Here is a 70,718-nt window from a genome sequence, read left to right on the forward strand (position 1 = left end):
AAGTTTTGCTTTTCCCTACCAGCACCCAGTTCCACATTCCCGCTGTGCCGGGACGGGGGGGTTGCACAGGCCGGGGGTGGGGGCTGAGACACAACCTCTATTTTCCATTAAGGTCTCCAAACGCTCAATTAATTCAGATTTTACCAGACAGCTATTTGTTTGTTAAATTAAAACCAGCTGGTTATTGAAAGAAACATATTTATCGGGAATTAGCAGCCATGTGCTGGATGGATATTTACTACCTAGTTGTCAAAGCTCAGAGAATCTGTGTTTAATAATAATTTTTTTTTCCTTTCAATTAACGGCGGGAGGGGTGGAGAATCATCCCATTAATTCCAAATTAAGTGCACGTTTGGAAAACTTCAATCCTGAATGCTGCTGACATTGCTGTTGTATTACAGCTGCGTCAGGTCCGGCTCTGGCGAAGCTGCTGTGGGACCGGGACCTGCCACCCCCTGCCCCGATCCAAACCTGGCCGGGGGGGGAGGGGAGGACACTCCGGTACCCCGGAGCCGCAGCTCTGCCCTCTCCGAGCTGATCCAGCCCCCAGCAGCGAATCTGGCCCCTGCGTGCCCGGGGCACTGAGTGATGTGCAAAGGCTCCTCTCCTCCTCCCATCGCCTGGACAACAAAAAGTCTCAAATATCTCAATGCTTAGACGAAAATGTTGGTAATTGGGTCTTCCTGGAATAGGCAGGGAGGGCCATGAATCATTTAGAGAGCGCTGGATGGCAATCAGAGAGCTCTCCTGCACCGCGCGCTGCCTTTCTTCCTGAGCTTGCTGTTTGCTAAAACATTTATTGCCCATCACAAGCAGTTTCCCCGGGTGCCCAGTGCCTGTCCGAGCTGCGCTGGGCTTTTACCAGCTCTGTGCAGAAACGCTGTTTCTCCACGCGGAATTACGAGCGGGGAATAAATAATAACTTCCCGCTCGGAGCCGGGCACCGGGATTTGCGGAGGCGGCGTCTCAGCCCTGCGTCTGGCGGCGACGGCGGGTGCGCCGGGTGTTCGGTGGGGGCGAGCGGTTCTGTGCCGGGGCACGGGGTTGCGCGGCGCGGCCGCCTCTCTTGTGCCTTTGGACAAGTCTCTCCCCTCGCTCTGAACCTCAGCTCCTCCTCTGCGACAGGATCCGGCCCTCGTGTGTATGGGCTCTGTCTCCCGAGCTCGCCCTGGCTGCTGGCAGCCTTTGAAACGTGCCCTCCGTGCCCTGGGAAGGAAGTTTGTGTCTCGTTGCCTGGAGTTTAACTTAATGCTGACTTTTTTCGCTGCAAAGCGAAGGTGTCTGTCTGCTCCGGCAGCTACGCTGCGCGGCTCCATCGCTGCCGGCCGGGCAGCCGGGGGCAGAGCTCGACCTTTGCCATCCTCTTCTTAATTGAAAGGAGACGAGGCAGGGAGGTATTTGTGTAGAAAACCATTTGCGAAGGCTGTAGGGATGGAGAGGACAAAAACCGTCCGAGGGATTGCTTCCAACTCATTGCTTCCAACTTTTACGGCAGTGATGAGGGACAGCGTTGTCCCAGAGCACCCCAGGGCTGCGCCGGCAGAGAGAGGGAGTGTTGCGCAGGCGCTGCCGGATCTGTCCCTCTTCCAGCAGCCCCCTCCTCTCTGGGGCCGCAGGGGATGCGATGGAAAGGGAGCGGAGCGGGTTGGATATGATGCATTGGATTTCTGAGGCGTCGCCGTAAATAATCATAAGCAATGAGGGGGTGGAGGAGCGGCGGGGGCTGGTGGGGACCCCGCTAGATGGCAATGCTCAACTGCGCTGCGGGGAGGCGCCGGGGTCTGGGCTCCCCGCCTGCTCCCCGCGCTCGGGTCTTGCACCGTGCGGTCAGGTTGGGGAAGGCATGAAGACCCCCAAGGACACGTTCGGAGCGGGTCACCCTGCGGACAGCTGCTTCTCCAGCTGATGGAATGAATGGAATGACTCACTTTATATATCAAAGCTATCGCAAGAATAAAGGAAAAGCTTTTTTTTTTTTTTTTTTTTTTTCAAACAGAGCAGATCGTGAGATCATGCATGTGCATGCACATACATCTGTACGCCTATCCCTTTGTGAACTCTGCTCTCCCACGCTTCCCTCCGGCAACGAGTTCCCCACGTCAGAGATGACAGCCTTGGGTGTCAGGGACAAGCGGAGGGCTGTGCAGAATTTTTTCTACTCCTTTTTTCCCCCCTCCTTTCAAGAGCTGCACGCTCACTGCCTCGCTAGCACAGTGTGCCGCCGGCGCCCGGTCCATGTCCCCCTCGTTCCTCGCTCTGCGCATCCACCATCCTGCTCCTCTCCGCTGCAAACCAAGCGCTCTCAGGATTTTCTCTCTCCCCATGGAGAATCTGTTCTCAGCTGCTGCCTTTATTCTCCGGCAGGCCAGTAGATACACCCAATCCTTTTTGTCCCTCCCCAGGCACCTTTGTCCCTAATTGTTTTCATGCCTTTGGCCCTTTCTTCTTTAGACTCCCCCTCTGGGTGTCACCTGCGATTGGCTCTGGATTTCGGTGCCACTGAAAAACTCCTGCGTGGTTCAAACTCCTGCTCCTCGTTGCTATTTAGCCTGCCTGCTCTTTCCCCTTTTAATTGCTTTCCTCCTTTCTCAGGGCTGGGTCTGCCTTTTTTGACATTTCTGAAGCGGCAACCGTGCTGAGATGAAGGCTTTTAATTAGCTTGATAGGCTGAAAGCCGGGGAGGCTGTGGGTGTGCTGCCTCGGGCGCGCGGCCGGGGCACCTCGAGCTGCGTTGAGCCTCGTGCGGGTACCGCGGGGACGAGCCCACCGGCAGATGGTCACAATAAACATTAGCCATGTAAATCTGCGCAGTCCAACATTACAGAGGGGACCGGCCGGGCCGGAAGGATGCGCTGAGGGCAATGGTGTGAGGTTCAACAAGGCCCAGTGCCGGGTGCTGCACTTGGGTCACACCAACCCCATGGACGCCACAGGATGGGGCAGAGTGGCTGGAAAGCTGCCCGGTGGAGGAGGACCTGGGGGTGTTGATCGACAGCCGCTGAACGTGAGCCCGCAGTGTGCCCAGGTGGCCAAGAAGGCCAACGGCACCCTGGGCTGTATCAGGAACAGTGTGGCCAGCAGGACTGGGGCAGCGATCGTCCCCCTGTACTCGGCACTGGTGACACCTCACCTCGAGTGCTGCGTTCAGTTTTGGGCCCCTCACGACAAGAAGGAGGTGTTGGAGTGTGTCCAGAGAAGGACAACGGAGCTGGTGAGGGGTCTGGAGGACACGTCTGATGAGGAATGGCTGAGGGAGCTGGGGGTGTTCAGCCTGGAGAAGAGGAGGCGGAGGGGAGACCTCATCGCTCTCTACAGCTCCCTGACAGGAGGGTGTAGAGAGGTGGGGGCTGAGCTCTTCTCCCTGGTGACAAGTGATAGGAGGAGAGGAAATGGGTTCAAGTTATGCCAGGGGAGGCTTAGATTGGATATTAGGACACATTTATTCACTGAAAGGGTTATTAAGCGCTGGAAGAGGCTGCCCAGGGAGGGGGTGGATTGGCCATCCCTGGAGGTGTTTAAAAAGGGGTAGATGTGGTACTTGGGGACGTGGTTTAGGAAGTGGTTTTTGTCAGGGTAGGGTAATGGTTGGGCTTGGGGATCTTAAAGGTCCCTTCCAACCTCAGCGATTCTGTGACTCCCCCATCCAGCAAGCGAGCCGGGACTGCCTGTACCCCTGGCTAGGCACGGGCAGCCTGCGAGCCCGGCCCCGCTCCGGCGATGCTGCAGCAGCCCCTGCCCGCAGGAGCAATCGCTCCTCTTGCCCCCTCCATGCCCGTGGCTGCCACCGCCTCCCTGCGAGTCAGCGAGGATTACCTGGGTGAAAAAAGGCTTGCAGGATGAGCCCCGTGTTTAGCACGTCAGGCATCAGCTGCTCTCTCTACCGCCCGAGTAGAGAGAGGTAAACAGCGGAGCTGAGCTCGTCCCACTCCACGTCCTTCTGCTGTCCTCCCGCTGAGGACTTTCTCTCCCTCCTGCTCCCAGCCCCAAACCCCCCGTTTCCCAAGGGAGCACCTGATGGCGTCGTCGGTGCCCGCGGCCGCGGGGCGATGCTTCGCATGCTGATTGCCTTCCTCACCCGCCGCACAGCCACGAAAAGCCTTAATCAAGGCGAGCAATTACATTTGAGAAGAACAACAAACAGAGATCAATAAGCAGACTGCGATGTCTGCTGGAGCCGTTTATGATCTCTCGGCTGGATTATACCGGCCAGCCGAGAAACACAGTCACGCAAAGCGGTCCTGCGGACCGGGATCAATCAGGATGCTGTTACTCCTCCCGAACCCCGGGTGAGCTCCCCCCCCCGCCTTCATCCCGCCGGTGTCATTACAGCCCAATCTCCAAAGGAAAACATGGTCCTCGTTATCAAGTTTTAAGGAAGGAGATTCACAGCACTGAGGGTTTGATTGAAAGCCTGGCTTTGAAGGGGAGGGGGGAAGGACGGAGGCAGGTACCTCCCGTCCCCCCAGGCTGGTCCCTGCCCTTATCTCCAGGTTTTATGGCATAATCTGCGGCGCTACCGGGTGTGCTCTCGCCTCTGCTTGCTGCCTGGGCCTTAGATAAGGGAGACGATAGTGAGGGAGTATAAAGTTTAGAGCCTGTGGCGGGGACTCATTTTTCTCATTTCAGGCTAGGGGAAAGGATATAAAATGAAAAGCAAGCAATCAATAAAAGAAGAAAGTTGTATTTCTTTAAAAGAAGAAAAAAATAAACCCACCAAAGCAACCACGGCTGCCTGCCCTTTCATCCGAGGCCTTAACACCCGAATAATGAACCGCAAACCCTATTTTAGCAGTCCAGAAGAACTGAGACGGTGCTGCGATCCCTTGTCTCTCCCCACCTCCGAAAAAATCCCAGGCGGGACAGATTCTTCCCTCCGTTATAGCTGCATAAATCCGGGATAACGGCATCGCCCTCCGCAAGGTTACGGCGTGTGGGCTGCAGCGACGGGGAGGGAAAGGATCGGCCCTGCTGCCGCCTAAATCAGAGATGCTCTAATGACTGAGATCGCGGGACTCTGCCTCCACCTTTCCCGGTGACACCGTTCCTGTCCGACCGGGGACAGTCACTCCTGATCTACGGCAGATTAAAGGAAGAAAAATAATCGGTCCCCGCACGGCTGTGTAGGCAGCAGAGAGGTCCGGGCTCAGGTTTTGCAGCTCCAGGAGCGAGAGCACTTCTTCCCGCACGTGCCCTTCCACTCCCCCCTCTGCGGTTTGCAAATAAAATCGGCGCAGAAACGTAAGAAATAAACCTGTTCTTTTGTTAACGCCAGGGTGTACGATAGACCGCTCTGATTTAATAGCTACACAGTCGTTCAGTTGTTAACAAATCAATATTTTCCTAAGAAACAGTGCAGCCTGCCATAAATATCTTCATAGTTACGCGAACCTTATCCACATAATTCATGCGCTGTGGAGGCCGTAATGAGTTAGATGATGGCTGTGTCAGGGGGGATATTTATTAGGAGATGATAGTAGCTGGGTGGCCTGTAAAAGGTTAATAAAAAAAAAAAAAAAGGAAGGAAACAGGATAAACCACAGACCTGTTCATAATTCTTGTTTCTCCCAGTATGTATTGCTTTAAAGTACACCTGCTCGTTATTGAGGACTAAATCAAATGGCTTTTGGGTAATACATGGAATTTATTTGCACTTGCAATATATAATCTAATACATATAAATTTACAACTGAATAGAAACACTCTTGAGCTCTTGAGCAGAACTGATGTTGTGGTGAAGCGAGCAGGGTCTGCCAGCCCGGGAGAGGCTGGAGTCTCCGCCACCTCCAGAAATCCCCGTTAATTTGGGATTGTGTCGGGTCTGGCCCCCCGCAGCCGACGTCTGGGCTGGACCCAGTGCGGGCAGAGCTGCCTGCCCCGGCTCCTGCCGGGAAATCCTTCGGGTTTAGGATGCGTGGAGCCACGTGCTGGCTCAAATCTGATCCCAAATCTCTCTCCCTGCCTGTCCTGCCCCGGCTGGGCTACGGGACCTTTACTTTGGCCACCGAGCAGGAACGGCATCGCCCCTCCGCGGCCCGACACTGCTCTCATCGGCCACTCCGCGCCAAGGTCCTGCCCGGGCTGCTATTGCCACCGGGGAAACCTTCCCCGAAAATGTGCTGAGAATATACTGTCTGGAGAGGAACCGAGCAATGCTCGCATGGCAAGAAAACATCCCTATCATGCAATTATTTCTAAACATGTTATTTTATGATCCTTCAAAAAAACCCCTGCAGAATAAGAGAGGAGGAGGAAAAGTGAGCAATCAGGGAATCATTCTCAGTTTAAATTGCCCTCAGGAAACGAATGTGTCAGAGTAGATTGAAAGATGGTGTTATCCCAGGAGAGCGAAAGAGAGACAGAAACAAATAGAGACAGGGAAGCTGTCGTAGAAAAAAGATGGAAAAGATCCGTAAGACCTGAGCAGACCGCTGACAGCGATGTGCTCTGGATCCTCTCCACCGTGGTGCCACTCGGTTAAGACCCAGTTGCGCTTTATTAAGAACAGATTTATAAATAGCGCGTGGAGGGTAAATAAATGACAAATAGATGTTTTAGTAAATGGAGAATTAATTGCTAGAGAATCCAACAGCTCAATAAACTGCTGCTTTACAGTCTCTAGGGCTTTTTTTTTGTTTCTTTGCCACTGTAGACTGAGGCGTAACAACTTCTGCTGTCCTGCTGGCTTGTCTCTCACACTGGTCGCCGTGCCTCCAACGTGCTTGGCGTGTCCATGAAGCGGTGGTTTTGCCTTTATAAATCACTTATAAATGAGCGGTCACCAAAATGATTCAGGGCCAGGCTTGCCCCCCTCGGCGGCAGCCCACCCCAAAGCCCTTTCCAGGAAGGGCTTTTGCCCACAGGCTCCTCGTGCCCACTTGACAACAGGAATATCCTTTGGGTTTCCAGTTTTCTCCTGAATTACCTGTTCCCTGTGTCGGTAATTAGAGGGAACCGCAGCAGCTGTGGCTCTGCCTTTGATTAGCGCATAAAAACCACTTCAGCAAAAGCGGTCCTGGATTACACCCATTTTCTGGAGGCTTTGCTCGGTGGGCTGTTCCCGCGCTGCTCAGCGCTCCAAAGGCATCGCTCAGTTTAGCGGACCAGGGGGGCTCCAGGGAACCACCATCCTTCTCCACGGGCTTTGTACAATTAACATCATCTCAACTCCACCTTCCTTCCTCTCTTTCTTCATGAGCACCGCCAGGCTTCAACCGCTGTAAAGCGGCCCACAAGTATCGAATAAAGGGAAAAACGCCCCGGGAACGAACCCCAGCCCGAGGTGATGCTGTCCGCAGCCGGGCCGGGTTCCGACCCTCTTGCGCGCCTTGGCGAAGCCGGGCAGAGCGCTGCCGGACCCATCGCTTTGTGCTTGTCCTGGGGACCCCATGGACCACAGGTCCGTGGCCTCTGGCATCCCACTTCATCCCGGCTCCTGTTTTCCCTCTGCGCCTTTGCCTGTCTTCGCTGTGTGCGCAATGTTGCCGGGGTGTGGGAGTTTGGGGCCGCGCACCGATCTTTTTTGCGCGGCTGTGAAAGCAGTGCTCTGGGTGGCCGTCTCTTGGGGAAAGCAGAGGTGAGCTTTTCCTTCAGCAGTCCTTCCGCGGCTCTCTTTTCAGCGAGGTTATGAGGCAGAAGGTCCTTGCAAGGGAGGGCACAGGCTCCCTGTGCTCCCCTTTGCCATCACCACCCGGCGTTTCAGCGCGGGGATGCTCATGTTGCGGCTGGGGCTGGAGCCATCCTGCAGCAAACCGCCCAGCGGGCTGTCTGTTTGCTTAGGTGGGAGAGCCAGGGTTCCCAAATTTGGGCTCACAGGGTGGTCTGAACGCTGCGGCGTGGGGAGGTGGCAAAAGGCGGTTTCCCGCGGAATAATCTCGCCGGTGTACGGGTTTCACAAAATACATGGTGGAAAAGATTGGAAACGGGGTGGATCGGATTGTCGTGTCAGCTGTGAAAATCAGCAGTATTACTTGTGACTTCAGAAATATTACACAGGCCTTTCTTTGGAGTGAAGGAAAGCAAAAATTTGGGCCATTGATCTCAATTGAGTTACCCTTCAATGGATTTACCCCGGTGTAATTCAGAGCAGAGACTTACCCGTAATGATCTCACCCGTGACTGAACGACTTTCCCTTCACCATCTCTGCCCGTGCCAGAAGCGCGCTGGAGAGCCCCGGCAATCAAATCACTCATGTGCACCGAAACACTTCAGCCAGGTTCTCGACGAGCACCGCTCGCTCGCGCGCGCGCCAAAGAGCCGCGTCGAGACAAGATGATTTAAGATGTGTGTTGGAGTTCTGCGCCATATTACATCTGTTTTATCTCCCTTCAGCCGAGATGAATAATCAAGGGGGGAGCATGCCAGGGCGGCGGCAAGGGAAAAGGTGGAGACTCCTGTTAGCACCGCGTTAAAACACGCTGTGCAGCATCATCTCCAGGCGAAACACAACGTTTGTGCTATTTTTTTTTTTTCTCTTTCCCTCTCCTCTTTAACCATCTCTGCGCTGGCAAGAGGAGCCAGCAGGAGGGATGGATGGAGGGATGGATGGATGGATGCTGCGTTTCCATCAGGGATGGGAAGGGGGGTGATAAAATCCCCCCAGTGCTGCCAGGTCCTCCCGGCTCTGCTGCTCCCCGAGGTCGGGGCTCTGGATCCTTCCCGCCCTTTGCAAAGCAGAGGAGCCACCTTTAAAAAACAGCTGAGGTTTTCTACTCGGGCTGGGGGGAGCTCCAGGAGAGTCGGTGCTGCCGAATTTAGTGCTGTTGTTTGGACTGGGATCTGAGATAGCATCAGTCAGCGCTGCTCTGCTGATTTACACCGGCACAGCGTCTTGGACCGTAGTCAAGGTCGTATTTCCACCAGGAGTGGGGCTATGCCGCCGGTGGATGGTGCCGGAGGTGGGGACGAGCTTTGCCCGGGCTGAAGGAGCCTGGTGGGGAGATGGGGCAGTGCTGGGGGGGGGGGAATCGGTCTCACGGGAAAGGTGGGATTCGGCTGAACCGCCGTGCAGAGGAGCGGGGAGCGAGGGGCAGAGCCCTGCGGGCTCCATCTCGGCTCTCTCCCGCATCTCCCAGTGCCTCCCCGCGGGAGCTGGGGCAGAGCTTCGGCTCTGACCTCGGAGGCTGCTGACGAAGGATATTAATGATTTCCCTCAGGGCAATGTTCAGGCAAACAGGTTTGTCATTTATTTTGCAGATTTACTGGAGTATTATTAATTTACTAGGGCAAACTCCATTAGGAGAAGGCATTTATTTCTGCAATATAACTTATTCACAGCGTCTGGACCCGCTCTCCAGACAGGGATTCCACTAGTTAAGAATTATTCAAATATTGATCTGGACTTTTCTAATTAACTTTGCCCGTGCATTATTATGCATATGCACAAAAATTGATTTTTGCTGGCCCAATAATTAGATTTAATACCTGAGGTAACTTATATTTATGTGTTTAATTATTAGGTTCATTAGCAATTTTAATAAATGCTATCGGCTCAGGAATTAACCACCGTACTTGACACTTGTTGACTTTCCCAGTCGCTGGTGAAATAACTGCCTAATCAGAAGAGGAGAGACAAAAGACTTTCTCCAGACTGCTTTGGCGGTAATTATCACGTTGTGCTATATAATTATTAATACATTCCTTCTGACTGCAGCGTGATTAGTTTCTGAAACCGAGGCCATCTGTGATAAACATATAAATATCTAACGGGCTTATCTGGCTGGGCAGTGCAGGGAATTTAAGGCACGTATGAGAAGGAGGAGGCGGATGCGACGGGAGGAGGATGGGGACTAACAGTGTTGGCGTGACAAAGCCTGGGGTGCTGCGGGGAGCGGACCCCAACTTCCCGTTGCTATATCAGGGCAGAGAGAGGACAGAGGGACGGCGGTGCGGTCTGGCGTGTGATCCGTGAACTACAGCTCCAAGCTGGGGTGGAGCAGAGACATTCCGCTCCGGATCTTTGTGGGTTTCCAAAAGCGGGGACCTGCGCTGCGGGGAGATGAGCGGCGCTTGGGGAAAGCCCCCTCTGGGGGGTTCTGCTCAGCAATGGCGGTGTTTTTCCTACACCTTGAAGTAACCCCTACCAGCACCCAAAAAATGTCATCTCCTGCAAACGGTGGAACGGGGCACCGTCCGTGCAGGTGTGCGACCGGCATCCCTCCATCCGCCTTGCTGGGTACCGCAGGGTGCCTGGAGCGCCCAGCCTGGGGCAGAGCCGCCCCCGCTGAGGCGGAATTGGGGTTTGACTGCATTACAGCGACCTGACGGTCACAGTGGGAGCACCCCACTTATATCGGGCTCCATTTCTATTTTGGAGCCACGAATATTCCGCAAAAAGCGCCCCCCCCCTCCCCTTTCCCAACCATCCAGGAGGATTTGCGGGGTTGTGTCTGCAACCCATCACAAAAACGTGCTCGTCTTTTCACCCCCTGTGACTTGACGCCAGAGATGTGGCCGGGAATGACCTACCAACCCATTTCTGAAGGGTTTGTGTCCAGCCGCGGCCACCGCATCCCGCTCGCCCCCCCTCCCTCCCCTGCCCGCGGATGCCTGTGCAGCCGCACGGTATTACCGAGCATTCGCTTGCAATTTGGTGCCGGGGCCATTGGGAAATTGCCGACAATTTGGATGAAAATGGTCGGAAAATTGCAGTGTTTAGGCCCATTTTGCGTGGCTGTGTGTGTGCAGAAATTGCAGGGGAAACGCTGGAAGAGGCCAGCGGTTAGAAATAGGCGCCCGTCGTTCTGCGGGTGGTGGGTGCCTCTCCCCCTCCCCCGCCAGCCATTATGTATTTGTAAACAAATGTGTAAATCGAGCAAAAGAAATTGCCCTTGAGGGAAGCAGAGGACAAGCAAAAGCACTGGGAGAAGGGAAACACAACCGGGAGCCCCGGGTGGAGCTGCCTCTCCTCTGCCACGCCGCCGGGTAAAGATGCCCCCAGCCGAAAGCTGAGGCTGTGCGCCAGCGCCGTCGTCACTTGGTGCTCATCGGGCATTTAAGAAGCATCTTTTTTATTTTGGAAACAGAACATCAGCGAGGTTGCTTACACGTATAAACTGCCACGGAGCAAACGTCTCCTCCAGAAATTTGCTCCGTCAACTCACCTCTCAGCTGGAGTGAGTTATGTCCTGGTGCATCTCAGGGGGAGCAACAAAGTCTGGTTGGTTTTTTTTCTTTCCATGCCGTTCAAGTAAAAGGCCCTTTGCAGGTTTGCGCGAGCGATGGGGTGGTTCCTTAGCACTAAGGGGTCGGTGTTACCCAGGGCCCATCGGTCCCTCCATGTGGGCACAGCACCGCAGAGGTGGGGGCACAACACACGGGCTCCCCGCCGCCTCCACGGAGCTGTGAAAGCCTCTTGGAGCAGATCGACGTTTCTGCCCTTCCTGTAAAGATTTCTTCTCTCCCTGCTGTGCCAATAGGGATAAATCCTCATTGGGTCCCCCTGCCAGCCCTTGCCCCGGGCAGCATCCCGTTCGAGCATCCCGTGCCCGGATCCCAGCCCCGCGCCGGCTGGGCACGCGCCGGCTCAGCTGGCACCATGTGGCACAAGGATGGCACCATCGCCACCCGTGTCCTTCATTTTTTGGGCTGCAAAACCCCTCCGTTCACCACAACAGGCTCTAGCCCTGCTCCACAGGGCTTTCTGGGGAGAGTCTTACCGACGGCATCGCTGCAGTAAGGAACTGGAAGAGAAAACCAGATTTAGGCAGGTTCGGGTGCAACGCTGCTGTTCACCTCTTCCCAAAACTCCCTTCCCCCACCCCCTGCATCCCTCTTTCCCTCTTTCCAAGCGCAGGAACCCCACGAGGTCCGTGTTGCTTGAGGCAGTTTATATTCCATCCAAAAAACCTTGTTAAAGACCCAAGGAGGGGGGAAGGAAGGTGGAGGAGAGAGGCATCAAACTGTTGATCAAATTAGACAAATTCTCCAAGCCTGGTTTACACGTCCAGAATGAGATGCTAATTAATGAACAGGAAAAAAGCAGGCGGGCTCCAATTTGCATAAATATGCATTGTCAAACTGTTAGGTAAACAAAAGGCGAGTAATGGCAGCACAAGCCGGAGTCATTACGCAGCGATCCCAGCGAGGCTGTTCAGTGGGGATTACAGCCTCTGCAATTTTATTTTTTTTTTATTTTTCTTGCTTAATTTCTCTTTCTGTCTCCAGTTAGAATTCAATTCGATGTCTATAATCAGCTGCAGACAGAAACCCCCGATGTAAAGCCTTGACACAAATAATGACAAAAAGAAACCTTTTCCTTTGTGTTCCTTCCTCGTGCACGCAAGCGTGTACAAAGCGACTGTAAATAAAAATTTGGGGATTTTAATAGGTGCATGGGTCCTGGTTTGAGGTAAAAATGCATGTAGTGGATTCGTTATAATCCTTCCTAATTACAGCTAATTGGGATTGTCGATTGTTCTGAACGCTGAGAGCTGGAGCAGAGAGGTCAGTCCCTTTGGTTGTTCAGAGGGTAATTACTGCACTGGAGTTAATGGGTCACTTGGGAACTTCCTTCTATTCGGTCCCCGTTGGTATGGGGGGACGGTCCCGATGGGAGTGAGCCAGGTCCCTCCTGGGGGGACGGGGGCTGTCCCCCCCACTGCAGCAGCAGGCATCCATCCCGTTTCTTGGGAAATCTTTTAATCTGATGGGTTTTCTTAGAATCACAGAACGGTTTGGGTTGGGAGGGACCTTGAAGACCACCCAGTGCCCCCCCCCGCCCCGGGCAGGGCCACCTCCCCCCAGCCCAGGTTGCTCCCAGCCCCGTCCAACCCGGCCTTGAACCCCTCCAGGGATGGGGCAGCCACAGCTCCTCGGGGCACCCTGCGCCGGGGGCTCACCGCCCCCACAGCACAGGATTCCTTCTGAATATCTCATCTAAACCTCCCCTCCTTCAGTTTAAAACCATTCCTCCTCATCTCATCGCTCCCCTCCCTGACCCAGAGTCCCTCCCCAGCTCTCCCAGAGCCCCTTTAGGCACTGGAAGGGGCTCTGAGGTCTCCCCGGAGCCTTCTCTTCCCCAGGCTGACCCCCCCCACCTCTCCCAGCCTGTCCTCCCAGCAGAGGGGCTCCAGCCCTCCCAGCAGCTCCAGGATCTCCTCTGGCCCCACGCCAACAGATCCATGTCTTTCCTATGTTGGGGGCTCCAGCGCTTCCCCATCCTTGGGTCGGAGTGGTGTCGTGAGAGCTTTTGGGAATGGAAGGAGCACTGTAATGCCCATAAAATAATCATAAATATCCTTTTAACAGCTAATTTAGATTCCTCCTGTCTAACAGATAGTTAGATGGATGGACAGATAGAATTGAGGAATTACGATGGTTTATTATTCACTCTTGGTACGTTTCCTTTGATGCTCTCTGGGCCATTTAGTCTACCCCATTAGCTGATTTTTATTTTGATATTGTAATTCTCATTTTGGTAAAAGCACCCACAGGAACTGAATGGGAGCTCATCAGCATAAACTGAAAGGAAGAAATAACTTACATTAAACGTAATAATATTTTTCTTAAATAAGAGAAGAAACCAAAATGATGTAAAGATATGGACACACTACCGAACGCAATCGCGTTGCCGCAGCTTGCAGGCTTGACCCGGCAGAACTCACCATTTCTGTGCTGTTAACTCAAACTTGTTGCAAAGTAAAATGCTCTTTTTCTCTGTGATGACTGTCCCCTCCGCGCGTGCGGGCCGTCGCCGAGGCTCGGCGGATGGATGCCAGCTTGCACGATGGCGGTAAGGTGATGAGCGTGGGTGATGTTACCTCACGCTCGAGTTTAGCAAAATTAAAGGTATTTCTCCTGTTGCCCTTTGCCCCACGGCAGGGGGAGCCGAACCCCCGATTAAGAGCCCTGCTAAGGGCAGGTTTCCCTCCCTGCTCGCGTCCCCGCGGGAAACAAGGCAGCCACCGTGCTTCTCAGCTTCAAAGTGTCCCCCAAACCTGATTTCAATACATCTGAGCCGTTCCCTGCAGGGAAACACTCGCGTGTGCGGCTTGCTGTCGGGGAAATCGCCTCCATTCTCCGCTTGAGAACCAGCGAGAGCAGGGAGGGCAGCAGGAGAACAATATATTAGCGCGAGTGCTGCGGCGGATGCTTTATGGGATCAATTACTGCGGCCAGGCTCGAGCGGCTGCGGTGCCTCCAGTCACGGGCGGAGTTGGGCAGGTCAAGACTATAAGCGTTCACTTTTTGGGGGGCTGCGGGAAGCTCTAAAGCAGACCAGAATACTTTGTGTCAAACCTCTCTTCCCATCTGCTGACCTTTTTCCGGCTTTGCCGAAGGTTTTGAGCACAAAGTGTAAAATTAAAAGAACTGGGAGCATTTTGCTGAATCGGAGGGGGAAATGGGCAACGATTCCCTGGGAGGTTTCCTGAAGCCAAGGGAATGGCGCGGAGGATTGCATTCGCATCCTTAGGCGCGCGGCTGTCACGCGGGGTCGGCAGCGGGCCGGCACTAAAGAGGAGCTTTCAGCAGACGAGTCCGGTTGGCTCCAGCTGACCGCTCAGAGGCTTAAGGGCTGTGCTGACTTAGGGCTTTCCAGCAGTTCTTTTCAAGTTGCACGGTTATTATTTAGATTTTTCCGGTGCTGTTTATTCTGTACAGATCTGCAGGCTTTTTTTTTTTTTTTTTTTTTCTCACAAGGAGCTTGCTGCTGATGTATTTTATTTATTTTTTTTTTTTCCTACTGCAAGGATTAAAGCTAAATAATTCTCCTTTGGTGCATCGTCCCCTCCCAGACACTGATCTCTTCAGGCATGATGCTGAGCACTGAGCTTTGCAGTTCGGGGCCATCCTGGCCTTAGCTGGGGCTCCTTTCCAGGGCAGGTCCCCTCCTTCCATCAGCGCCGACTATGCTGCCCCTTCTTCTCTGCCCCAGGAGGGGACTGGGGGTGGGAAGGCAGGACATCGTTTGCCCCGGGACCGTGGCCACCAGGGCCATCTCGCTGCTGATCCGCCCCCTGGCAGACGCGGTACCCGCCCTCGTTGCAGTTTGGCAGCGGTGCAGCGCTGAGCTGGGACCCCCCCGGGGCTTTGCAATGGGACTGTGGTGAAGAGGTTTAATTTCTTCGCCGTCCCAGGGGCTCTGTGCCAGTTCAGGGTTAAATGGACCCAAACGAAAGCAAACTGCGGGAAAGCTGTGGAGAGACCGAGGGGATTTTGCCTCTATGGGCGCAGGCTGATGGGGCAGGAGCTGGTGGTGTCATCCCCAGGGAAATCTGCTGGTGGGAGTGATGCTGTGCGAGGAAATGCTGTTACAAAAGGGATGGAGGGCATCTCCATCGGGTTCAGGTGCCGAAGAGTTAGTAAGACGAGCTTAAAGGGGAGAAGAGAGATTCAAAAACATGAATCACATCTTCCTAGCATTCCTTGAAGGACTTCCAAAAGAATATGAGAAAGGAGGGAAGGGATGGACGGGCTCCTCGCATGCTCTAATCCTCCCTCCTTCCCTTGGCAAAGATTTGTGAGAGAGGCAGATGAGAGATTTCCTGTTTGGCAAAGAGTGGAGAACGGGAGATTAAATCAACCTGCTCATCTCCACACTTCTAACACAGTTTGAAAGATGCTTAAATATTTATTTAAAAAAAAGGAAAGGGGGGGGGGGGCAGAAAGAGGAAGGGGGAATACATCAAATTAAAATGTTCATTATCTCACGATTCATATTTAATAAGAGTTGTCGTTACAGCTGAATAATGGATTTCCTGCCATAAATGTCTTTCCCATTTCTGCGGGTGCAGCCTTGGCTGGGAAGGACTGGGGATGACTGGCGGGGGGGGGAAGGCACAGGTGATGCTGAGATGTGGGAGGCAGAAGGACACACACACCCACACGCACACACACACACACACAAATCCCCCCAAATTCTTCCTTTTCTAAGAATATTTCACCCTATCCTGCTGGAGGGGAAGATGGAGGTGCTGGGTGGAATTGCTGTGCGGCTGCTCCGTGTTTGGGGGGGGCTCAGGGAGTTCGTTTAAAGCAGAAGGAACGCTGGGGTGGTCGGCAGAGGGGCAGCGAGCACTCAGCTGCCGGCTTGGTCCGTATTCCCGTTTTCCCCAGGATCTACCTCCCGGGGACTCGTCAGCTTTGCTTTGAAACAAAAGCTCTTGTTGAGCAAAATCCCGGATCCGTTGGCTCCGAGAAGGTGCAGCGCACGGGCTATTAAATATTAACATGCCAACAACATTAGGAAAATCCAATGGAACTTAAGTGACTTTGAATGCGAAGCACTGATTAACTGCTGGAGGGGATTATCGAAGAGGTAAATGGAAAGTAACACAGGGAATTGCCTGATACGGATTGATTGGAGGCTCCCTTTGGGCCAGGAAGGGCTTATTAGACACATTACCTGATGCTGCTCTTCAGAAGCACGGTTAGTCGAGTTACTTTGGCTCTTTCTTTCTATCAGCTTATTAGAAACCCCTGGGTAGTGAAATATCTCCAAATAGGATGAAGCTGTATTTACTAATTTGTGAGGATTAGTAGGAATTGAATTATTAAGATCCCTATCAGAGGCTGTTGCGAGGTATGTGGCTGCTTTCGTTGGATCTCCACCCTGGCAAAGCAGCAGCAACAGCCTCAGATGCCCCGAGCGGGTCCAGCTGGGGCAGAGGGATGCTGAGTTCCTGCCGGATTTCCCCCTGCCTTCCCAAAATTTCAGCCAAAGCCTCAGGAAGCAAGAAAAAGCTCCCTGAGAACACGCGAAAGAGGGTGATGAACTTCTCTGCCTTTGCTCCAAGGCTTTCTGTTTGTCAGGGCTGCATCTCTGGGAGCAGCCTGTGCCTCCTGTCCGTCTCCCGTGGGATCCCCACGCTGCGAGGGGCCGGGAGGAGGTCTGGGGTGAGATGCTCCAGGTCCCTCCCGGGCACTTTCTCCTGCCCGAGCTGAATCCGGGGCAGGGATGGAAAGGAAAGAATTGCACCAGCTTTATAATAAATGTCTCTGGCAGGGCCGGGTGGCTTTATTAACTCCATTTGTCTTCCACGGCCACACAAATAGTGGCAATAAATCACCCAATTGCCGACATTAATGGACAGAGCTCATGGGGACAGCCCGGCCCCGATCCCTGCCCGCGCTCCCCACCGGGACGGTGCAGCACAGAGCCCGTCTTGGCTTTGCAAATCGGGGAAAATGGGTTTGTCGCCTGGAGAGAAGTGGCAAAAAGTCGGTGTTTTGCTGGGAAAACACACGAATCCAAGATTCATGTGAGTGGAAGCAAACCCTGCTATAGCCTCTGCCACGCAGCTCCGCGGGGAAACTGAGGCACGGAGGAGCGCTCTGGCTGGTGACGCTACGGCAGGAGATGAGTGGCAGCAAAAGTCCCCGCTCCTGTCTGTGTGGACTCAAGCTGACGACCACAGCAGTGTGTCCTGACTTCCAAACGCCCCATCCCTTTCCCACGGGAGCCGATGCCACAGGCGGAGCTGCTGTGCCGGTCCGTCAGTGCCGAAAATACGGGTTAAAATCTGGCGCGGGGCGTTCAGGTGGGACGGCATGGGCGAGCTGTGGGCCAAAGGGGTGGTGAATTGGGGTTGAGGGCACGCCGGCGTGGTGTAGCCCTGTGCCGCAGCCCGGCGGGTCGGGAGGCACCGCGAGAGCCTCGGAGGAGGCAGGCGCATGGCACAGCTCGCCGTGCCGCGGCTCCCCTGCTTTCCCCCACCCTAAAAACTCCCCCCACCCGCCAAAAACGTAGGTTTCTAAGTTTGCTTTAATAGAAGAGTCTTGTCTTATTGATTTCAAGCCGCGTGCCGGCGCGGCCGTGCGTAGCATCGGAAGGCAGAGCGAGTGATCGATGGGGATCCCGCGGCGCAGCGGTGCTGCCGCCCGCACTTGGGCATTACTTTACTACTCGCCCTGGGGGAGAAAAGCTCATCTCCCCCCCAGCTCTGAGCACGAACCACCCTGTCTTGCGCTCCTGAGGGCCCTCCTGGGACATCCAACATGTAAATCCAGCTGCTGGTTTCCCAGCTCACATCCAAGAGAAGAGGCAATCCATCCCGGCCAGCGAGGTTCAAAGGCTCAAAGCCTGGGGCCAGCAGTAATAGAAAACTAAAAATGTTTTGTTTCAACGGTATTGCTACGATTCATTCTCTTTCCACTCCTATCTTATAGAGAACTATAGATTTGATAATGAATTGACTGTTTATATTCAGTATTTCTACATCATCGGAAGAGAATCTTTTTTTGCTTTGTGAAAGAAGCCCAGGAGCCAAACGGGGTTTCCAAACGCCGCCTTGGAAAATCCGAGTTTGTTGCGAATGGGGATGGAATTGTCAACGCCAGCATTTCCCAGGGAACGTGCGCTTCGATTTTCCATCACCCCACCTTCCAGAGCACCCATTTTCTGGAAAATACCCCTGCCCCCCCTTGTTTCAATGTGGAGCCAGAGAATAACTTGGAATATCACTATTTCCTCTGGAACGGGGACCTGTCCTTTCCCCAGCCTGCTTGGGCCCCTCGGGTTGTCCCTTATCCCGGTCCTCAGCCTGTCAGCCGAAGCACGGGGCTCGTGAGGATAAGGGCTGCCGGAGGAGCTCATCCTTCTTGGCAGCCGGAGCTGCAGCAATTCTGCTTCTCGTGGACCCGCGGCTGTTATTTAGTGCTGCTTTTGGGGTGATGGATAACGGGGAGCACAGTCTCTAACTGCGGTGTTCAGCCTTTGCGGGAGCCAGGGAAAGGCGCGAAGGGAGGGAGACGGAGCAGGCACCTTCTCCGTCTATTTTTCTATCTGTTTTTCTGGCCGAGGAAACCCTGATTTAGGTGGCAAGGTTCCACCTTTTTAGATCTGGATGAATGAGACTTCACGGGAGGATTTTATTTCATCTGTATTTCTTTTATTACCTCACCGTATCATACCCCTGTCCTTCTACAGCATTAATCATCCTCGTTCCTCCTCCGAGATCGCTAGTCTTTCTAATTCCCTGATGTCTTTTTTTTGGCTGCAGAGCCGCGAACACAGTGGGTGTAATGCAGATCCGGGGACTCGGAGCGGGTTTTTTTCTCCGCTCAGCTCTACCTTTGGTTGCAAATACCCTTTACTCCTGCGGTGCCCAGTTCCCGGTGCTGAGCAACCACAAAGCAGAGGAGCTGCGGGTGGATTTTCAGCAGTTGCCCCTTTTTTTTTTTTGCAGTAAATGTGTCTGTGGAGTGCTCTGGGGACACCGGAGTGTCCTGATGGACATGGCTGGGTCCCTGCCCCTGGCAAGTGCGATGGGGATACGGCGCCCACCCCCGAGGAGCTTTGATTCCTCAGTTCGGGCAGTTTTCCTTCCTGAGCTCAAGCTCCGCTTCGGCAGGTCGGGGGGATGGTGAGGACACGGCCCAGATGGGACATCACGGGACAGCGCAGTCCCCGCGCCAGCGCGTGGCGCGAAGCGTTAGACATCCCAGATGTACCCCCCCTTGGCTCGCCCCGGCCAGCAAACCCTCCCTGTGCGTGGCCAGCGCGGGCATTTCTGCTGTGCCTTTGGCTACCAGCCAACTATTTCTCTTGCAAATTGCACGAAAAGAATTATTTTATGTAAAAACACCCCCCCCCCCCCCCCCAGCAGGTTTGGATGGTGTGGGGAGGGGCTGCCGTGAGCCCCGTGGGGACGGCAGCTGTGAACGGGTCGTGCGGATGAACTGCAACGGGAACTGTGAGCACTGACAATGGGGTTTGTTTTACACCGGTTTTTGTCAGCCCCCACTCAGCTCCGGAGCTGAAGGTCCCCTGGACGAAAGCGCATCTCTGAAAGCTTCAGCTCTTTCCCCCCCAAGGAAAGCTCAAGGCAGCGATCCGTATGGCTGAGCCTTCCAGGGGCTCCTGCAGGAGAAGCAGCCCCGACACCCCCGCTCTTTCGAAGTCTCGAAAGAAAACCTCTCGTCCCCAAGAACTGTGACTTTTCCCTTAGACACGAACCGGCGAGAGGAGACACAAAGGGCAACTAAGATGATGAAGGGAGTGGAGCATCTCCCTTAGGAGGAAAGACTGAGGGAGCTGGGTCTCTTTAGTTCGGAGAAGAGGAGACTGAGGGGTGATCTTATTGGCGTTTATAAATATATAAAGGGGGAATGTCATGAGGATGGAGCCAGGCTCTTCTCAGTAGCGACCAGTGATAGGACAAGGGGTAATGGATTCAAGCTGGAACACAAGAGGTTCCACTTAAATTTGAGAAGAAACTTCTTCTCCGTGAGGGTGACAGAGCACTGGCACAGGCTGCCCAGGGAGGTTGTGGAGTCTCCTTCTCTGGAGACATTCAAAACTCGCCCGGACACCTTCCTGTGCAACCTCATCTAGGTGTCCCTGCTCCGACAGGGGGATTGGACTAGATGATCTTTGAGGTCCCTTCCAATCCCTAGCATACTGCGATACTGTGATACTGTGATCTCTCAGACCTCGCTGTGTACCACAGAGCTCCTTAAACATATCAGGGTCTTGAAAAGAGGTTTCCCACCGGGGCAGGCGCACAGCCTCTGCAGAGGGCGGGGGGGGGGGTTCTCCGCACCCATCCCTGAGGGGGGGACCTGCTTCTCCCCTTCCTCCGCTCCCCCACCTCCGCTCCTCCTCGTGATGCTTTGCTCTCCCTCTCCCATCGGTTCCCAGCACGGAGTCCCGTGGTTTTCCCTTCTTCCAGCTGAGCCTTTCCCGCTTGGAATTTGTACTTATGGGAAGATTTCCTCTTTCCTTACTGCCCTGGGAAGGGGAGAGACCCCGGGGGGCGCAGCCGCCCCTGCCCCGCGCTCGCAGGACGCCTCTGGCTCCCCGCGGCTCCGCTCAGGCACTCGGCTGCCGGTGCGCTTCTCTCCCCTGTAATTTTTCTTTGCGCAATCGTGCTTGAAAAACGTCTCACATATAGATCTCTGTAGAATCGGGGGGGGGGGGGGGGAAAAGTTGAGTGGGTGGATTCAGGGGGAAATAAAGGGGTTTATTCTCGGTGCCAGTTAATGAAATTAGAAAATGGAGAAGAGCTTGCCTAATATCATACAGGCAAAGATAAAATACATTTAAAAAGATCACAATGCTGCAGCTCTCTCTAAATGTCAAAATATTGCATTTTTCTTGGATGATAAAGATGGAAGAAATAGCTGGGTTTCAATTTCAGGTGCCACATCATATCTCTTCCCCTCTATAATTTTTATTAAAATGTGAATGTTCCAGGAAGTCATTATGTTGTCTTTATTATGTTTGCATAGGAAATAAAAAGTTTATTTGAAGGAAAGTGCATAGATACGAGGTCTGCGTGTGTCATCCCTCGGCGAGAGCGGGGCGGGTGACGGCTGCTCTGCTGCCCACCGGCAGGACCCTGGCCACCGTGGCACGGGCTTCCGCATCACCAGCGCCACGCACGCTCTTGGGTGTATATTCGGTGTATATGGCTGTATATTCGGTGTATATGGCTGTATATTCGGTGTGTATCTGTGTATCCAGTGTATTCCCACGCCCCTGACACAGACGCTCCGCAGGGAATGGTTCCGGGTGGGATGTGCAAAAGGCTGCGCCATAGAAACCCATCTCTGCCCGTAGCGACTTGTTGGTTGCAACAAGGTTGTGTTTGAAATCCAGTCCAGCACTGAGTGCCCTTTCTCTGCTCAGAGGTGTCTCAGCTGGTGTAAAGCAGAGTGCCTCCACTGGTTTTGGCCCCGCGACCAGCTTGGTGCCAGCAAAGAGCCAGGGCAGCGTCGCCCCCTTCTGCCGCTGAACGTCCCCTGCCTTCAACCCCGGTCCCTTCCTCCCTGGACTGGATTTCCTAAGGGGAATTTTCCTAAGGATTGCTCTAAGGGGAAACGCCAAAGGGAAGGACAGGCGCTTTGGTTTTACTTTTATGTCTGTTTTCTATATTTCCTTTTTCCCGCGGCTGCACTTATTTTATGTGTTTGGGTGAATCTGTGGATGTCTTGTGTTTTGCTGGTGTGGTTTTGTTTTGATATTTTTTTTCTTCATTAGTAGAAAAAACCCCACCCTACTGGCTGCCATTGCTTGTCTTTTTCTACCTCGCTCAAGGCGAGGTGATGGGCAGCACGTTGCATGGGTGATGCGGATGCTCTGCCGCCCAGGCAGGTCCCTCTGAGCTCGCAGACGGCTCTGCGTGGCCGGAGCTTTCTTTTCCTTCTCCCTTCCCCTGACGGAGGTGTCGAGACCCGGAGGTGGTCTGACAAAGGGCACCGGCAACGAGATATAAAGCTTTTAGCAGCAATGGCTGGAAGACACAGCCTGCCACATTCACATGAGAAGTTGGGTCTGTTGGAGGTGTTTATCGCAGGGAGGGTGATGGATTGGCTCAAGCCTCCCGGGAAGCAGGAGGTTTGCTCCACATCAAGCTCCCCGGAAAGGTCGCTTTTGCCAAACGCACCCTATTAAGCTCAATTCCGGGGCAGCAGATGAGATTTAAGGGTCTGTGACCTGGAGGAGGTCAGCCCATGGGTGCTGATGTTCCCTTCCGGCTTGAAAGGCGATGAGTCGATGAATGTCACGGGCGCTAATTGAGCACAGATTCATAACGCCCGAGAGTCGGTGCGAGAGGAGATAGATGGGTTTCCAACCCCGCGGTCTCCAGAAACTCTCGTTTCAACCCTCTTTCAGCGGCCGTAGCAGAGAGGGCGAGTGGCGGCCAGCCTTGCATCGCCCACGACGGCCACTTGCAGCCACTCGGATGCAATTAAAAGAGGCGCTGAACCCCGGAGAGACTCTAATAATTGCAGCCACTTCTGTGCATCTGCCAGCTTGGATAGGAGGTGGGGGGAGATCCCTGCCGCCGGGAAAGGGATGCTCAGGCACAGCCCGCGGTGCGTCTGTGTGTCCTTTTGCAGTGCCGCAACTTGCTGCGTGCCCTACGGCGGATCTCAAAGCCCAGGCTGACAATAACCGAGCGCAGCAGCAGGGCTTTGGCGAGGAAGCAAGGGGCGCAGAGCTCGTGCGAGGGTCTGATAAATTCCTGTGCGTTGCGTCCTGTATGTGACTGCTGTCGGTGTGGCCGCCTTGGCCGGGGCCGGGGCTACGTGGCTCCCGCAGAGCCAGGCGCCGGCACGCTCCCAGGCAAACCCATAGCGTGAAAAAGAGGATTTTACCTGCCGGCGCACGGCGCGATGCCGCGGTCGTGCAGCCTTTCCCCTCCTCGCCGGCGAGGGGGCAGATCCGCGTTAGGCTGGCAGTGGGCAGGGGGATTAGTGCCTGGCAGAGTCCTATTTCTGGGGGATTTGAGTGGGTTTTACAGAGCTCAGCTCGCAACCACCGGGCTGGGAGAGGGTGGGCTGGCGCCTGGTACGGCACCGGGGGCTCAGCCTGTCCGAAAAGGGATGGAAAACACCCTCCGAGCAAACAGAAAGGGGTGTGGGGTGAGGCTGCCGGGGATGGGCATCCCAGGGCCGGCGCAGACCCCCGATTGCCTCTTCTGTTAATGTTAAAATCCGTCCGTGAAAGCATTTGTGGGTACGGGCCGCGGTAATGCAAAGGGACAGCTCAGTGCTCCCAAACTACTGTGTAAATTGTCAAGTCTGCTTGCTGTAATATTAGCTTTTAAATTTAATAGCATTTAGAAATAAGTTGTATGTTTCTATGAGATTTACTTGCACAATTAGAAGCCTGGAGGGATTTTTTTTTTTTTTAATTCAAAGCGTTGTCATAAAAGCTCTTGGAAGAAGAGGGAGAAATAGCAACATTTTAACTCCTCTTTTTAGTTCCTAAATAAAAGTCTTTAAACCGGATCATTTCGGAGTAAACTTTCCAATATACATTAAAGGAACATAGCCACAGCTGGAGAAGTGACAGTATAAATATAATGTTTTGCATTCATGTATCTCTCTCTTTAATAATTTCTGGATTTAGCGGCTGCAAAGAGAATAATTTTCTCTCTGCCCCCGACACAGACCCAACCTGTGCTCTGGCCCCGCGGTGCTGCGTGCGATCGGCTCTGGAGCTGGAGCTGTTCCCGGCCCCCGCGTTGGAAAATTAGCTGTAATTAGCTTTTCTACAGCATGGCACCTACGGGGAGCAGAACTAACGTTGCGAAGGGAGGCAGCCCTGGCCTTGCTTTACAGGAGGGTAAGCTGAGGCAGCGTGCGAGGATGAGAGCGCCTCAAATTGACGGAGAGCACCTATAAAACAGGAAAGTCCCGGGGGCTCGTGGCAATACGGGCACGTTACTATCGACGGGCAGATTGCCACGAGCCTTCATCCCTCTCCATCCCACCCTCACCCCTGGTCCCCCCCCGAGCGGGGAGCTGCTCCCCTCGCTGCCGATAAGCCGAGCTGCCGTTAAAGTGAGGAATCACCAGCAGCGCTGGTTATTTTAAATCTTTAATAGACATATTACCTTACATTAAGGCTTCATCATCTGCCTCCCTGTGTAAGCACAAAGAGAGCATCCATCACAATTAGTGTAACATCCCAAAAGGCATAAAGAAGATGGACGGGAGCGCTGGTGGGAGGCACGAAGCGCTGCGCATCGCTTTGCCGTGAGGTTGGGGTACGGCTCCAGGGCGAACCCTCCTCGGGGCTGCTGGGGGGCTGCTGGGGGGGCGGCGCTGCCCGAGCGGGTACCACACGCCATGGGATGCTGCACACGTGTGTGGGCTGCTGCGTTGTCTGCCGCCCCGGCCTCTGCGGTGTTTTCCGTAAAGCCCTGGTGCCTGGAGTTATGCTATTGTGTGAGAAGCTCAGTTTTCATTAAATAATCATCATTATCATCATCATAAAAAATAACAGTAAGTTTCCAGCCCTCGTGATTCCCATTAAAAGCTAGAAATATGACCCGCGTCTCCTAAACCAGGAAGAAAAGAAAATGCAAATCACAGTTTATAATTGTTATAAAAACTCTTGCATCTTTAAGACCAAATTCATCTGCTTTGAGGGGGGGAAGAGAGGCAGGGGAGGAGGCTGGTTCCTGCTCTTATTGACTTCTCTCCTCCTCCTGCATCCCTCACGGCTCAGGGCTGGGTTTGTGTCTGTGTCCTGGGTGCAGCCGGGACCCACCTGACACCCTGAGCATCCACAACCCGGGTCCCTAAGCCGGTCCCCATGGTACCGGGAGGTGAGAGCAGGAGAGGGGGGGTTCTGATGATTTTTACAAGGTCTGACTTTTCAAGGGCTTCCTAAGCAGGAGAAGGTAAAAAAAAAATCTCCCACAGATATCAGATTTCTGTGGTTTTATCCCAGTTTTACTCTAATGATGCTTCTCTCCTGATCCCGGGGTCTGCGGGAGGGTAGCGAGAGCAGCTTTTCAGAAGCAACGCTAAGCCCCGGATCCCAGGCAGGAATATGAAACATTAAGGAGCAGCTAACGAGAGGAGAATTGAAAGGAAGCTTTTCCCAGCAGAGACGAGCGGATACGCAAAAAAAAAAAAAAAAAAAAAAAGCCCCAAAAGCCCAGAGATGCTTAGGAAAGGAACAGCAGCCGGGAGGTGCGGGCAGGAGGGGCTCCTCTCCATCCTTGGCCTCGCCGGCTCCTTCCTCGGCCTCGGCGGCTCCCAGCAGGTGCTGGGCAAAGCGCGGGGGATGCTGGCGGAGGGGACGGGTTGGGGAAGGCGTTGCGGAGGAGAGGGCTGCCGGGGGCTCGGTGGCGGGGGCTCTGCCGAGTCCCCGGAGAGCTCCATGATGGAGCCCTTCGTCTTCCTCAGCAGACGGGCTTCTGCACCTCCACCTCCCCCGGCAGAGGGATGCGGTGCTCGGCTTTTTAAACAGGAGCTGAAGGAATAAATAACCTTTGTCTTGTTAATTCCGTGTTTTGGTACGGCAGGAACAGGCTTCATCTGATCGGGGTGGTGGTGATGGGGTGGTGGTATTATAGCGGAGCATGTCGTCACGGCCTCAAGGCTTAAATGAATAAAAAGCAATTAACGTTCCCCAACCTGCTGATCTGTACATGGCCTCCTCCCCTCCCACCCTTTTTTGTGTAGGCCTGGTCCATTAAAGAAACGGATTACTTTCTTTTTACGGTTGTAGAAAGGCCGAGGTGGGACCTGAATGGGTGAGCTCCGACTCGCTGACCCCTTTGACTTCATACCAGTGCAGTCCAAAATTAGTTTTCCTGATGAGGCTTCCCCTTCTCGCCAAGCCGGCCAGAAGAAGAGGAGCCGGGCCCTGAGCACACCACCAAGAATTAAAAATACATCTCCCATCCCTGCGAAATAAACCCGGGCGAGGAACCGCGGGAGCTGGGCTGGGAGCAGCCGCCTTGCGCGGGCGGGCGGGAGCATCCCTGCCTGCACGGGGATGTGGCAGCCCGAGGAAGACGGAGGGGAGCTCTCACGCCGGTAAATTTTTAATCAAAGGTGGCATCACTGCCGTCCCTGGGTTTGCAGCGCTCTTTTATCTCTGCCGAATCGCTTCGAGCTGGAAGGATCCCCTCTGCCTGACCTGTATGATTTATACATCTGTAGGCAGGGAGCGGCCGAGGGGCGAAGCGCCGGCGGGGCCGGGATGGTTTCCCTCTGCTTTTGAACGTCCCTCCATCGCCCTTCGCGCCCCGCGACCGATTTCCTCACTTTTCCTCTTATGTGGAATCGATGGCTGTGGTACGGTTTGCTTGGCCGGGAAGCCCAGCCGGCGTAAGGGAATGCAGCGTGAGAAATGAGGGCTTTATAACCCATAAAAACATTTGCGTTGGCATTTCAGGCTTGAAACATTTTCAAGTTGCCATGTTTGAAAGTTTTCCATGGTTTCCCCCCTCCCCCCCCATCTTAAAGCGAACGCGGCGGTTCCTTGCGGGAAGCAATCCCGCTTTGAAGAGAAAAATCATAGATACTTATAGGTGTCCTTAGGTCCTCGGTGGCCTCCTGAGCATCCCAGCCCTGGCGTCGCACCCGAAAGCATCTCCCCAGCTTGCCGCCCGTCTCGGTGCGTTCACGGGATTTTGTTCCAATGGTTAATTGCCACCGCTGTTAAAAAAAAAAAAAAAAAAGTATGCTTTATTTCCTATTTGACTTTGTTTAGCTGTCGCTGGTTGGTCTTGCTATGCCTTTCGCCGCGAGATTAAATCGCCCTTTAGCGCTCTGTATTTCTTCCGCTTGGAAAAGTTTTATATGCTCTAATCAAGTCACACCTCGCTCCTCTTTGGGACAAGCTGAGCAGTTGAGCTCTCTAATTCCTCCACCGCAAGGCGATTTCCCCGCTTTCAGGCGCCTCGATGCCGTCCTCTCCCGCGCTCTCAGCATTTCCAGCTTTAACTTTTGGTGCGAACCCCCGGAAAGCTGCCGTGTGTTGGGGATGGAGAAGTGCTCGGCGCAGGGGGATGTACCCCCGATCCTCCTCCCCCCGAGCCCTCCTGCACACCCACCCCCCCCTGCTTGTTTGCCCTCCGAATATATCTCCTTCCCCCCCCTTCCCCCCCCCCAAAAAAAGCCCCAAACCCCTCTTTGGGCTGAAATAGTTTATTAAGCTCTAAGATGGAGGCAAACCCAAAGCCGTTGTTCGCTCCCTTCATGCAACGCCTTCAGTCGAAGGAAGGCTAAGCAGCAGCTTTTATTGAATTTGGTTTTCCCCTTTAAAACCAGGGATATTTTTTCCCGAGGAGGCGGACGCACACGCGGGCCGGGGAGCGTATAAATAGCCGGGGCTGAGAGCGGAGCACAATAGCTGTCACTCGACCGCAGCAGAATGGGGACATGAGTGGTAGCAGATGAATTTCCTAAGCAACAAAGATCCTGTTTTCATGCAAATATCTCTTAGTAATAAAATCCAGGAGAAAAGAAAGACAGATAATGTGTTATATAAGCAGAATTATCTTGGCGCAGAATGCTTCTTTCAAGGGTTTTTTTTTTTATTATTTTATTATTTTTTTTGGAGACATCAGCAGCCTTTCAGCAACTTGATTTGGGCCGCGAAGGAGAGCAGCGGTGAATGATGTGCGGCAGCGAGAGTGCTTTAGTCGCCTACAAAGCGCTGTATGAATTTAACACGAGCGGCGACTAATGCGAATAAAACTCGGAAAAAGATTCCTTGCCGTGATAACACGGCCTCCCCTTCCCCCTTAGGATTCCGGAGCACTTTGCAAACATCCATTAATTAAGCCTCAAAGGAGAGCCCGTCCCCAGTTTTACAGCCGTGGCAGATGAAGCGTTCTGCTCTGCGGCGGCGGGGGAGGCACACGGCGTGGGGACGCGCCGGAGCCGGGAGCTGAACCCCACCGCTCCCCCCTCCCCGTAACCCCTCGATCTGCTGCGAGACAGCCAGAGGGAGGAGGAATTTTTAACTTCGCAGCTCTTGGCCTTGGTCTGAGATTGACGCCCCGGGTCCCTCTTGGGGTGTTTCCATCTCTGGTGCCACCAAAAACCTCCAGTGCGGAAAACAGCATTGCCCGTTCGTTCTTGTGTGGAGACAGATCCGTTCCCAGGCAGCTCTCTGCTATTTCTCCTTCTGGTTTCTTTGGTTTTAAGCATATTTTTTTTCGGGGTGGGGGAGGGGGGTCTGCAACGAAGCGGCCCCATTTGTAAACGTGCAGTCGATACGCTGAGTTTGTACCTGCACGGGTGCGCAGCCACCTCTGCGAATGGATTTACCCTGGGGGATGTAGAGGCAATATCCGAAACCCGGGAATGCCAGGCAGGAGGCTGGTGCCGAGGCCAGCCGTGGAGAGCGAGAGGGAAGGCAAGAGAGAAGCCCTCGCTTGCAGTCCTAATTAAATATGTGGCCGGTGCCTTGGCGCATCCATACCTTGTGCCATCTGTCTGCATTTGTCACAAAGTACTCGCGTGTCCTCACTCGCTCCCCTCGTCCTGACACACGTTAGGGTCAATTGCCTGAGCCTGCTACGATAATTTAACGTAAAAACTGATTGAGACGGTGGCTTTCAAACAGCGCGCGGCACAAGTCCAAAATTCAGGTCCCAAACCAACCCCCCAAATTTCAAAGGCTGGGGGGGCTGGAAACGCGAACCCCTTCCCAGATCCAAAGCCCATTTGTCTTTGAAATCTGACATTTGGAAGCCGGACCCCGATTTTTGAGTGTTGAGCATCCGAATGCAACTCGGCTGAGAGCGCAGGGCTTGCTCGAACTCCAGCCTCCCCCCGCTCCTGGGAGCCGGGCAGCTAAAAGCGCTCAGTCGTTCCTCCTGCTGGTTTTGCTTTGAAAAGAGGGATGTCACCCTCCCTTCCTCCTTTCTGCTGTAATGAAGGTCTGGAAATTCAGGCTCGGCGGATATTTCGCTGTTCCCCGGCTCTCCCTCGCATCCCGAGCTCTTGCACTTTTCCCACCGGTAACTCAGCCGCTCGCGCTCTCTCCGAAGGAGTCAACAGGGACCTTTCAGCTCTCCTGGTTTTGCTGGTCCCCTGGTGGTTAGCGCACTTGGCTCCTGTGACACGCGTTTCCTGAAACCCGCAGGAACTTTAACAGAGGGAAAAGGTCTCTCGTGTTATCCCTAAATGTGTGTGTCTCCATCCTGCCGCCTCCCTGGGCGCGGGGAGCTTCGGAGCAGCTGCCGATCGGGAGGATGAAGTCAGTCCGTTCGCTGGAAGAAGAGTCAATTCTTCCTGATGAACGCAAGTTTGGGGCAGAATTGATGTTTTTTTCTTCCCCGTTGCTTGTCCTGACGGGCTCAGGTGCAGCACCTCTCTGCCGATCGAGACTCCTCCCTGTGCCACTTTTGGTGGAAATTGTTGGAAAAAGTTATATACGCGCACTCTGCTGCAGCAAACTCGTTGTGCTATGGACTAGTGCTGACGGTCCCTACGTGATCGTGAGGTATTCCAAAGCTGTGCCGATGGGGGGAAAAGAAGGGGAAGATGCTGAGATGGGAAAGATGTATCTGACCAGGTACCGCCTTGGAGGGGACGGGAGGCGTGGGGAAGCACTGGGATGCTGGCGGTTGCCGGAGGAACTGGGGATAGACCAATTTACTTTGCAGACTGACTTTATTGCCATTTGGAGATCAGAGCGGTCCCCGTTTACCTGTGTGCCCCATCCCGGTTCCAACCCTGGGATATTTCATTGTTTCTTTCTGACTAAACCTCTGAGCTCCTTCGAGACCTTCACTGGGTGAAGGAACAAGGAAATTTATGCCAGAGGAGAACAAGAGCCTCCAGTGGCAGTGAAATTTTGCTATCCGTATTGCCATCATCGCGGAGGAGGTTGTCATGGTGACTCGAGGTGTCAAGAGACTTCTCCGGAGCCGGGAGCAGGGGAGCGAGACGCCGGCGGAGGGAGGCAGGGGAGGAGGGGAACAGGGTGAAACGGGGAAAAACTTGAATAAAGTGCAGGAATGAGTGAGGAGAGAAAAACGCAATGAGAAAAGATTGAAAAAAACCAACGTTGCGGGGAGATTTGTGCTTTATTCCCTTCCCGTTATGCCCCCGCTGGACCGGGATGAGCGGGGAGCGGCGGCAGCAGCGGCGGGGGTCCGGGCTGGGCGTTCCTGCCCGGCGCCGGCTTTGGGAGGCAGCGGATTTGCAGCCTCTGCCCCAAACGCCCGTCACCCACCCATGGCCCCGCGCCCTGGTCGAGCGCGGCGAGGCGTGAAATGGGGATTTTGGGGGCGTTTTAGGGGGGAAGACAGGGCAGGTCCATGAAGGAGCCTGCAGGCAGGGCTTTGCAGCGACGGGCACACTCTCGCCCCCTCCTTTTGCCCTCTCCCCCCGCCGAGCCCCCTTTCCCAAGCACTAAATCTGCAAAGTAAACCCCAGCGAGAGCACTTTCCGAGGGCTGCCGGCTATGACAGATGTTATTTTATGGAACACGGCACCAGAGATGTGAAAGACATAGTTCATAAATGTCAGGAGGAAGGAAGCAATATCCTGGATTGAGGTCGTTTGACTTTTTTTTTTTTTTTTTTTTTTTTTTTCTTCCTCCTCTCTTGTGAAAGCATCTTTCCCCATAAACAGCGATCCCGGCCCCGCTGCCGTTTGGAGCGAGGAGCAGTCTGCCTCGGAGAAGGCGCCGGCGCTCGGGGGAAGCGGTGGCTGAATGTGCGGCTCATCTGAATGCAAAAAGGATATTTTTATTTTATTTTTCTTCCCCCCCCGCCCACCTCATTGCAACATCTGTCTGAGAAACTCAGTGGCAGGAGATAAGGTTGAGGCTCTTTCTTAACTGAGGTCTCCAGGGAAGGCACTGCAAGTGTGGGAAGAGAATACCTATGGGTGCGTCTGTGTCCATTGGTATGTGCGTATGGAACTGCAATTAATTAGGCTCTCTGTTAGTAACAAACTTGCAGGGTTTCCACCGTTTCCGAAATGCCAGCTGGTTAGTGCTGGTTTTTACTCCTCTGGATGCTCTCGTGGTCTGTGTTAATGCTCAGCTGCTTCGTTTCCACCCCCCCATCCCGAACCCCAGCAGCATCCCATGGCAATGATCCATCCTGGCAAAACCGCAGCGCTCCTGCTGCCCGTGCGGGCGCGTTCCGGAACCAGAGCTGACAAATCACCCCCTCTAAAGTCGGTAGTTTTTCATCCAAGCGTGTCAGAAAGCGTTATCGAAACGCTGCGGTGGCTCGGCCGGGCGCTGGGGAGGGCAGGGGGACGGCCCCGCGTCACTCACGGCTGCCCACCCGCCTCTGCCCAGCGCCGTCTGCCCGGTGCAATGCATTTCCAGCCAGGCACGGCTCGGAAGCCAACATTTAACGCTAATCCCCGGTGACTGGCCTCTCCCGGCCGCCCGCGGCTCCCCGCGCTGTCGCATCTGCTCACGCGGGGCCGGCGGGAGCCCGCGCGGCAGGGGCGATGGTGTCGGCCACGCCGGCTGGCGGCGTCCGGGGACAACAGCCTGGGAAAGGGATAGGGGATCATCTCCAGGCTTTTTTCTTCATTGCTACCCAGGAAAACCTCTGGTTGGTCCCAGAAGATGCTGCGTCCCTGAGCTTTGTGGAGTGGGGGGTGTCGCAGCGCAATCCGTCAAATTTTTATTTCCAAGAAGGGACAGAAAAATCTTAAATTTCCTTGTGTTCTCGCAGCAAAGCTACTTCTGGCTGGAAAATAGGCCAATTTCCACCTTATCTTATGCTTCCAGCTGTGATGTGAAAAGCTCAGAGGAAAAACCGCATCTCTCACGTTATCTCTTAACTGCAAAGTTTAATTATCCTCAGCCGCTCTGCCGAAACGTGGCCGTGCCCGAGCTGCACCGAGCGGGGGACAGTGGCAGGAGCAGGGGCTGGGGACAGCACTGGGAGCTTGGATACGTCAATGCCAAGGCAGTAATACCTGTATTTTGTTACCTGAATGGGGCAGGCAGGAATATTCTCTTTTCTCTTCCCATCAGCTCCGAGTTTCTGGGATGAGGAGCACAAATGCCCTCTCTTCTTGTTCCCCAGGCTCTGCGCGTGATGTGCCCACACGCGCAGAAACCTGTGTGGGATCCCTACGTAGCTGAGATGTCCATCAATTATTTATAGAAGGAATATATTCATTTTGCTCTTAATTTATTCGCCATTAGCTTCATGGTAACTAGAAGAAGAGGAAAAAGGGGAGATGTACAGATGTTGACGGAGATATTGAATAGCTACAGAAATAAATCCACTAAAGAGGGGGCAAATGTTAGAGAACGTGGTAGGGAGGAGAGGAGAGTTAGAAGAAATAAAACGCTTTAATCTAAGCAGGGCTTAAATACACTTGCAAACGTCAGCTCCTTAATAGCTTGTCCTAAGTCTCAGCATGTTAGAAAATATAAATGATGGAGAGATCCTTCTCTCCTTCCCATTAGCTAATGTCATTAGTTTTATACATCTACATCTGTTCTCCTTGATTGCAGCTGGCCTCTTAGGTGCTTGGTTTGGATTGTATTTAATTCATTAATTTCTGTTTGGGTGAGGCTTTCTTCTTCCCCCCCCACCCCCCTTCTTCTTTCCCCAAACTCCTCTTATTTCCCTTTAGGATTCTGTAAGAAATTGAATTCTCGCAGCTGATGCATTCAGAAGATCTGGGGAGCAATACGGTGTGATGTCTTGGGGTTTTTTTAGCAATCCGCTCTGCTTTGGCGACATGTGGTATTGCGTTAATGAAATATTTAATGCAAACAATAATGTAGGAAACTGGAGGAATTTTGTTCCTGGATATCAATTTAGCCAACCCCTCTGCCTGGAGGTCTCTTCCCGGCCTGAAGAAGGAGGGCGGCGCTCTCGGAGCCTGTGGGACCTGCTTGTAGCTGGCGAGGGTGGGGATGGAAGGAGCGTATGTGGGCAGGGAAGAGCTGTGCTGGGTCCCTCGGTGGCTGCCCTGCCACCGCCCAGAAGCTGGTGTCTGGTGGGGGTATGGTAATATCCATTCAACGCCATGTTCTTTGGCCCAATTACTTATAAGATTGTTTTTAAAATGAGTCCCATTGTCCGACTCAACTCTTCCTGGAGTGCCGTGTCGCCGCAAGACTGGCTTTTCAAGGCCCAGGATGGTATTCGGGGCAGTGGCACGGGGCACAGCGTAGGTTTCCAACCATGCGGTGTTTGCTCCCACCACTGTAAGCTTAGGATGGCCATGGCCCTGAAAGGTCTGGGGACAGACTTTCTAGCGGGGCCTGTTGCGATAGGACAGGGTTTAAACTGGAAGAGGGGAGATTGAGACCAGATCTAAGGAAGAAACGTTTTACGCTGAGGGTGGTGAGCCCCTGGCCCAGGTTGCCCAGCGAGGCGGTGGCTGCCCCATCCCTGGAAAACACCCCAGGGCAGGTTGGATGGGGCTCTGAGCAGCCTGGTCTGCTGGGAGATGTCCCTGCTCATGGCACGGGGTTGGACTAGATGGCCTTCAAAGGTCCCTTCCCACCCAAACCGTTCCATGATTCTACGGCTACGGCCTCACGCGTGCCATGCAAAGGGCTCAGCAGGTGCCCAGTGCTTTCCCCACTGAGGATGAATTTGGGGTGCTCCCCCTTGGGAGCCATCTCAATGGACGCGGTTTCTGCTCGCCCACCTTCGGCACCTGTATGACCCCACGGCCGCCGGCACGGGTGCAGCCCAGCTGTACGGAGACGCGAGGTCTCTGCAGGGCTCGCAGGTCTGCAGGAAGGGCAAATGGGTGAGAAGACCCCTCTGCCACCCCGCCGAGCTGCTGATGAGATCTCTTTCCCCTTCTTTTCTCTGCGCCAGCTGGGGTTCTGCTGAGCAGCCGTACTGCTGTGAGGTTGGGGTGGTTTTTTTTCCTTTTTTCTCTTTTTTCTTTGCAGACTAGTATTTTCTGCCTGGCTCTGTGGCGTTTTTTTGTGTATTTGTCAAGGACACCACTGTTTAGGAAAAAACCACAGACCCGCCAATCCCAAAATACACAACACTTGAAAGACTGAAAGATCAAGATCTCTGTCATCTAAAGGAGTAAACTAACAGTGTGATTGCAAAAAGCCCCCGTGAGGGTCCTGTCCGTCATATCGCTGTCAGCTTTGTACTAAACATCCGTTAAAGAGCATTTACATGAAAACGGCGCCGTCTCCTCTCCAATCAGGACGTAGCCTCATCCCACCAGCAAATTGAAGGTGAGATGTGGGGCCAGTCTGGTCTTTTCAACCACAATGGGATCTTTTCTTCCCAGTTCTATCCAGGGGTGAGAGCTGCAGGAACAGCGCCTGCGTCCCTTCCTCCTTCCAGGGTCTGGCATCCTCTGGGACCAGCTAATTCTTCTCCACTTGCTGGTCATACCAGTATACAAGCTGGGAATGAACGTCCGACCATCTGTTTACACCAGTCTTGCTCTTAATCCCCAAAATTATTTCTTCTCCTTTGGGAAAGTGCTTTGAATCCCTGAATGAGGGGTCGTGTACATGGACGAGAAATGGTGACAGCCTTCAAACTGGGAGCCTGCATATCACAGAATCGCCTAGATTGGAAAAGACCCGTAAGATCATCTAGTCCAATCGTCAACCTCACACTGCCAAGCCCACCACTAAACCACGTCCCTGAGCACTATATCTACACAACCCTTAAATCCCTCCAGGGATGGGGACTCCACCGCCGCCCTGGGTAACGCGTTCCGATGCCTGATGACCCTCGCAGTGAAGAAATTCTTCCTAACGTTCAATCTAATCTATTGTGCAGCTATAAAGCCAGCACCCCAAGGCTGTGATTGACGGAAATTCTGTCATTAACAACCAAGACGTTGGATTTTCCAATGCAACAATCACCTTCGCTCCAGCGTTACGCATCCCTGACAAGGATGCTCTGCAGCTCCAGACTACACTGAATTTTAATCCCCCTGAAATCTGTTGTTCCAACCACTGGTAGTGACTTTCTTCGAGGTCCCTTGGCACTGGCTGGGTGGGTTTGCACCTCTGGTTGCAGGTCACAAGCCCAGGAGTAATGCTCTGAGAGTCTTGTAAAATTAAATTGCATCTTTACATGAATGGGGGCGGGTAAAAGCTCAGCATAATGCCTTCGAGGGAAAAAAACCATGAAAATCCCCGCTAGGTGAGGGTCTCTGTTCGGTGCATGTGGAGCGGCTATGGTGGATTTTAAAGCCTAGCAAGGGGAGCGGTGTCCAGCCTTGGCATCTGGAAGCTGAAGTCAACCAAGCTCTAATTGAAATAAAATACACGCTTTTATCTGTGCTTGTAATTAATCATGGAATCCATTACCAAAGGTCAGGTGCCTGTTTTTTTTTTTAAAAAAAACACAGCCTAACTCCAACGAGCAGTTGTACTGGAGATGGGAATTACTGGGTGAATTTATATAGCCCTCGTTACACCAGATGTCACACTAAGTGTGGGAAAGAGCACCTTTTGGCCTTAAAAATGATAAATCCGTGAAATCCAAAACAATTCTGCTGAAGTTCGGTCCGATCTCTTTCATCTTCAGGCACTGCAGGTTGTTGTCGCTCCCTGTTTCAGGTGGGAAAGGGGTGGAAAAAAGTGAGAAAATGAGGAATTGCTGGACCTGGGCGTCAGACCCCGCTGTACTGTCACCCGCAGGAGCGTGTGGCAGCGAGCGGTGACAGCAGAGCCATAAACAGGAGGCAGAGCAGCCGCCGGGTGCCGGAGGACTCAATGCCGAACCTCAGGGAGTTACGAAGATGCTTCGAGAGAGATAAATGTAGGATAATAACGGCACGCACGCCTTGGCGGCACCCGCCTCGCCTGGCGCGAGGGATCAGGGAAGAGGCTCAGGAGCGAAGAAACAAATCTTTGTCTGTTATTAATGAACAAAGGGAGCAGAAAACGCTGGCAATGGGGCTTTCTGCATAGAAAAGTCGATGCCTCTGATGAGCTCTTAACACTTAAAGGAGCTGAGATTTCTCCCCAAAGCCTTGGGAGTTTCAAATGAGTTCCTCGCTCTGGGCTGATACGGAAATAGGGTTTTGGGGAGATTTATTGTCAGTCTTATATGAACTGTGTCTTTGCGTGAGGCTGCAGGCAAACACCCTGCAGAACATACCCGCTGTCCGAACGTGCTGGTGGTGCGCCGGAGGGAAGGGGTGGGATGAGCAGCAGCATCGGGAGAGCCAAACGGCACAAACCGGGATCCTCCGCTCCTCCGGGGCAAGGCTGGGATGAAACTCCAGCTTTCCAGTGTCCGGTTTTGGCAACATCTTGTTGCCCAAGGCCACTCACGCGGAGTGCTCACAGGTGGTTTCCATACGCAGGGAAAAGCGAACAAAAATAAAGCGTTGGCTTCTGCCTCTTGTTCCCGGTTCGGGCTCGAAACGGCGGCTCGCACCCGCGCGTGCGGCTCACCACCGAACCGTCCGATCCCAAAAAACCTGCTGGCATGCGGCGCTCAAAGAAAGAGCGAGCTGGAAAGCTGGGAATCGTTCAGCAGAATAAATCAGCCGCTAACTAAAATCCTTCCAGCAGCGAAGGAGGTTAACGCGCACGCTGCAGCCAGCCCCGGGCCCGGGGGTGAGGCATCTGCAATATAATATTGAAAGATCACAGTTCACCTCTCCCTTCCCAATAGTCCAGGGAGAAGTTTCCATCTTGCTAACAAATACCGTGTCTTTATATAGCAGACAAATTATTCCAAATGGCTTTTGTGGAGTCATGATGACATATGTTGAAACATATTTCCGAGATGATGGGAGACTGCGGGGGAAATGTGCAGGAAGCTCTTCCCCAGAGGAGATGCTCTTAAAACTTGCTGTGAAAAATCTGCCGCAAACGTGTCCAGGTCAGAGGGTTTGACTGTGTAAATCGGCGTATCTCCGGGGCCAAACGCAGCTCCAGCAAAACACGGGGGGCTTCGCCCACCTCCCTCGCGTGTGGAGCCACTCAGGTTTGTACCAACCTTGGAAAAGACCCACCATTTGCAAGATAATATTTCTAGGTTTAGATGGAAAAGTGACTTTTGCCTGTTAACTCAGAAATTAGGCTAGAAAAACAAATGCCCTCTGCTTTTATCATTGTAACACCAGAGATTCATTAAGTCCTTTGGTGAGCGGCGGTTGTAATATAGTTTCTCCACCAGAGTACGGAGCTTACATGCGTTTCCTTTCTTTCCTTCTTGTTTTAAAACATCTCCCCCCCTCCAAACAGTGCATATTGAAGCCAGCAATCCCGTCTCCTTCATATTCTTTAAAATATCTGAAGATGGTCTCCTGTCCTCCGGGAGCTGAGTGTTAAACTCCCTTTCTTGGAGAAATCCAACGTGAAAATCATCCAAACAATTTTCCTTGACTTGTGTTGTGTGGAGGACTCAAAACATCATCCCATCCGGGACATTTTCATGACAGCTTTTCTTAGGGCTGAAAACCAGCTATTGCACCCCAAAAGCCGCGTAAAGGAAGGACGCCAGCTGGGTTGCTCTCCCTGCTGCGGGCGCCAGAGTCAGGAGCCACACAGCTATGTTATGCAAAACGGGGAATTTCTTCCAGTACTTCGCTGCTCTGTAAACTTGTGGTTCGCACGCGGCTCCCCGGAGACTCGGTCCTTGGGGCTGGCTGATGCGCGTCCCGCATGTCGCGGATGGAGTGATGCCCTTCACTCGTAGAGAGAGAAGCAGCAGCATATTTATTGATATAAAACAGGGATTGAACAAAGCTTGGTGGTAAACGCGACAGTGTTTTAACGAGATTTGAGGTGGCAAGGCACACTCGGTTATTTACTGCATAGAGGACAGGGTCAGACAGAGCTGTCGGGGAGACCCTCCCGTTGAGTCATGAGGTTGTGAGAGAACCCCCCGACTTTCTGAACGCCTTCTCAGAGAGGAATCCGGGTGCGGCTGGATCCAATCCTTAACCCAGCCCTGGTCAACAGTTTAGGTCTAAAGGATCATATTTGCGCAATCAATCCTTTCTATCACTTAGCTAAAATTTCAAAGTTTGGCATGCTATTAGTCACTTACCGAGGCTCTGTTGTGGCAAGGAATCTCTGAACCTCGAGGAGTAACCTTGAGAGGCATCCCTACCCAAGGGGAGATCCTGGCGTGCTGGGCAGGAGAGCTTGAAGGGTTCTTGGGCTGTTGACTATTTATGCGGGTGAGATGATTGACCTAGAGTCATATTTGCATATTGACTATGGTACCAGCATTGCTCAAGCCAGCCCTTGGCTAGTGAGTTGTTCTCTGACTCCCCGAACCCCCGTTGAGCCGAGTGCTGCCATCACGACTAGATGCCCCGTTGTGACCACCACGGGGGGTTGTCGCTTGGACGGGGTTATGGGAGGTAAAGGTCAGGTTGGTGCCCGGGGTGGGGGAGCACACGGTCACACCACATCACTTCTCTTGCTCTCAAATCTCCCCTCCGTGCAGTAACTGGAGTTATTCGGTGTCTCTCCCGCGGGGGCTGGGAGTGAGGGTGCCGGGACCTACCAGTGCTGCTCTCCGGAGCAATTTGTCTGCGCAAGGTGGCTGCCGGGGCCAGGCAATCTCTCACTGACAGAGTTCTCGGGGTGTTAGGGGAGGTGAACCACTCCTGGGTCTGGTCCTGAGACGTCCCTTTCCCACCCTGGAGAGTCCTTTCTCCACCAGTTCCCCCCGAGGCTGCCACTTCATCTTCAGTAATTAAATCCCCTCTAAGCATCTTCCCCAGAGCCACGGGGTTTTCTGCCGGGAACTCTGGGCTGAGCTGGGCTTAGGGATGTCTCACTCGTTTTATCTCGTTTCCCTGCACTTGCTCGTTTTTCACCTGATGGACAGATTTTGCAATGATTTGTGTCTTGGCCAGAGTGAGAAGGGGACCAGAAGCTGGTCAGGGCACAGAGGCTGCTGACGTTTTATGGCAGATGAAGGCATTTTGTTCCCCTGCCATGCCGTAACACAGTTGTTTCCTTCTGCACGTTTCCGAGAGAGGCAGCCCTGGCCAGAGATTAGCCTAAATTTCCTTCGTCCCAGGTTCAGCAAAAATGTGTAAGCAGATATTTAAATCCGCTGGGTGACGATGTTCAGCAGCCACGCGGCTCCTGGCAGGGGAAGGGGGGACATCGCGGCGTTGCAATAGCAGTTCCCTGTTTGCATCAGTTCTTTTTGGCACGCCGGATTGTTTGTGTTCAACGTTTGGCGTCGGATTTCCTTCCCTGCACATGCTCGGGAGGAAAAAACATCATTTCTGTGCGCGTATAATCAAAGAAACTCTGCTCTGATTAACGTACAGTATCCCTGGGGAAGGGGGGGGAAAAAAAGGAAAAGAAAACAAACAGAAATTGGACCCAAGATCTTTCCACATAGTGCTCAAGGCAAACAAATAAAGGATGATAGATAACCAAATACAGGAGAGGAAATTGTGCTCTTCTCTCCTCTAACAGTACCACAAAAGGCCCATCTCCCCGGTTTCCCGGTAATTACCAACCTCTCTGTCAGTGGGTTACCTTATATTAATTAACATTATTTATTGCTGTTGGCAGAGTGACTGCTACAGTAAATCAAGCAATTAGCAGCCTCGCATATTGCACTCGGAAGAGAAGTAACCAGGTGCCAGAAAGGATTTACTTTCTGCTTCATGTTTTATTCAGGGACTCTCCGTTCAATGTTGCCTTTCCCCATCGCAGCCGCCGTCTCGCTGCGAGAGGGGCCGGAGGAGCGCGTGGTGCGCCGGTGCCCGGCGAGGGGAGGACTGGGGCTCCCCAGCATCTCCTTCAGCCTCGGTGTCCCCAGCCTGGCCGAGGAAAAGGACACCGCAGCACCGGCGTGAGGGTTTTCTCTCCTCTGAGGAGGAGAAAAAGTTCGTAATTTTTCCCGCTGGCGGTTATTGAAGTTTAACTGCAATCGCTTGCAATAAATAAGAAGCCAAAGGCGGCTGGTAATGGGAAAAGGGACTCTGTGCAGCACTGCACGTGGCTAAAAGCTGCTTCCGCTTGTAGGAGTCGGCCACAGGTTGTTATGGCCAAAATCGGTGATGGGGGAGACCTCGGGCGAGCACTCGCCTGACGGGGCTTTGGGCCCTCAAAGAGTTTTGCTGGCGGTCAGTTCTGATTTACTCACATGGCGAGAACTGAAATGCGAAGAGAAGGCAGAGGGAAGAGCCCGCGCGGGCATGCGGAGGAGACGCTTGGCTTGTTAAAGCAAGGCGAGCGCCGTTTGCTGCTAATTACGGGAAAAAATACAGCAATCCCTGGAGGAGACGGCAGGAGAGAGACTCATAAAACCCACAACATGAGTATGCAACATTTTTCTGCTTTTCATAATTGTTCTTTTGTTTGTTTATTTATTTATTTCTTTATTTCCTCCTGTCCTTTGAAAATCTTCTCTGGACTGTGTCTTCTGTCCGATTTGGCCTCTGGCCGTGCGGAGGCAGAGCACAACAGCAACCGCCTGCACCGCTCTTAGCAGGGGACCCCGTGGCTGTCGCACAGAGCTTCGCACCACGGTCGTGTGCGATCACCACACACCGGGAGCACCGTGGCACTTCGCCTGTAGCTTGGTTGTGTGCGGGTGTAGTTCAGAGATGTTTGATGAGGTGCTCAGCTGGGGGGCGGGAGGAGGTACATCCCTAAATATTGACTAAAGAACAACTTTTGTCAGCTGCTGAACCCAAAATATCTTGGGGTAGTTCTATATTTTACTTCTATATCTTTTCAATGTGCAGAATTGTAAAAGAAACGGAAATTTCCCACGCAAGAGTTAACCTGGGGGGCTGAATCTGGTGGAAAACGACCTTTGATAAAATGTCCCCTCCACCCAGCTCCCTGCGGTGCAGCAGGGACCGGGCAGCGCCGCGGGAGCTTCGTGGCGGGTTCGGCCAGGCGCCCTTCTTCCACTTGCTCTAACTCTGCTACAGCTCCCACCAAACCCTCGCTGCCTCGTCCTTCTCCTCCCCTGAGCTGTGCGGTTTCGCTGCCCGTTCGCGCCTCCCCGGCCGCCCTGTCCATCTCCATCAGCGTCCCGCATTGCCGCTCAGCCGGCGGATGTCACCGCCGGACCTCGAGGGTCTTGAGGTTGTGATGGAATAAGCCCGGAGCTTAAAACCTTTCCGTTTCCATCTCCTGCTGCCTGCGTGACACTCCGCAGGTGAAAAACGTGCTGTCCTCAGCCAAACGCCTGCTCTCATGCAATATTTGAACAGTTTCCTAAACACTTCTCCAAGAAGTCCTGTAACGAAAGGAGTGGTTTCCTTTGGCTGCCTTCCCAGACCTACCCAAACAGAAGGATGCTGACCTAAGGCTGTTACACACTTTGATGTATGGCTCTGTCTCCTTAAGTAGAAGATCCATATTCTTAAACTAAGCTGCCATGACACGGGGACATTATGAACTCTCTGAACCAACTGAATCCTACAAATGAGCCATTAGTTGGCTGTACGGCACATTGGTTCCCTGCGCCGGAGGGGGCTCCCGTTAAATAAGGCAATCATTGCTGCCCACATGCCAGGCAGGCTGCCGCGTGTTCCGTTTAACGCCATTTGTCTTGTCCCCCTGCCCCCTTCCCCGGAACCCGGTGCTCAGAAAAGCCCCACACCACTGTGCTGGTGGAGGCTGTGGGTTTATGCTGCTCGGTCAACACAGGTTCAACTAATTTCTTGCCACGGGAGGACCCAGCCGCCGTCCTCCTCCGATTTTCCTTGAGGAAAATCCCACTGTCGCACCGTCATCCATCAAACCCCAACTTTTCTTACCCCTGATGGTAAATACTCCGCCTTGCTCCTAAGCCAGCCCCCCGTAACGGTGCCTGGTACCTCTAATCGAGGATCAAAACGCCATCGAGGAGGGGCACTGGGATCCTTTTGGGATGAGCACATCAAATAAACAGCAGCGCCCGGCTTAGCCCCGGTGGTGGTGAAGCCCCTTCTCCCGCTGTACACTGATAGGGCACATTGCAGGTTTGGAGAGCAGCATTTCAGAGATGTTCTCTGGGTAAAAAGAGCACTGGAGAGTCTTAACCTAAAAAAAGTAAAAAAAAAAAAAAAGTAAAAGAGAAAAAACCTGAACGGCATAAAACCAAAAGATTTCTTTGTAAGTGGGTAAAATCATAGAATCACAGAACGGTTTGGGTTGGGAGGGACCTTGAAGACCACCCAGTGCCCCCCCCTGCCCTGGGCAGGGCCATCTCCCCCCAGCCCAGGTCGCTCCCAGCCCCGTCCAACCCGGCCTTGAACCCCTCCAGGGACGTGCCCAGCGCACAGCGTGTGCCCCAGAGGGTATTTACACATTTCAGAGGGGTTTTTTGTCTCTCCGATGTGCGCCGCCTCTCTTCGCTCCTAACGTTTTTGCTCCCTTGATGGATCTAATCTGCCTGGCAGCGTTGTCTGCATGCAGACGTGTGAGCCGGGGGCCATGGTCGTGGAGAAGGGAATGGTACGGGTAATTTATTTCATGGTAAGAAGGGGAAGATGGAGTTCAACTCCTGAGAGTCGCGTGCGTAATTACCGCTTTACCCCATGACCTCCTCTGGAGCCTCCTTCGAGGAAACTCTGCTCATTTGAAAACAGAAGCGAAATATTTGCTGTAGGTGATTATTCTTTAAGGGACTGCCACCGCAGAGGTCTTCTGTCTGTCCAAATCAAGGCACAGAAGATATGTATTCCCACGGCATCAGTCAACTGCTCTTTAGACGGTTTGCTTTCCACCCGAGAGGGAAACCTTTTGCCAACGTTTTCATTTGGTTTCCAGGCTTTCAGCGATACCTAATCCCAGAAAACGGAGAAAAACTGGCCCAGTGTGGGGCAACAGGAAAAAAAGGCAGTTCCCTGTCTCTTCCATTCTGGTGAAGGATTAAGGATTTGGAAGACTGGTTTGCAAATAACAGGTGATGTCTGATCCTCCCCTTTTTCTTTGGGAGCTGACCTCTTCTCCCTGGCGACAAGTGATAGGACAAGAGGAAATGGGTTCAAGTTATGTCAGGGCAGGTTTAGATTGGATGTTAGGAAGCATTTTTTCACTGGAAGGGTTATTAAACATTGGAATAAGCTGCCCAGAGAGGTGGTGGATTCACCATCCCTGGAGGTGTTTAGGAGTGGTGGTGTTTTTATCAGGGTAGGTTAATGGTTGGACTTGATGATCTTAAAGGTCCCTTCCAACCTCACTGATTCTATGATTCTATGATTCTATATGTCATCCCCCACGGTGTTGGGAGCATCGGGATGGGGCAGAGAGCAGCCGTGGGTCCCGTCCTCGGCCCCGTCCTGGCTGCGGAGGCTTTGGGATGCTCCGGCTCCCCGGGGCCGCTCCAGCCGGCTCCGAAAGCGAGCGGGGGCTTCGGTCAGGGAGAAGAACCAGCCCTGGTCACTGTAGGGCAGAGTCAAGCTTGGCCAACCTGCTGAAACCCAAACTGGCTTATTTTAGCTGAAAAGCAAGGAAGGCCCATGACAAGCAGAGAATTTGCCTTGATTTTATTCTGATTTATTTGTTGCTGGGATTCCTAACAAATATAAGCTTGCACAGCAATTAAATTACATTTAATTTGATTAGATTAGAGCTGAGGGAAGCGCTCCTCTCCCTCTACAATGTAAGGAAAAGAGAAATGAAACCTTTCAAGAAAAAAACATGACTTGGGCTTGGAAATGCAAAAAACCCCAAATTTATCTAGATGAAGAAAGGGAGATGTAATGAACTTCAATTGAGCAGGAAGCCTTGAGAGAGAATCAAAAGTTTGGGGGATTCATCGGAGGACATAATTGCAACATGTATATTGATTTTACAGAGATAAGAAAACAAATGTCTGAGGAGATTGGACTTAGTTTATTACATTTATTTCCCCACAGAGTTGATGTTTCTCCATTAGAAAAAAACCCTGATGTTCTTAAATGCATTGTTTTTTCAGAGATACTTATTAGGTTATTGCCTGATCCCACTGGCTCTATCTTTTTGCAAATTGGTTTGTCTGGAAGAAGGTTACACTTTTCAGGCAGCTTATGAAGCGTTATTTTTATTACTTTTTTTCGTCCCCTTAATTGCTTGCGGTGAAGGACTGGGATCTTGCGGTGCCCATCGCTCCCTGGGAGCTCAGGGAATAAACCCCTTTGCCCAAACACTTGCCAAAACCCAGGGGACAGGTCAGCCCTGCCCGTGTGGTGGGGATGCCCGAGCCCCTCACCCCGACAGCTGCCCACGGACTTCTCATGTCCCCCTAAAATACCCCATCCCGCCCCTAAAATACTCCACCCAGCCCCTAAAATGCTCCATCTCACCCCTAAAATACTCCATCCCGCTCCTAAATTACTCCATCCCGCTCCTAAAATACCCCATCCCGCCCCTAAAATACTCCACCCAGCCCCTAAAATGCTCCATCTCACCCCTAAAATACCCCATCCTGCCCCTAAAATACTCCATCCCACTCCTAAATTACTCCATCCCGCTCCTAAAATACCCCATCCCGCCCCTAAAATACTCCATCCCGCTCCTAAAATACTCCACCCGGCCCCTAAAATGCTCCATCTCACCCCTAAAATACCCCATCCCGCCTCTAAAATGCTCCATCTCACCCCTAAAATACCCCATCCCGCCTCTAAAATGCTCCATCTCACCCCTAAAATACCCCATCCCACCCCTAAAATACTCCATCCCACTCCTAAAATACTCCACCCAGCCCCTAAAATACTTCACCCGGCCCCTTTTCCATGGGACAAAGAGGGAAACTGAGGCAGCAGCAGGGCAGTGACCCAGCCGTGGTACCCCATCCTTGCCATCCCACCCCCCAGGCTCAGATTAGGAAAACCTAATCCGGGAGGTGAAGGTTTCTTTTTATTCAGCGCCGTGATGACTCCGGCCATGTGCGTTATTCGGCGTTCATCCTGCACGCTCCTAAGTCTCCCGGTAGCTTTTCGGGGCTCGCTAAAACTGCGGCTTAATCACGGCTCAGGCACCGCTGTCTGTGTCGGAGAAACAACACTTCCAGGTCTGATTGATTGGGATTTAAGTTCTGATTTCTCTTAAAGCATAATCAGGCCTGAATGGGGAGATTTTTACAGTGACAATTAAAATAATGAAAGTGAACTTTAAATGACATTCAAACGCTGTCACCTGCTCCCAGCTCCGCTCTCCCCTCTGCATTCTGGGAACTGCAATTTTAAGCATCATTCACTGCAGGGTGATTACAGCTGCATCTATTCAGCGCGTCGAGCTAAAATACTGCAGCAGCCTGAAAGGAAGCGTTTTCAGGTGTCAGGACCTGCCACTGTGCCTGATTTCCAGGAAAGCTCAATATTTTGAGTGCGTGATGGGGGCTGAACGCTCACAAAACCCCGGAAGAGATTCTGCATGAGTTTTCTCTACACGGCGTTCACGAACTGTAACGAATTCATATTATGTTTGTGGGGTGTATATATTATATCTATTATGTGTGTAGTAAGGGGTGTATTGATTTACAGATCATTATTTTACTATACATTCCGATAACAGCAGCCCGTGGAATTACTCACGCGGCCAGGGTCAGGGGCTGATCCCAAGCCTCCCGTTATCTCTTCTGTCCAGCTCTGGATCTGGAGGAACCACAGCCCAGCACGAGCGAGCTGGAGGTTGAGGGTCAATGAGAAGCGGGAGGCCGCCGGCCCGTTCAGGGGTCCCCACGCGTAGGGACCCCGCCGAGCAGCTGATGGGGTGACGGATGCTAAAGGAGCCGGCAGCGACCGCCCCGTGTGCCCAGGGCTGTGCCCCAGGGCTGGGGCAGCAGTGGAAAGGGTTAGGAGCACAGTCTCAGAGAGGACCCGACGATTTGGGTCCTCCTTAAGCAAATTTTTTGAGGCTGGCACCTCGTCCAGGTGACCCGGTTACGAGCTCCCATCCCTCCCTCTCGTTTCTGGCAGGGGAACGGGACCGGTCAGGCACAGAGAGGCTCCCTCCTGCGCTCGTCGGCTCCTTTGATGAATTAAAAGGGTTCAAGGGAAGCGGTGAAGCGGTGCTGGTACTTCAGCGCAGGCAAATAAGTACTCGGTGAGCTCTGGAGAGAGGTGATGTTGAAAGGCACAGCTCCTAAAGGCACGTATGCGGGCTGCAGAGGGGCTGAGCTGCCGGGCTGAGGGCGAGAGAGACCCCCCGGGATGGCTTTCACCCCCATCCCAGCCCGTCCCTGAGCCAGGCAGGGATGTGCCTCTCCGAAGCAGCCGCAGCGGTCCTGGCAGCGGGGTACAACTCGGGCTTGGCCGCCTTCTCCATGAAACCGGTCTCAGTCCTATATTTTGCCTGGGGGAAGGAACCCAAATCCAAGCATCGCACCCCGTCGCTCCGAACTTTGCGGTGACGCAAAGATGGAGTATTTTTCTGCTGCCTCCTTCAGCTCTTCCCCCGAGGCGGGGGCGTGCGCACCTCATTGATGCGGAGGGGTTTGGAGCAGCTTTCCCGAGCCAGGGAGAGCTCTGCCCTGCTCTGCCACGGCTCAGCAGCAAGCACGGAGGGATCGCGGGGCGCTGGCTGCAGGGCAGACTCAAGCCCTGACCCCCTTCTTGGTGCGCACAGGGAGCCCGGCAGCGCGGTACGAGCCTGTCCCGCCGAACGCAACGGGGCTCCCGACAGCAACGGTCAAATTCGGCCCACGGACAGGGACCCCGTGGCCACCTTCTTGCTGGCAGCGGCTCCCAGCCCCGGCTCCTCATGCCTTGTAAAGCTCAGGGGTCAAACCTGTAGGTGGTGGGCTGGGCCGGTTCTGCGACGGGAGAGCAGATACGGTGTGGTGCGGAGAGGTGACGTTGCTGGTTACATCCCCGCAATCTGCGGCCGCCGGTGGGGCCGGCGCTCTGCCGTGCCTGGAGCTGTACATCCAGAGCAGAGGGCTCTGCTCCAGCACGGACGCGTATTGCAAAACACTCCCGTGGAGGGAGAGCGCGGGGGCCTCGCACGGCGGAGGTACGTATGGAAAGAGAGCCAGGGGCTGCCTCGGAGACACGGCGTTCCCGGGGTGCAGCCAGGGCAGAGGGACGCGGGAGCCGGGTGCGGGTTGCAGATAGGCGAGGAAGACGATGGTGGGAGTCGAGGGCAGAGGGTGTTGCCGCACGTTAACCCGCACCTCACGGGCAGCTCGCAGCAGAAGCAGCAAACCAAACCACGGCCCTGTAACGCTGCAAGGGGCAGTCAGCCGCACCACCAGGTTTTTTTCCGAGATGTTTATGTGGGGGAATGTCTCGTCGCTGAACTCGTGCCACGTTTTCTCACCGGGCGCCTCTGCCCTCTTGCCCGGCCAGGGGAGCTGCTGCGGGCTTTATCTTCTGCTCAGCAGGAGGAGCGTGAGCTCCAAAAGGCTGCCGGCGGCGAGGCAGGAGCCCGCCTGCGGTCCCTGGGAATCTCCCATCAATCTGCTGTTCGGAGGTGATAAAGCTTTTGCTCGGCTGTTTCCAGCGTGTTTGTGTGTCGGTCTGGGAGCTGCGAGGATGCGGAAGCCCCGGTTCGCGAACCTCGCGCGTGGCGCTGAGCGAGGGGGGAGGGCGCCGAAGGGCTCCGCGGGGCTCCGCGTCAGCACAGATGTGCCGCCGGGGCAGCGGTTTTGTCCCCGCGCAGGCTGCGCTGATGGGGACACGCTCTCTCCAGCGCCCTCGCCTCCCCCTGCATTAAAATTCATCGCCGAGCCCTGCTCGCGCCTTTGATTTTGGCGGTTGTGCCTTGCTGAGGGACGACACGCTGTTCTGTTCATTGGTTTTCTGATAATCTGGGCTGGTTTCCCGGCTCCCCCCCTCCCCCTCCGCCGGCTTCCACCGCCGCCCGCTCATTCCCATCCAAACCAAGTGGGGCTCTCGGCCGCTCAGCGCGCAGGCGCAGCTCCTAACCGGTCAGCCCAGTTTGCCTTCCAAAGACGTGATGGGCGAGCGAAGATGCTTGGGAAGTTCTGGGGGATGCTGTTTGCAGGGAGGTGGGGACAGGACCGTCCTGTGCCACCACGGGCAGAGGACAGCAGCACGCCCCAGCTGGCAGAGTGACTCCCGAGACGTTACCGTTAAGAGGTAGAGGAATCGATTGCGATTCTTCACCGAGACTCACCTGCGCGAGTCCTGGCCTGGGAGCCTCCAGAGCCGGGCTGCAGGGCCCCCGGCACCCCGCGTGCGCGGCGGGGTTGGTGCCGCAGGGCTGGGGACGGAGGGCAAACGCGGGGGATGCCGCGTGTCTTGGGGACGGAACGCAAAGACGAGGGAGGAAAAAACCATCTGTTAGCATCAAAAATCAAGGCGGCACAATTGCTATGGTCGCCTATCTGCAACCGAGGCAGCTTTGCAGCTCTTCACTTCTAATTACCCACAGATAATAAGCGAATACAATAGTGAAGGATATTAGAATAATTTACTGTTCATCAAAGAAAAAAGATTGGAATCATTTGCCTTCAGTATATCCATTTTTGTAACGAGGATCCTACCCAAGAGACCTTCCAATCAGCCCCTCCTGACAACTCTTGCCAAAAATCCGTTACAGCTATTAGCAACAAAGTTATTAGCTGGTAATTAACTCTGTAATTAACTTGAAGTGACTTCAGCAATCAACACTGAGATCTAATGTGAACACGTCGTTAAATCAAGGGCCATTAATGTGTGGAAAGATCTCTCCGTGGTGGCTGCGGTGACAACAACCCAAGGTTACCAGGCAGCGGGTTGGCCGGCGTTGGAGCAGGGAGCAGAGGGCGACGCGCGGGCGTCGCAGAGGAGCTGCCTTCTGCTCCCTCGCTCCACGGGGCGGCTAAATCCCGGCGCAGGCTCGGCTTCGCTCTCTGCGTAGGCTTCCCCGAGCATCCCCTCTCTTCCAGCTTCTCAGCCTCTCTGGGCGCTGACTGCATGCAGCCCCGTGACTTGGTGAGGTTTCGAACCAAAAAGCATTGTGTTTTAATTCCTTGCATGAAGCATTGGATGCATTTCTTCTCCCTTTTTAACAAAGATATCGTCACCTTCTGATCTTCAGGGTAATTTTCTCTCCGGTCCGCCCCGTGGCACAACCAGACACTCCAGCTCAAGTGGGTTTTATCCCCCTCCAGCCTCTCTCCTCCCCTCCCTGTCCCCTTCCCTCTCCACCCACTCGCTCCCCGACACGCTTAAAAAAGACGCAATTGAGTCGCGTTAATACACTCAGCTCTCCTGCGTGAGAGTTACTCTGTCTCATCACAGGTACAGAGGGATAGGGAACAGATTTGGCATTTAATAGAGCTATCCTCAAGGACACTGAGGCAGCTATTCAGGAGCGATCAAATGACAGGTTTGAATATCAAACAGCAGCCGCGACAGCCAGGGAATCGGAGATCTCTTGCCGTACACCTGATATCCTAATCTGAAATGAGAATCTCGGGGGAGGCGCATCCTTTTCAAAGGCTGTTTGGGTTTTTTTTTTTTGTTGTTGTTGTTTTTTTTTTTTTTAAGATAAAAAGAAAAAGGGGAACTTTTGCCTTCAGAAGTTGAACAAAAGTGCATCCATTCAGAGAAATCACTTATCTCCAGTGACAATCAGCTTAAATACATCCCATTATCAAGCTGCCGGCTACTGTACATCAGCAGGCGCTGTTAGGACACGTGGCTGAGTGTGGATAACACTAGTAATTACTTGTCTTTGCAAAATAACCTCAGCTGACGGAGAGGAGGGGCAGGACGGAGAAGCGGCTAAAGCCAAGAGAGCCGGAGCGAGCGTGCGGAGGGCGGGAGCGGCCGGGAAAGGCTTTACCTGGTGGTCCCCAGGTCCCAGGGCTGGGTCCTGCACATGGGGCAGCATCACCCCCAGACACCCCTCTCCTCCTCCAGCCTTCCACTCCCCAAATTACTGAACCGCCTCCGGCCCACGTCCAAGCAGCCCCGGGGCCGCAGCACCTACATGGGCTGGCGAGAGGTCCGCGTGCTGCTGATGGACATACATCTCCATGGACACACGCCCACCACAGCATCTCCAACAGCGGTCCTCTCCCATTTCTGCAGATCCCCTCTGCCGGGGAGCTTTGCAGGAGGGAAGGAGCCCAGTGGCCAAACCACGGCAGCAGATACCCGGCTGCGAACAGAGACAGCCACACAGGCGACGGCAACCTTCCTCATTTCAAAAAACACGCAAGCAGGACTGTATCTCTGTACCCTATATGTATATTCCTTGATATATAACTTAATAAAACTTTATGGACCTAGGATAAGGAATCCACGCTGAATAGATGAACTGGGATTGAAATATGGTCCAATTAAGTCTGTAACAGGGCTGGCTTTACTTTGAACATCCTCCAACTTGAAATGAAATCTTCTCCGAAGGAGATAAATCAGCCAACATAAACTGCAACCCCGCTTCTGCGCCGCTCCCAGACGAGCAGGGATCAGCCCGGCCCAGGATTTTATTTTTTTTGGAGGGGGGAAGATGGGTTCCTATTGGGATGCAGCCACTGGCGAGGTCCTTGCAGCCTTCTCCCCACGGCCGGACCCGGGCAGCTCGTCCCCAGCCTCTCCCCAGCTCTGCCAGACCCCTCGCGCTCGTCCCCGCAGAAAGAAAACAAAACAGCAAATTGTTTTGTTTTCATGTTCCCACAGCTGCAATTAGCACATTTATGCATTAGTTTTATTTCCCCTTATTTGGCGTCCTCTTTTTTTTTCTCTTCTGCTGCCGCTTCAAGAAAAGGAGATTATTTTTAATTACAGTTTTACACTCGATTAATGAACGTCAACAATGTGCTAATGAAGGGGACTGCAGCACGAGGACACGATGTGCTTCTACGGCTTTCAAGGGGTTTCTGTAGGCATTATTTATCTCCGGGCTGCCCCCGTGGAGACTCGGAGATGGGGAAGGACAAAGGCGGCAAACAGCAATGGTATAGTCTCCTGCATTCGGGCAGGTAAATTGCTCAGCAGTCTGAAATGCCCCAAACATTGACCCAACGTGGTCCCGGGACGGGTCTGAGCATCCCGGCGGCACCGAGGAGGGGGTTCTGCTGTTGGTAACGGCAATTCCTTACGGCCCGTCATACACGGGCAAATAGCTCGGTGTTAATGAAAGTTTTGTCCTGATGTCATTCGGCACAGTTAAAAAAAATACGACTACTCTGATTTTCTGGTTCATGGTGATATCACCCATGGAGTTTGAGGCTTTGTTTTTCATCAAAAGCAGCTTTACTCTCTCCCCCCAAATGCAAGAAAAGGTGTGGGTTTTCTGCATGTGGAAAAGGTCATTCCGTCATAAAATCCTGCCGCCTGACACGCTGCTTTTATTGAGGTGAACGGCAGAAGTGTTGAAATTCTGCCAAGCCAAATGAAAAAGGAAAGCGAGCTCTCCAAAACAAATAGCAACCCTCCAAAACCCAAACAAAAAAAAACCAAAAACCCAAACAAAACCCCAAAACCCCCCTATGCACACAGTTCTGAGGGGGTGAGAGTGGCTTTCGGAGACAGCCCGGACCAGGACGGCTCATGCTCTCCCCAAACCTTCTCCTTCGGCCGAGCGCGGCGGTGCTGTCAGCGTAATTAGGCAGTGTCTTATGCTCATCGTTACTGCTGTATTTAGAGGGGTTTGGTGTATTTATTACATGACAGGTGTAACAGTGGCAAACCCCACTTGGGCTAAAGAGAGCCCAGAGGTGGGGGTCTCCTCCTGGCCGCCGTGCCCCCGGCAGGTCCCCGGGCTCGCTCGGCTCGCCTCTGCACACCTTTCAGCACAGCGTCTGTCAACTGCTTTTTTAAACGAGAGACGAGATCCTCGTAACGCTGCGGAGATGTCTCAGAGAGCTTTAAAAAGCCCTGAGCTACCACAGGACTCCTGATGGAATCGTGAAAGCATCTTACCTCCTCTTTACCCATCTCCCCTTGAGCTGAGATCATATCCATCCATCCATCCATCCATCCATCCATCCGTTTCTCCATCTCCTTGAACCCAAGACCCGTGACATTGCTCTACACAAAGCACACATGCCAAAAAGAAAAGCCGAGCATTAAAACACTTCACCACTTTTTCTCAGTTTTCCTGATATTTTGAGAAACGTAGGTGAGGACTTTTAGTTTTATCTTGAAAAAACACACTGCGTTTTGCTGGTGTATTTTTACAGCGACATTGGCCCTTTAAGTAAGAGATGTATTGAACGTCTGCAGTCACTGAGCCCAAACCAGTACGGCTGACAGGTTGGGCAGGCATCCCACCCCCCACCCCCCAAAAAAATATAGAAAAAGAAAATGCAACCCAAAGGAAAAAGAAAAAAAAAACCAAATAAAACCTGTATATATTTGTCTGCCTCCTGCAGAAGGGCCCCGCACTCATCCTATCTCCAAGGCTCAATGTGCATATGTCCCCAGCACGATAAGGCTCCTTTGAAACCATTTGCAATCCCCGTGCTCCGTCACCATTGGCTGCCTTGTCACCGAAAATTTACCATGAAAGAAGAGGGAAAGGAAAAAAAAAAAACCCAACCTAAAAGGACTCTGGACTGAATCAAACCGATTAACTCATAGTTCGCATAGTGTTTTCCCTTCCTCCCCGCCCCCCCCCCCCCCCCACCGGAGGGATGAGGACACCAACCTCATGCCGGGGGGTGCACTGGGGGCTGGGGTCCCCCTTCACCCGCCGGGCACGGGGGGGAATAAATAAATGCCTTAATAAGGTCAGAGTCAGGGAGGGGGTGGGGGAGTCAATGCTGCAGTTGTCACTCACTTTATCATTTATGAGCCTGGAAGCCCTTTGCGATGGGAACGTAGTTTGATCCCTCAGCTAGAAAGAAGCAAATACCTAATGCTGTCTAACCCTTTTCCATTTCATTCAAGAGCAGGCTGAGTTTGCCGACACTTTCTGTTTTCATGTGCAATAATTGCTTAATGGTGACGATTAAGCTTGGCAACGCTCTGCAAACTGTCACTCTTCGAGAGCTTGCAATTTTTCCCCAGTTTGGCTGCTTGCGAGATTTTCTGCTTTCCTCCCCCCCCCCCCCCTTTCTTTTTTTTTTTTATTCTTCCTTTTTTTTTTTTTGAGCAGCCGAAAGCCACAGAAATAATTTGGTGTCGGTTTTGGAAGAGGGGCTGGTGACTGAGGTCCGTATTTGCAAACTGTGACCTGCAGGGACATCTCCGTGCGTAGCTGTGAAAATCAGCAATCGCATGACTATTTTCAGCTCCAAGGAGGGGTGTGGGGGTGTGTGTGTGTGTTAAACCCATCAGGCTGCATCTGCCGAGATCTGGGCTCGGAAATCATCTGTACTTTGCTTTTTTGGGTGATGGCAGCAGGGCTGGTGCAAGCCAGGCGTACAGCGGGATGTTAAATGCCCAGCAAGGCGTTTAACTCATCCCTACATCACTTAAACAATTATCTTGTAGCAACATTTGGGTTTTTTTTTTTGCGCGTTATAAGGTATATTAATTATGAACAGGTTTTGGAATTGAATTCCCAGGCTTTAATGGGCTGCATCCCTCCACCAGCAGATGTGAGCTGACTCCGTTTATGGCCATCCTATTGCTGAAAAGGCTCCGTTTCAGCGGGAGGGGAAAATGGTCCATGTCACCCAGAAATGTTAGCAGGGTAATCAGGAAACACAGTGAAATGAAACACTAAAACACCCCATAAAACCTAAGTGCTTCATCACCATAACTAATGAAAATATATGAATGCCTAATAAAAAGCCCTTTGAATGGGTCGCGCATGGTGGCCTTGCTTTTATTAACACTTGTTAACATCCCAGCGGTGGCTGCGGTGACAGCCGCGGTGGCTGCGGTGACAACTGCGGTGGCTGTGGGGACAGTCTCACTGCCGGGGGTGACACCGGCGGCCGCCCCGCGCCGCTTCAGCTCAGCTCCTGCCTGCAGCACCCCCGGGCGCACCACTCCTCCCATCCTGCACGATGGATGAAGGCTTGGCCGGATTTGTATTTTTAGCCCAGAAATAGATTTTTAATTTTTTTTTTTTCTTTATTAGACTTAATGTTTTCAGCTCGGTGGTCTTGCAAAGTTCTGCGGAGTCCACGTCCTGATTTTCCACTTTCTTGCAGAGAGCTGGTCCCTGTCCTGGGGTCCTGCGGCTCCCTCCAGGCTCTCCTCCTCCTCCTCTCCTCCATCTTCGCCAGTGTTTAAGTCGAACAAAAATAACCCGCAGCACTATGGAGAAATAAGATTTTTACTTAAAAAAGCCCACAACTCATTTTATTCATAGTAGCTAATTCCATTAATTATGTTATGATGCAATTAAGCATTTCATTTCCTAGCTATTAAAGCTTAAATTATTTATTAATAATTACAGATCATTAGCTGATAATGTTCACTCGCAGCTCGGGAGCTGAATAATTCATCTGCTTTGACTGAGTGTGTGTGTGTGTCCCCCCCCAAACGACATTTGTCTGTAATCTTTTTCTCTGAGTTTGGACACGTTTCCCAGCTGAGGGCAGAATGATGCCCTCCAGCCAACTCCGGTGCTCCCGGGGGGAGCACAGCCAGGTCTCAGCCCCCCCCCCCCCCAAGTGCGTGAAGCCCCTCGCAGTCTCCCCCAGACCCTTTTCCAGCCCATCTTACGGCTGGAGATAGAGGAGCCCCGTGACTCACCCTCCCCTCCTTCAGGACAGCGGTGGCCCTTTTGGCTTTCTGAAACATTTATTAACACCACCAGAAACAAGAATAATAAACCACCATTGATGATGATAAGCAAACCAGCTCCGAAGGGCGGGCTCCGGGACTGCAGATCATCAGCCGGTGTTGGTGATGCTTTCGGAAACGATCACAGAATCCCACAGAGTGGTGGGGGCTGGAAGGGCCCTCTGGAGCCCCCCCAGTGCCACCCCCCACCAGAGCAGGGGCACCTCCAGCAGTGGCACAGGACACCTCCAGGCGGGTTTGGAATGGCTCCAAAGGGGGAGACTCCCCCCCTCTCTGGGCAGCTGTGCCAGTGCTCTGCCGCCCGCACAGGAGAGAAGTCCCTCCTCAGGCTGAGATGGAACTGCCCATGGTCACGTTGGTGCCCGTTCCCTCTTGTCCTGTCACTGGGCACCACTGGAAACAGACCGTTCCCACCCCCGGCAGCCGCCCTTTGGGGATTGATAAGCGTTGATGAGATATTGAACAAAAATAACAAAAATAAATGTTGTCCCGCAGGGCAACAGCCACAGTCTGCTAAGGAGTATATTTTCCCTCAGAAGCTCAAAAACGGTCCTTTTCTTTCCGGGATGACCTTGGGAAAGGCAGTGTCAGGAGCTGGGTGTCTCGGGGGGATAACCGAGGGCTTCTCCCGCGGGAGCAGGGGGGATGCTCCTGGCCCCGGCACTGTGGTGGCTCCCCACAACCGGGGAGGAGCAGCACTGAGCTTTGAGCCCCGCGATACGTGATCATTGCTAAAGCGCTCACCAGCTGACAGGAAATTTCCTTGCCTTGCAGAAACAGTGCAACAGGGCTGTTGGCTTAATACTATTGTAGATTTGGATTTCTGGCGGTGTTGGTTTTTTATTTTTTGTTCACGCATACGAGTTTGTGAGGATCTATTCTGAGGAAGAGAGGAGGAAGGAACGGGTGAGAAGGGAAAACGAGAGCTGTGCTGTGTCTTCACAGCATCAGATAACTAAACGGATAAGGACTTTTTACTGGCGAGGGCATTAGACACGGATGCTGAGCACCTGTGCTCTATTTCTGGCCTGGCCATCAAATTCCTGCAGGACTTTGACCCATTTACTGAGGGAGAAATGAAGCAGATAAAGCAAATCAGAGCTAATATTTCTCAGAGGGTGTGCGGGCCATGGAGAGGTTGCACGGGAGCTCTCTCCAAGGACCGAAGCGATGCTTTCCAGAGCAAGGGCTGGCTCCAAAAGTTTATCTCTCTTGAAACTGCCAGCGGATTTTTCGGATAGGTCTTCAAGGGTCTAACCAGAGCTGATGTGGGACACGGGGAGAGGCAGAGAGAGAATCATAGAACAGTTATAACTGGAAAAGACCTTTAAGGTATTCAAGTCCAACTGTTATCTAACTCCACCAGACCCACTTCTAACCTATGTCCCTGAGCACCGTATCTAGACGGCTTTTAAATGCATCCAAGGATGGCGATTCAACCACTTCCCCGGGCAGCCTGGTCCGGTCTTTGGTAACCCTTTCAGCGTAGAAGTTTTTCCTAATGTCTGACCTAAACCTCCCCCGGTGCAACTTGATGCCATTTCCTCTTGTCCTATGGGTTGTAACTTGTGAGAAGAGACCAACACCCACCTCTCTACAGCCTCCTTTCAGGAGAGGAGCAAATCCCTTCCCTGCTTTGGAGAGAGGTGTCCGAGTGTGCCAAGACGCAATCACAGAATCAAGGAATGGTTAGAATTGGAAGGGACCTTAAAGATCATCTAGTTCCAGTCCCCCTGCGATGATTTCCCTAAGGCCATCCAAGATGCACCCAGCATCTTCTACTGGTCACCCAGCATGTCATCCTGGGCACCCAGCATGTCCTCCTCATCACCCAGCATCTCCTCCTGGGCACCCAGCATCTCCTCCTGGGCATCCAGCATCTCCTCCTGGTCACCCAGTATGTCCGCCTGCTCAACCAGCATCTTCGCCTCATCACCCAGCATCTCCTGCCCCGCTGCTGGTTGAGAGCAGCGTTGTGCAGAGCCGGGCAGTGCGGCAGTGCCCGGGGGTCTGGGTGGTACCCGGGGGTCTGGGTGCTCCCCGGAGAGCAGCTCCCACCAGTGGAGGTTGGTTCTCCAGGACCAAGAAAATAAGCCCGTGAGAAAAGACAGCTTCAGATGCACGCAGCAGTAAGAGGAGGGCGGAGGGGAGCTTGGAGAGAGTCCCCCTTTCCTTCATGCCTCGGGGGAAAAAATAAAAGGCACTTCAGTGTAACTCAATTAATTAGTTAATGCTTGTATGGCACTTTGGAGATGTAAAGAGTGAGGTAAGAGCTCGGCGTTATTACTGGTAGCTCAGATGATGAAGGTTGTGCGCTGGGTGAGCTCAGAGCCAAAGCTGTGCCCCGCAGAGGGGGCGGGGAGGGAAAGGCACCCGTCTTTTGGCTCGGAAACGCTCTCAGCTTCACCCGGTGAGTCTGGGAGCACTGCAAAAAAGGGAAAAGGAAAAAAAAAAAAAGAAAAAAAAAAAAGATGCTGCTTAGACCAGCTTGTTTGGTTTGTAAGAAGGCATTGTTCAATCAAACGGAGCGAAAGCTTTTTTTCTATGGCAATCGCTCCCCACGGGCAAAGCTCGCGGGAGGACGGGGTTGGGCTGAGCCAGGCTGGTTCAGCGGGGTGGGAAATGAGGCACCGGCCGAAGCAGAGCTCCGCAGCTTCCCACGGCCCCCGGCGGGTCCCCCCGCTGCCCCTGGGGGGATGCGGGGAGCCGGAGGCCATGGCCAGAAGAGGCAGGTACAGCCAAGACGGCTGTGCCTGGGGCAGCGGAAACTTTTTGGTGATGGAATCTCTCTTCGGAGCACAAATTCGCCGGGGAAACGTGTGTCTGGTGGAAAACACAGTGCTCCTTTCTGAGGGATGGGTGGGATAAAAAGTACCCCCGCTAAGAGCAATTTCCCAGCCCTGGTGCCGGGCGGTGAAAGGAAAAGTGGCAGCAAAGAAAAAGTGTGTTGTTGCCGTTAATTGAATGAAGCCCTCACATCTGAGCTGAGCTCCATACGCTTACATAAAACTTGTATAGAAGAGTAGGTGTTTGCATAAAACACCTATAAAATTGCAGCGGTTCCTTACTGCCTGGTGGGTTGTTAGCAGACCCGAGCGGGGAAGGGCGCTGCTTTCCCGGGCAGCGGCTACAAATTTTGGTATTTTCTTTTCCTGCCTCAAATAAGGCTGTAAAACTGAAATCTCAGAAGTTCTTCAGGAGGTAGGAACTGAAAGCAGAAAGCAGCTTCTTTGGTCAAACAAGTAGGTCCCTGCAAAGAACTGGATATACTTTTTTGTTTCCTGTCTGGCTTTTAATACTTCTTACTATCAATTAACATTTCAAAATGAAAAAGTCATTCTCGGCTGAAAAAGCCGGAGGTCTCAATTTGAAAGCATCGGAGTTCGACTTTCTGATTATTTCAGCTCTTTTCTTTTGTAACGGGGGGGGGGGGGGGGGGGAATTCATTGAAACAGATCCTTTTCAGCACTGATTTCCGCTTCTGATAAAACAGTATTTTTTAATTAAAGGAAAAATTACCAGTGGTGAGGCTCCGTTTGCTGGTGAATTTAAAGAGGGCCTTGTGCAGTGATGGGGACGAGAGGAGGGAGAACAGGAGGGGAAAGGAAAAAAGGCCTCGTGGGTTGAGATAAAGACAGTTTAATCGAACAGTAATGGAAAAGAAAAATAAGAATAAAAATAATAATAATGGTAAAAGGGTTTATAAAATAAAATGATACAACACGAGCCACTCTCCCCACCCCATGATCTGTTGCCCAGCCCATCCTGAGTACCGGTCGCGGGTTCCTGCCCCCCGGCAGCCCCCATTTCTGTACTGAGCACGATGGCCACGGTATGGAATATCCCTTTGGCCACTTGTCCTGTCTGTGCTCCCTCGCAGCCTCTGGGGGAAGCTGAAAAAAAAATCCTTGATTAATATAAACATCACTTAGCAACAACTAAAACAATATGTATTACCAACATTCTTTTCCTACTAAGTCCAAAACACAGCAGCTGCTAGGAAGAAAATTAACTCTATCCCGGCTGAAACCAGGACATTCGGTAACAGGTTTCAGGCAAAAAGGAGATTGGGTGTTCCCATCCAACGGTGCCAGGCGGGGGTGGTGCCCGTCCCACAGCCCCCGGGCAGCCCGGAGCTGCTGGTTCCCTAACGGACCCAGAGGAGCAGGACGAGCCATGGGCCAAGTGGCACGGGGCATCCCCGGCCAGAAATTGCCGTTTCCCAAGGGATCAGGGGTGCGGCAAGGCAGGAGCTTGCGCTCACTTTTCCTCGTATAACCCAAATCTGATGCGGGTTAGTCAGTTTGTAGGGACTGGGATGGCACACGGACGTGGTGCGACGGCCCCATCGCCACCCTCTCCTCCACACCTCCGCAATCTGCCCTGCAGATGCTTTGCTAAAAACCTTGGATCTTTAAAATGATTCCTATTCAATCCTGATGGCTTGAGTGAAGGGGAGGGAAGGATGAACTCGGTGTCAGCAATAAACAGAATTTGTTTCACAAAGCCTGGCTTGAGAACAAGGAGTGGAGTGGAGCTGAGGCTGCCTTTTAAACTTAATTATGCACATGTTTCTCAGCCAGGGTTTATTGAATCATATGGTATAAACCATAAACAAACACTAAAATCCTGGCTGTGTTGACTGCAGCAAGCAACAAAATGATCTTTAAAGATCAAATATTTATTCCCAAATCCCAGGAGCCCAGTTTCCCGCCTATAAGTCAGGAGGGAAGCGGTCCGCTCCCCGTAGATGCGGCGTATGCGTCTTCCCCCCGATCGGAGCGTAAGCAAATTTCCCGGCCCCTCGATGGAGCCGAGGAGGCGGCTGCTCCGAGGGCTCCGTAATTCCACAAACCTCGGGATGAGCGGGGTGCTGCGGCAGTGAATGGGCATAACTCTGCCGAGCGATGCGGGCTCGGCAAGCTGCCGGCTCCTTCCCATCCCCATCCCCCCGAGCGCGCCCCGGCACTGCCGGCATCGCATGCCCCCGCGGGCCAGGGGGTTTATCAGGTGATTCTTCTCCAGCACAGAATCAGCATTTCTCTTTGCCAGTTTTTTTCAGGGGAAAAACCTCCAGGGTGGCCGTGCCCTGTCGAGGGCCACCCCAGCGTCGGCGGCGTCTCGTGGCTGCCCAGCGCCGCGCAGCCGGAGCGGGAACGCCTTTGGGGGCAAAGCGCGGCGGTTCTTTCTCAGGCAGCGAGAGCAGCCCTGGCGCTTCCGAGCATCGCTCCTGCCCGTCCCCGGCCCCACGAGGGGCTCTCATTAGGGAAAGAGCTATCGATAAAAACAACCACCTGAGCGGCTCAACCTCCAAACCTGGCCGCAGGGCACGGGCAGGAGGGAGCGAGCTCGGCACGCAGCCGGGGAGCTCGGCAGCGATTCGACAAGCCCTGTTTTAAATAATTCAAGCCCTGAGCCCTCTGCCCTCTCTCTTCCGGACTTATTCTGCTCTCAGAAGCTCCTCGCACCAAGATGTTCCCTCTGACACCCGCCCCCGCAGCATCAGCTCCTTGCAGACACCCTTCGAGCCGCCCCCTCCCTTTCGGCTGCTTACAGCCCCTGCAGGGGCGGTTGGGGGATGTTTTGCCCGTGCTGGACCTGTCCCAGCAGGAGGCGGGGGGGGCCGTATGGCAGAGGAGGTGCCCCATCAGCCCCATGGTCCTGTCCTCAGGATGAAGCCGCCTTCCCCAGGCGGGTGAGGTGCGCTGCTTTGGGGACCGCTCAGGAGCGAGGGGAAGGCAGGAGCGGGCGATGGGCAGCAGGATGCCCGGGATGATGCCCACAGGATGCGACCGGGGGATCATCGCCCCTTTCTCATTGCGCCCACCCCAAAACTGCCCCCCACACCCGGGGCTTTGCGCTGCACTTTAACCTTTACCGGCCGGCAGGGGCGCAGGTGGGTGCGGTTTGAGAAGCCGCTTCTCAAATCCCCCCGTGGGCAGGGAAGGAAATAATATTTATTTGTGGCTGGATATCTATTGAGGAAATAGGAGAGAGACAATTTGGAGGGGGGGGGGAATAAAAAAGAACAAACAAAACAACTCCGTCAGCCTCCCCTGCCTGATCAACGTGCACGTTCTCCTTCATCTGCTCCGCAATCTCTATAATTTACTCTTCCTTCCCTTCAAATGTTTATGGCTTTTATGTTGTTTGAAGGTTATTTATAACAATTATGTAAGAAAGAAAAAAAGTGCCATAAACTGAGGCAATTTACTGTAAAACATATGAAATGCTAAAAAAAAAATAATAAACAGATAATCAAGCAGCGCGTTTCTGTGCCGGTACAAGAGCTGCAGGTGGAGGCACCCGGCGCTGCAGGCAAGCGCCCCGCTCCGCCCCCGCACAGGCGCCTTTGCTTCTGATCGCACCCTCGCCATTCGATTAACCATCTCCGATTAGGAAAGAATAGCAAATTATAGCAGACACGGGAAAGACGTGGGGGGACGCGCATGGGAGCCGGGCTGCGGGAGCGTGGCCAAGCCAGCAATGACCTGGGCTGGGTTTCACCTTCATTTTCTGGAGGAGATGAGCTGAGAGCATCCGTACCGGCCCGTCTGAGCTCCGGGAAGGGTCCCACTGGGCTCCGTACTGGATCCTTCCTGGCCCTGGGCTGCAAATGAGCTTTTCTCCGGCTCCCCGGCGGGGCTGGGAAGCCCTTTGTAGCGCAGGCGGCACGTCTGAAGGATTGCAATTCTCAGCGGCAGGCTGCTTATTCAGGTCTGCCTCTGCAAATTTGATTATAATGGCTTAAAGAGAATCACCCCTTGATAAGGCTACCAAAAATAATAATAAGAAGAAAGGCTGAATGGGAATAAATCAATTCATCAAACTGAAAAACCGTAACTCAGTCATTAGGCGCATGCGGTGAAGTGAAGCCAGCAAGTGCTGACGCGGCGTTCGCGCTCTCAATTCGGTCTCTCCATCTCTTCGCCCCCTCTCACCCCCACACCGGAGAGAGGGAAAACTCAGCAAAACGAGCCAAAAGCAGCCAACGGGGCGGAGATGCCCATCACGCTGCTGCCGGAGCCGGGCAGGGACAAACCCCGTCCAGGCTGGGCTTTCTAATCTCTCCTGCAGGAGGGAAAAATCATTTTCTTCCCTTTTTTGTGCGTGTTCACGTGTGCTTTTGTTTTTACTTTGCTTTTCCAGTGACATAATTACCTCTACGCCAGGCATTTAAGTAGCATCATAAAAAAGATGGTACATAAATGGAACGAAAATGGGGAACAATTGACTGTAAATAAATACACAGGTAACGAGAGCGAGAGCAAAAGAATTGTCTGACTACACAAAACCATCAGCTGTGAGCTCTGCGGGCGACAGCCCGGCTCTCCCAACGGCGCAGACGGAGCAGGTACCGGGGGGCTGCGAATAACCCCACGACCGGGCAGAGGGCTGCCGTGCCGGGGCGCTCAGCTCTTCCACCGGAGGCTCGAAGGCACCAGTGTGGTCCCTAATGCGCCCCCGGGATGGTTTCGGAGGTGATTTTGGGGGCTCTGCAGGTGTATCCCTCTTTCCTTGCCCCTTGGCGGGCCACGCTGTGGGTGCAGAGCCCCCGGGGACGAGCGGAGAGGGCTGCAAAGCCCAAAGCTGAGCATCCCCGCGAGGCTGCAGCCGCGGGTGATGCTTGGATGGAGAAAGGGGAAAGAACACGGAAAGCCCACGAACGCTGGGACAGCCGAGCATGCGGAACGCTTCGCCTCACCACGGGTTGATTTTTTTTTGGGATGGGGAGCGAGGCATCTAGGTGTAGGAGCAGGAGGAGGAGGATGGCATGATGGTTTGACGAGGACGCTGCGTTGCGCCAGCAGCGGCTCTTCGAGATGCGGTTGGGAAGGCGGGAGGGCAGGCAGAGAGGCGGGGGGGCTGCCGGCCCCGCTGCCCGCGCAGGCAGCCCTGCCACGCTGCCCTCCTGCTTCCAGCCGCCTTGAAAGAGAATTCCCAGTTAGTCCGTTTGGGCTCAATTTGACTGGGAGGAGGCAGTGGAGGGTTTTTCCCTCTCCCAATTCACCCAGTTTGGAGCCCAGTACATCTGTCCAGGGGCTACAGGTAATTTTCTCGTGTGAAGAGACAAAAGGGTTTTTTTTTGCCTTTTTTTTTTTTTTTTTAAATTTTAAATGATGTTGGCTAAGTCACTGTGGGCTCTTATCAGCCCTTTCCATTTCCTGAGGAGTCCCGTTCTCTTTTCCGTCCTCTGCGAGCTCGAGACCTAGATCTGAAGAGCTGTTTATTATCTGCTTTGCCTTCTGATAAGCTCTTGTTTATAAATTCGCTTCCCCTACTATATATCTTCATTTGGGCATTTTTTTTCTGACTTTTTTTTTCTTTTTTTAACTATAGCTAAGACATTTTCTTCCTTTGCTGGCTGACTTCCAGCCGAATTACCCAGCCCGCTGGCAGAGCACAGCGCTGCGTCCTCCCTCCTCTCCCAGCCCTGACGTCACTTCAGTGACGTTATTTTTGTATTTCTGACAAAGTCACCCCGCGCAAGGCCACCCGGGACGGGCTCCTCCCCTTTGACCACCAGCCCTGCATGGGACCTTCCCGTCCCGGGGAGCTGCGGGCAGGAGAGGACGCGGTTCCCGCGCTGCCTGCTCAGGGACTGTCCCCGCCTGCCTGGCTGCATCAATAGGAAACGGCCAAAAAACTCCTTTTTCCTTCCAATTACACGAGTCCCTCAACCTCGTATGGCCACGAGCAGGCTTTACTGCAGCTGCAATTTATAGCAGAGAAAGATCTATAGGTGGGGGCTGAAATTCAGGGGTACTTTGCAAAGCGAAGGTGGGGTGACGCCGTGCTCCTGCGCTGGGAGCCAGCGGAGGAACGAAGCGCTGCTGGGACCTTCCGAGGCCGCTCCTGCTCCGCTCATACCTCGGCAAGGCGGGATGGGTCATTTTGCTGCCAGCAGGCCGGTGAACAGCTTTGGGGAACTCTCCTCTCCCAGTCCCTATGCCTGCTGGTAAAGCACAGCCCCCTGCGTGCCAGGGAGCAGTGCTGCTCTTAATTAAGCGATGCTTTATTAAAACAAATCTCTCTGTGCTCTGAAAGGAGAGGTGACGGCTGTGGTCTCCCCGGTAAATATTTACAGACTGCGAAGTTTTCTCAAGTAATCATTTGGGGGAGAAAAAAAGGACAATTCATCACGCTGATGTCAGATCATGGCCTCTTTGTTCCTTGTAAAAGCCAGATCCATCACCCTCCTTCCGAGCAAGGACACTCGGCAAGGTCTCTGTCGCTCGCCTGAAATATGCCAGCACAGCAGAGGCCACTGCGGCTGGGAAAAGTTCGAACAAACTTTTCCTTTTAATTACTCCCGAGGTTTCCACTGCTGTTCCCATCCACCGAGAAGCTCAAGCTGCTCCGAGCAGGGGCCATATGGTCCCTGCGCGCTCCGGCCAGATTTCCGAAGCAGTGATTAATTAACTCAGCTCCGGGCAGGTGAAAGGGGTCTTCGGGGCTCGCTGAGGGTTTTGAGGTTGGGAGCTGAAACCGGTGGGTGGGTGCACCTGAAATTCCTGGGGAAAACGTGCCAGGCCCCCTGGTAGAAGTGCGGGGGACCGGGCGGGGGACCCTGTGCCCAGGTCCGGGCTGGAGCATCACGTCCCCGCTGGGGACCTGTGAGAAAGTTTGCAGGGGCTGAGTCGAGCGATGAGGAGGCTGAGGTGATTTAATGGTGCTCCAGGATGAAGCGCAAAGGGGAAGGGAGTGACGTGGGGTCCACAGCTGAAGGCTGAGGAATGGGCTGAACCTGCAGCGAGCGGGGCTTGGGCTGAGCTGCAGGGACAGCGCGCTCCCAGTCACAGCCTGGGCTCGTTTTTGGGTGGAAGGGGCAGGCGTTTAGTGATGGGCTCTGAGAAGAAGGTGGAAAAACACCCGTTGGGGATAGGGGCAGGAGGACGCAGCACGCGCGGTGTCACACCAGGACCAATGGTCCCGCTGGAGGCAGGGCAGCACGTGCGGCCCCGCAGAAGCCCCTGCATCCCAGCCTGTCCTGCATCGCTCCCGGCGGAGCTCCCAGCGCTCCCGAGCAGCATGCCAACAGCTCGCCTGCGCGCACAGCTGTTCAAAGACAATAAAAATTACCCTCCTGCCCCGCAGATTTGTCTCCGACATCCCATTTGGGGCTGATTTGTGGGGAGGAGGAGCCCTCAGTTAGCATTGGGGTCTCCGTGAGCGCAGCCGGTGAGCAATCGGGATCTCCCTCCGTCTCGGCGCGGGGGGAGCGGGATGCGTGGTGCTTTGTCAGAGCCTCTTTCAAACAGGATTAAAAATGCAGAAGCAGATAAGGATCATAAACGCGAGCCTGGGGGGCCAAGGCAGCTGGGATCCAGGCTGCTACGCTGCCTTCGCCCTCGACCCTTTGCTCTCCGCATCCACCGTGGGGACCCCCCGGAGCATCCCAGGGACCCCCGGAGCATCCCTGCTCCCGGCGCAGAGGGGCAGGCTGGGGATGGGGGGATGCTCTGGGCACGCGGGATGGTGGCACGTGGGCTCAGTGGGTGCAGGGCAGAAAAAACACCTTACTGCTGTTGTGAAAAGGGGTTTCCGCGCAGGGCTGGCCATGCCCCGACCCTGTAGGCACCGCAGAGCATCGCAGGCTTCTTCCTGGGGCTGCAGGAGGAGCACAGCCCGGCTGTGCCGTCGGAAGCAGGGGCTGCCCTGGGCTCCCTGCTGCGCCTTGTTGGGCAGCGAAGAGAGGAGTGCTTCACACTGTGGCCGAAGGGTGAATCGGGTACGGCGCCGACCTCTCCTGCAGACTAGCTCTAGTCAGGCTGTGGGTGCTGAGGAAGCTCTGGAGGCTCGTTATTTCCTCCCAAAATTCACTGTATCGTGCCCTGCAGCACACCCTGCCCACCGTCCCTCCAACAGGCGCTCAGCCCTCACCCGACGCAGAGTCTCTGAGGCTGTTTCAGCTCCGTTTTGAGGCTGTTATTGCCCTCACCTCTGAGCACAGCGATGTTTTAGTATTCAGCTCTCCGGCACCCACAGCTCTGCCAATAACACCCCACCGCTGCCGTTATTGAGCAGCTCTGCTCTCGGCTTCTGCCAATCTTACGCTGCGAAAAGATATTGCCTGAGACCTGCAGGGGAACGGGCCGGCTCGCCCCGCCGCGGTGTTTGCGAGGTGAAAAGCCCCGCCGAGAGCCGGGACGCCATCGGCAGCTCCCGCCGGAGCCGGGGGAGCTCTGTTCGGTCGGTGTGGGCGAAGGCTGGGGGTTCATCCAGCAAATTATCCCAGCAAGCCTTTCTTCCCCCCCTCCATGAGATTTCTGGTTTCTGGAAGTTGCATTCCCTCTTCTACAGACCTGAGGTGTGACAAAAACCCCAATGCTCAACATATATAAAAGGAAAGAGGGAAGGAAAAGGTTGGGGGGGGGGGAGAGGGGAGGGAGGTGGGCACAGCTCACCAGAAAGGCATTATTCACATTCCAGTTCAGCTCACGAATGTCAGGTTGCGTTACGCTGAATCTCTTTAAACGCTGACACTGTGCGGGGGCCTGAGGGTGAGCCGCGCCATGCAAACTGCGGGGTGAAATTCAAATTGGCAATGGGCATTATCCGGCAAAGCACCGTAAATCCAAACTGCGAGGGCCGAGCGATGCACCAAAATCTCAGTGCGCGTTACCCTGGCTCTGAATTAAGGCGAGTGGAAGACGGCACCGAAGAGCATCGATTTGTGTTATAAATGTAGACGTGCCCTTCTGCCTCGGGAGGAGGGGAGGGGGACGAGGTGACAAGCCTGCGCCCTCCGAGAGCCTCGGGGGGACGTGTCTGCCTTCTGCCTGGTGAGAAAAAAGAGCAGGCTCGCACTCTGCGAGTGCCGGGGCCGACGCGTCTCGCGAAGAGCCCCCTGCGTTGGCGTCCGCACAGACACAGCAGCGAGAGATGGGCTGAAGCAGGAGGGGGATAAAATACCCCAAATCCTGGGGGGGGGGACACGGACACGACACGACGACACGTGGCAGAAGGGACGCGCTGGACCCTGCACACAGCCGGGCTGCATTAAGCTCCTTCTGCCTTCAGCCGCCCGTGCAAAAGCACTTCCCTCTTTGTGCCCGAAGACGTGATCCGAGCGGGCACCCGCTGCCGCCATGAGCGCAGGCAGCGTCTCCCGCGCCGGCCAGCCCCGTGGGGCACGCACAACGTGGCACCCTCCCTGCCCTGCCCTCGGTCCCCGACCCCCCCGCCGCCGCAGGGGCCCCCTTCAACGCCTGGGATGTGGGGAATGCGTCCTCCCGTTTCCCTCCCCGACAGCTGGCACGCGCTGCTGATGTGCTGCCAGGGGAGCTGCTGTCGCTCGGCGAGAGATGGGGCGTCCCCACGGCCAGCAGCCGGCCGTGGTGGAGAGCAGGGGGGCGCGCAGGGCGAGCGGGTGCCCTCGGCACAGGTGCCCAAGGCGGGAGGAGCGGGAAGGCGGCAGCAGCAGACGGAGCTGCGGCAGTGCCTGGGCGCCCTGGGGTCTGCCCGCGCTCGGGACAGGAGCTTTGGGCGCGCTCTGGCGCGGGGCTCTTGGTGGCGGAGCTGACCCTGTGCTTTTAAGCCTGGCTGGAAACCATTGAATGAGACCACCTCAGATTCACCCAACCGTGAGTTGGGTTGTGTTGGTGTTGGTTTTTTTTTTTTTTCCCTTTTAAAGGCAGCGCTGCTTTGGGCAGAGCCCGTGCAGGTGTGCGCAGGCACGAAGGGTCTGCAGAGCCCCTCTGCTTTGCTCCGGGAGGAGAGAGTGGCAAAGCCCTGGCAGCTCTGGGCACGGTGGGGACGAGAGCCGGGAGATGTCCGGGAGGTGATGGAGTCCCCCCCAAGAGGCGAAGCTTCCAGCCGGCTCGCCCCTCGCCCTGGCAGTTGGCAGACGGGGCGCTGGTGGCTGCCCGTCACCGCCGCTGCTGCGGCAGCACGTCTCCCTCCCCGCGTCACTTCGCTCTCTCCCCGGATAGCCGGCATTCGGACGCAGCATCTGACATAATCACACGCCCAAGTGCTCTGCTATAAACAGGCTTTGCCTTTTAGAAGAGGTCTTATCCCTCAGACAGCTGAGATGGATGAAGGCCCCAAACAGGCGATGATAACTTTTGGCCGCTGCCTTGCCGGGAAGATTGCCTCGCTCTGCCCTCCAGCACCGCTGCCCGGGCTTCGCAGGCAGGCAGGGCAAGTTTTTGGGGAGCACAGCCCTCCCCGGGTCCCCCCGGCACCTCTGTTTGCAGAGACACCGTGAATAAACGGCGGTGGTGGGGCAATCGTGCCGAGCATCTGTGGCGGTCCCCTCCCGCGGCCCGGGGTGCCCTGCTGTCCCCGCCCAGGGGCGATGGGTTTCGGCTGGGCTGTCTGGGAGCCCAGTGGTACCCGTGACCGCAACCCTCATTTGGGAAGGGAGTTGCCATGGAAACCCATCCCTTTCTTTTTTTTTGGCCACCAGAGAACCCTTGTTCTCCATCGCCAGGCTGAGGTGGGCAACTTTAGCAGGAGGGGGGGGGTTAAAAAACACGGAAAAAAATAAAAGGCAGAGGGAAAATGCCCCTGGAAGGCGGTGCCTTGTCCTGCACTTCCCCCTGCTCGCAGGATGGGGCCGTGGGGTAACATCCCCGGGGGGGGGCCGGGCTCTCCCTGGGGTCTCCGCTGCCCACCTCGGGCGCTTCGGCATTCTTTTGGCTGCCGGGGAAAAGGCTCGGCAATGAGCTGCCTCTCGGAAGCACCTGAACTTTCATTCCCGTGGGGACCGGCACGAGCTCTAACATTTTCTTGGAGGAAAAGGTTGTTACTGAGATTATTGACCTGGAGGGCAGAGTTAAAGCAGGCTGGAAATCGTAAAAAAACGATTCCATTTTCCACCTAGACTATCAAGGCTCCCAGCAAAGTCTTCCCGTCTCTTTTCTTCTCTCTTTTTCTTTTTCTGTTAACAGGCATTTTTTAAGGTCACGGTGCTGGCTTGCTGTGCATTATCAAGTAATTTGCACAATATATTTCTTCCCTCTGTGTATCTTCTACTGATAATGTATCAAATGCCAGAGCATTAACAGGAGGTTTTCGTGCGGGCGTTTGCTGTGTAGGCAGCAAGGACTGAACTCTCCCTTGAAAGGACGGAGGTGAGAGCAGCAAGGGAGAGACGTGTGGAGGATAGAGCGAAAGGCTAGGAAAGGTGAGAGACACGAGAAATACCAGAAGAAATCCTTGAATAAACCATGCTTTGCTTTTTTTTTTTTTTTTTTTTTTTTCCTGCTGCCATACTGCGGGACAAGGACCTGCGTTTTTAAAGCCCCGAGTTTGACACCTCGCCTTGCCCGAGGTCCCGCGGGCTGTGTCTAAGTGGTGTTTGTCAGGCAGATGCTGGCTCGCTTCGCTTGCAATTCACGCTCGCTAGGATCCCTGTGCATGCAGAAGATGCTGTTTCCAGCCGGCGCTGAGGGTCTGTGTGGGCTCCACCTGCGCTCACGGGGGGCAGGAGTGACCGAGGAACATCTCCCCCCCCCCATCCCAGTGATGCTGAGGCGGCTCCGGGGCTGAGGTGGCTCCGGCGGGGCTTCCACTACATCTCATTTGGGCAGGAAAATAGCCCCTAGGTTCTATAAAGGGCATTTCTCAGCCATTCCTCCTTCCATCCCATTCCTCCGGTCCTGCCTGCCGGACAGGGACCACCACCCGCCCTTTCCCTGCCCCCCCCCAGCCCCAGCGAAACGCTGGCACAGCCCCTGCGCCCTCCGAGGTGTGACAGCCCGCCGGAGGGGAGGCAGAGGCAGTTCAAAGGACTCGGCGTTTAACCTCTTTTCTTTTTTCCCTTCGCTAATTCCCACTCTGTGGGACTGACTCTGTCAGTCCCCCGAGTCCCCCAACCCGCTCAGCTGTTCTGCCCTGCAGCGAGCGGCAGGGAGATTAAAACCCTCCCTGGACAAGATGTGCCGTCTGTGTGAGCGCTTGGCACGGCGCGAGCTGGGAGCCGCTTCGCACAGGGCTGCGGTACAGCATCAAACGCAGGCAGCCGGGCTCCATCCTGCAACCGGGGACGGATGCTGGCACGGGGGGACTTGGCCCCGAGCCTCCCCCCAGCTGGGGAAGAGGCTTCTCTGTTCTCCTGCCACGAGTGGGGAAAAGCGCAAAAGAGCAGCTTTAGGGCATGAAAAGGGCTTTTTTGTTGTTGTTTTGTGTTGTTTTTTTTTTTATTTATTTTTTGGGGACCGGAGCCCCGGGGTGACAGCTGGGGATTACGGGCAGCGAGGGGCAAAGGCAGCGGGAGCCGCAGGGTGCCCGTGTGCGGGGCCGACTGCAGCCACTGCGCTGCTGCGCCTCCGCCAGCCCGGGCTGCCGGCAGCCCCCAAAATAGGCTCGGAAAGGAAGGTCTCCTGGGGAAGGTATATCGATTAGGGTTTACCCTGGATTCAGGCCACCTCGCTTCAGCCATAGGTAAAAAGTCTCTTTAGTCATCTACTTCCCTCTACAGTTGCTGGGAAGAAACAGCATCTTCCGACAGCGGCTCATCCCTTCCTGGGGAGACGGTTCCCCCCAGGACCCAGTGGGTTTGGCGGGGGTCACCCCTTCCCGGGCACCCCCAGGCTCCCTGGGGCGAGGGGACACGTCCCACCCTGGTGCGGTGAGGGGACACGTCTGGTGACGCGCAGCACCACGAAGCCCGGACCTGCCCGGTGCCCTTGGTGGGGTCAGGAGGGGCACCCGGTCTCCAGGGTGGACTGGGCACACTGGTGCACCCAGCTCGTCTGCTGCCTTTCAGGCCCATCTGGCTTTTAGCAGGACTTCAGCTGGTTATCAAAAATAACTTAAAAGGAAGAAGAAAGCACTTCTTCATCTTCCCCGAGCTTTGCAGAGCCCAGGGAGTAACAGCATCCTCTGCCTGCTCTCTCCTCAGCTCAGAGGGCTCCTTTGCCGGCTGGGGTGGATCGCCTGCCCGATGCGCAGCGGCTGCCAGCCAGCAGACCTGTGCGCCGCCCGGCTCCTTCTCCAGCCCCTTTCTGTCTCTGCCGCTCTCCGCCTCGCTTTTGCAGGGGCAGGAGGAGTTTTACCCTCTTAAAAGCTTGTTCCTCGGCTGCCAACGCTGCCGAGCGCTGCCCAGCCC

This window comes from Vanellus vanellus, assembly GCF_965231255.1.
Source record: "Vanellus vanellus genome assembly, chromosome: 26".
In the NCBI taxonomy this organism is placed as follows: Eukaryota; Metazoa; Chordata; class Aves; order Charadriiformes; family Charadriidae; genus Vanellus; species Vanellus vanellus.